General features: G+C 43.7%; 1 protein-coding gene across 3 annotated transcripts; it reads left to right on the top strand.

Annotated features, from left to right (window-relative positions):
• The first annotated feature begins 5,021 nt into the window (after window positions 1-5,021).
• On the top strand, window positions 5,022-19,200 carry ADRA2A (adrenoceptor alpha 2A). 3 transcript variants are annotated; one of them, XM_075611863.1, is made up of 3 exons: window positions 5,022-7,298; window positions 9,588-15,826; window positions 18,933-19,200. In XM_075611863.1, exon 1 carries the CDS (start codon window positions 5,820-5,822, stop codon window positions 7,110-7,112), a length of 1,293 nt encoding a protein of 430 aa, XP_075467978.1. In that variant the 5' UTR covers window positions 5,022-5,819; the 3' UTR covers window positions 7,113-7,298; window positions 9,588-15,826; window positions 18,933-19,200. The 3 variants fall into 3 exon arrangements, with proteins under 3 accessions (XP_075467978.1, XP_075467976.1, XP_075467979.1); XM_075611861.1 differs by having other exon boundaries at window positions 9,588-19,200; XM_075611864.1 differs by having other exon boundaries at window positions 9,838-19,200.
• The last annotated feature ends 52,889 nt before the right edge of the window (window positions 19,201-72,089 follow it).

Here is a 72,089-nt window from a genome sequence, read left to right on the forward strand (position 1 = left end):
AGCACAGGTGGCTCAATCAGTCCCTGCTTCAGCACACGTGGCTCAATCAGTGGCTCACCTGTGCTGAAGCAGGGATATCGCGAAAGGCTGACCTGTTGGGGGGTGTTGAGGACTGTAGTTGAGCACCCCTTGGTTAGCAGATTTATAGCAGGTTTACCAGCACCTCGTTTGATTGCGTTTCACGCGATAAGGAATGATATCTCTAACCTTGTATCTGTTTCACTGCTGCATGAAGGAACTCTACTGGCCGTAGAAAGGGTTAATGTCAGCAGGTGTAAAATCGGCGTCTAATGCAACTAACATACACACAGTTTCTATGTTTGCATGGGCTGCTGCGTATGCAAAACTTACTCCAGAATCCCACTGAATTTAATGACAATCAATACTGGGTATACAATTAGTTTTTGTAAAGCCCATCTGAAACTGAAGGGGTTTTAAAATAGTATTATTTAGCACCAACAATGTATGCAGCATTTTACAAAAAAATGAAAGACAATAGAATACAGGGAATACAAGACACACACGCACACGCACACGCACAAATTGGGAGACAGAAGGGGAAGGAGTATGGGAGACAGTAGGGAAAGGTGTATGGGAGACAGTAGGGGGAAGGAGTATGGGAAACAGTATGGGAGACAGTAGGGAAAGGTGTATGAGAGACAGTAGGGGGAAGGAGTATGGGAAACAGTATAGGAGACAGTAGGGAAAGGTGTATGGGAGACAGTAGGGGGAAGGAGTATGGGAGTATGGGAGACAGTAGGGAAAGGTGTATGGGAGACAGTAGGGGGAAGGGGTATGGGAGACAGTAGGGAAAGGTGTATGGGAGACAGTAGGGAAAGAGTATGGGGGTAGTAGAACAGGATGAGGGAGTGGGATGCTTGATGTAAAACACAGAATAGAAAAACACACATAAGGTAGTACTGCTAGTAAATGCAGAGATTCAGTAATTCTACTTATGTGATTTGAAAAACTGCACTAATTGTAAGTGCTCATCCCGGAGGGATTATTATTTTTTATCTTAGTTATTAAATCAGTTCAGATTGTCTGCACTATGGTGTCTCCCTCTTTTCTATCCTAAAGAATACCTACAGTACACAGCACCCAACTGCAGATGCTATTTCTATCCATGATGGAATTCATCTACACACCAGAACATTGAGTGTGACATGCTTTTTTTTACTCACATCTATGTGAGTATAATGATTGAAGATTATCCAAAATGTAGTGTGAGGTACATTGCAACAAGGAGCTGGTCATATGGCAATAAAATATGATTTATTCAAAGCTGCATTTAAAAAACGGGGGAGGGTACAAAGCTCCTACGCGTTTCGTGCCGTGAGGCACTTTATCACAAAACGTGTAGGAGCTTTGTACCCTCCACCGTTTTTTAAATGCAGCTTTGAATAAATCATATTTTATTGCCACATGACCAGCTCCTTGTTGCAGTGCACCTCACACTACATTTTGGATTCTCTTGGACTTTTGAACGTGGTTGCACACTCGAGAACCTACAGGGGAACAATAGTAAGTACTCTCATACATTTATATACTACCCTAATGATGACACTTTCATAGACATCTCCAGGGAACAGTGTATTTCCACATGAGGAATTGGAATAGCACCAGAGTTAACATATTCCACTGTATGGTCACCTCTGTATACAATGAACTGATTATGTTAAGGGACCAACATTTGAGCTCCCACAGTAACCTGCATATACCACTAATGATTGAAGATTAGTAGGATTCAATCTCTGTGTTTAATTACTAGCAGTTCTACCCTGTGTGTTTTTCTATTCTATTTTTTACATCACGCATCCTGCTCCCTCATCCTGTTCTACTACTATCCGAGAGAAAATAAGAAGACTCTTTTCTGTTGGAGGTTGAGTGGGAGGCTTGGTACCTTTTATTGTATTTTCCTCTTTGTTTGCACATATTATTTAATATTAAGTGTAATTATTACGTTTTCCACTGGGTGTCACTATATATACACTTCTATTTTTATACACAATTTATTTGATATACATTCTATAATCACTGCACTGTATAAGAGCGCCAGTCCTGTTGTTGTTTGTGTTATCTATTTGAAAGAGTATGGGAGACAGTATGGGAGATAGTATGGGGAAGGAGTATGGGAGAGAGTAGGAAAGGAGTATTGGAGACAGTATGGGAATGATTATGAGAGACAGTATGGGAGACAGTTGGAAAGGTGTATATGAGACAGTAGGGGAAGGAGTATGGGACACAGTATGGGAGACAGTGGGGAAAGGTGTATGGGAGACAGTGGGGGAAGGAGTATGGTAGACAGTATAGGAAGGTGTATGGGAGAGAGTAGGGGGAGGAGTATGGGAGATAGTAAGGGAATGAGTATTGGAGACAGTAGGGGGAAGGATTATGGGAGACAATAGGGGGAATGATTATGGGGGACAGTAGGGAAGGAGTATGGGAGAAAGTAGGGGGAATTAATATGTGAGACAGTAAGGAAGGAGTATGGGAGACAGTAGGGGAAGGAGTATGGGAGACAGTAGAAGGAAGGAGTATGGGAGACAGTAAGGAAGGAGTATGGGAGACAGTAAGGAAGGAGTATGGGAGACATTAGGGGAAGGAGTATGGGAGACATTAGGGGAAGGAGTATGGGAGATAGTAAGGGAAGGAGTATGGGAGACAGTAGGAGTAAGGATTATGGGAGACAGTAGGAGGAAGGATTATGGGAGATAGTAGGGAAGGAATATGGAAGACCATAGGGGGTAGGAGTATGGGAGACAGTATGGGAAGGATTATGGGCGACAGTAGGGGAAGGATTATGGGAGACAGAAGGGGAAGGAGTATGGGAGACAGTAGGGGGGAGGAATATGGGAGACAGTAGGGAAGGATTATGGGAGACAGTAGAGGGAAGGAGTATGGGAGACAGTAGAGGGAAGGAGTATGGAGACAGTAGAGGGAAGGAGTATGGGAGACAGTAAGGAAGGAGTATGGGAGACTGTAAGGAAGAAGTATGGAAGGAGTATGGGAGACAGTAATGAAGGCGTATGGGAGACAGTATGGGAAGGAGTATGGGAGACAGTAGGGGAAGGATTATGGGAGACAGAAAGAAAAGGAGTATGGGAGACAGTAGGGAAGGAGTATGGGAGACAGTATGGTAAAGGAATATGGGAGAGAATAAGGAAGGATTATGGGAGACAGTAGGGAAGGAGTATGGGAGACAGTAGGGGAAGGTGTATTGGAGACGGTAGGGGGAAGGAATATGGGAGACAGTAATGAAGGCGTATGGGAGACAGTAGGGGAAGGAGTATGGGAGACAGTAGGGGAAGGAGTATGGGAGACAATAGGGGAAGGAGTATGGGAGACAGTAGGGGAAGGAGTATGGGAGACAGTAGGGGAAGGAGTATGGGAGACAGTAGGGGAAGGAGTATGGGAGACAGTAGGGGAAGGAGTATGGGAGACATTAGGGGAAGGAGTATAGGAGATAGTGGGGAAGGAATATGGGAGACAGTAGGGGAAGTAGTATGGGAGACAGCAGGGGGAAGGAATATGGGAGACGATAGGGGGAAGCATTATGGGAGACTGAAGGAGTATGGGAGATAGTAGGGAAGGAGTATGGGAGACAAATGCTTGTTCATGGTCATCTCTGAAAATGAATCTGGTACAATATTGAGCATTAACAATACTCGATATTGCTCATTAACCCCTGGTTTAATTGATTGATGATGAATAACCCCCTTTAAACCTGCATGTTGTTCTGCATCACACTCCTACCAGCATTGAAAGCGTTACACCCAACTCAAGGGAAGGTATCAGAATGATATCTGCACATCTATTCCAAGCTATTAGCTCCTGTTTCTATTTTTCGTTTCACACACAAGCCTCTCTAACACACTCACCACTGGTGTAATTGCACAAACAAGCTCAGAAAACCTCATTCCCATCACACTCCTCTTAGGTGAGTACTTGAGAGATCTCCTGAAGTTTAACTGGACACTGACTGGCTGCATTATCCATATCTCCATCATAAGGCAGTTAAGATGTTCCCACTGTCATTCTGTTCCTGTGAAATGAATCACAATGGCAGTAATTAGGAATTATAACAGAAACAATAACACAATAATATTAGGAATAATAGCTAGAATTATGACTTATTATAAATATAATTGCCATTATTAATAACAGTAAACAGTTGATGAAAATAGGCATATTATTAAAAGAATAAGGTAAAATAAAAAAGAATCACATTATTATTACAAAATAATACCAGTGCTGATAATAATAATAATAATAATAATAATAATAATTATACAGTATGGATGAGCCAACTGCAATAGAGGTGAATTGAAACACCAGATAGTCAGCATTTTAAGGACGATACACCTAGCAATCTAAGCAGAAGGTGTGGAGTACGGAGCACAGACATAACAATAAATGGAAGTGCATTGCGTAACTATTGGTTCAAGTTATATACGGTACATATTAAATATGCCTTTTAAAGCACTTTGCAGTTTAAAAGGTCCCTTTACAATTACATTTCAAAGGCATACTTACAGGCACCTCTGGGGTGGGTGTCCCGCGAGGTCATTTTTTAGTGATTTTGGCTTCATCCAAAGACTTGTGGAGATGGAATTATTGCTGTTATCTTAAAGCTTGTTCCGAAAATGCTCTTAAAGTGACTTCCCTTGGCACACAGGTTTCGGGTAGTGAATTCACAGCCCCATGTTCTAATTCTAACCCTTCTCAGATTGTAAACTTGGTCATATTTCTCACGTTTGCTTGAATATCTGCCCCCCCCCCCTATGTGTGTGTGTCTGAAGCCCCTCCCTTTACCTGCTAGAGTGCTGAGTGCAGGTGCAGTGCAGTGGAACACTGAATAGCAGCTTGAGCACTTTGCCTGGTCTGCTTGTACTGAGCACCACCCCTGAGATGTGAGGTTACTGAGAGGTGAGGTGGAGCATATCCCTGGCTCCCTGGTTGGGGCTGTGAGAGGTAGCACAGTGGTGTACAGGATGCAAGGGCGGAGGGGTGTGTGGAGGGTGTGGATATGTCAGATTCCCACGTGAGGGTGACGCTGACTGCTCTGTGATACACCACTGATGCTGCAGCTATAAAACGAGTCCAGTTCCTGAGAGCTCATGAAACAACAGAAGCAAAGATTCCTCTCCTCCTCCCCCCCACCACTCTGATCAAACATCAACAGCAGATATCCTATAGCTGCAGGACACTATACAGAGGACAGCACAAGGCAGGCACAGCAAACAATACTCCATTCCACTGATCTAGCTATATTCTCACATACAAAGCAACATTTCCTTGGATCATCGGTTTCTGAATGATTAATGAATCGATTGTGAAACAGAAGAACATAGTTTGGAAATCATAAGCCTACTCCTTAAAGTCTTTACTGGGGCATGTATCCTATGACACTATATAGTCCTCTTCATCCGCCCTGCAAATCTGATTTCACAGAAGAAGAAAAAAACTATGCAACCTGATCGTTGGGTTAAACAAAACGATATTTGTTGGTTGGTCACAGGATAAGGTAAGAGTCTGGTCTTTATTGCTGATCAAATAGAAGAGAAGGAGGAGAGGAAAAAATAAAAGCAGAAGACAATCGAACAAAGGGGGAGAGGGGGGGGGGGGGGATTTAGGGAGATTGTGTTTCAATGAAAACGTTTCATACATCGGTGGGAACTATCTGGATTTGAAGAAGATTAGGCAGGAGGACATGAGAGCCTCAGACTGGTCCTGCGCCTGACAGCCTGACAGGTAAATGTTGGTGCAGATTGAGAAGATAACAAGGGTGATCCTAAGGCAGAAGAACACTATATTTCATGATTAACTTTGAGAACCCGTTAGTGGAAAGGGGGGGCGTCTCTTCCATGGAGTGCCAGGGGGACTGCTATAATGGCACCATGCACAACGGGACTGACCCAGGGGAAGAAGGACACCCTTACTCCATGCAGATCACACTTGCTCTCATTACCTTGGTGGGCATTCTCATGCTTTTCACTGTCTTTGGGAATGTCCTAGTTATCATTGCAGTATTAACCAGTAGAGCCCTGAAAGCCCCACAGAACTTGTTCTTGGTGTCCTTGGCATCAGCAGACATTCTTGTGGCAACCCTAGTGATGCCCTTCTCTTTGGCCAATGAGCTGATGAAGTACTGGTACTTTGGCAAGGTTTGGTGTGAGATCTATCTGGCGCTGGATGTACTTTTCTGCACTTCTTCAATAGTTCACCTGTGTGCCATCAGTTTAGACAGGTACTGGTCCATCACACAAGCCATTGAGTACAACCTGAAGAGAACCCCACGCAGGATCAAATGCATCATTTTCATAGTGTGGGTAATCTCTGCAGTCATATCGTTCCCTCCCTTGATCACCATAGAAAAAGAAAGTGGGAAAGAAGAGGAACCCAAATGCAAAATTAATGACGAAAAGTGGTACATTATCTCGTCTAGCATCGGTTCCTTTTTTGCCCCATGCTTGATCATGATCTTGGTGTACATTAGAATTTATCAGATTGCCAAAAGGAGAACGAGGGTCCCCCCAAGCAAGAGGAGCAATGGGGACCCGGAGAAGAGGCAGAATGGCTTCCCAGACAAGGACTCGTCTGCCAAGTTAAATGGCGAGAAAGCTGGAGGCTCGGGGGACCAGCAAAGAGAAGAAGCCAACGGGGTGGACTTGGAAGACTCCTCATCTTCTGATCACCACGAGGACAATCAGTATTCATCCAAGAAAAAGCAAGAGAGGCTTCCAAGAGGGAAAGGAAAAACCAAGCTGAGCCAAATCAAGCCAGGAGACGTCTTGCCCATGAGAGAGGAAGACAGGAATGCCAAAGGGTCAAGATGGAGGGGAAGGCAGAACAGAGAGAAAAGGTTTACTTTTGTCCTGGCTGTAGTGATAGGGGTGTTTGTCATCTGTTGGTTCCCATTCTTCTTTACTTACACACTGACTGCCATCTGTCAGACTTGCGGCGTCCCTGAGACTTTGTTCAAATTTTTCTTCTGGTTTGGATACTGCAACAGCTCCCTAAACCCTGTTATCTATACCATCTTCAACCATGACTTCCGGAGATCCTTCAAAAAGATTCTCTGCAAAGGGGACAGGAAAAGGATTGTCTGACACTCTCATTTGTACAGTTCATTTCTGTCTAGTTTGCAAGTCTGTGAATGGAAGTTGCTGACTTGTAAGCTTGAATTCCAACATTTACATTAAATGGGACTTCTCCCCCCCAACAGACAAGCCCTAAAGACACTTTTTTTGGGGGACCATGGGTACCTGAATATCAACATCTTCTTGTAAAATACAGTAAGACATTCTTGCATCATTCTGATCTGTATGTCTTTATTTTTGTAAGGCACTCAGCTTTGAAAAAAAACAAAAAAAACATGAATGCATCAATATATTTTACTACTAAAGTATAATTCTGTATCATTATTGTCAGGCATCTCATCATTAATATATATTTTTAATATATTTGCCAGATCTACCCCATTCTAGTATGAGTTATTATTATTATTATTATAACAAAAAGAATTTGCATTATTTGCAATTACCTTGGTTAACAGTGTATGGTTAAATAGAACTATTTGTTTATATATATATATATATATATATATATATATATATATATATGTATGTATGTATGTATGTATGTATGTATGTATGTATGTATGTATGTATGTATATATATATATATATATATATATATATATATATATATATATGTATGTATATGTGTGTATATATGTATGTATATATATGTATATTTGTCTTAAAAATGAAATATTTTGCAAAAGGGCTCCTTAAACTCCTTCAGTTCTGGCGGGGCTAATAGTTGCAGTACCTTCCAGCAGTGAAGATGTTAACATCACTGTGTAATGAAGTTGGGTGATGGATGAACTGAAACTAAATTAATTTTTGTTCCGTGCTGTAGAGGTCGGCAAAGAAAAGCACAACAATACATTGCAAACCCTGTCAGCATTCAATGCAAAACAAATAACATTTGCTGCCAGAGGGATCTGAAAATATATGGTTGTTTGGGGAAAATACGACCACCCTCTGAAAATGAGCATGCAGCACAATATAATGATACTAAGTATCTCTATAGACTTTCCGCATCACTAGAATTGAAGTTAGCAAGACAAAGCCCAGATCTCTGCCTGGCCAGCCACTCTAATCTTGTCTGCTTCCCTATAAATGACAGTAATAGCCAGGAGCAGGTTATACACAGTGCAGGGTTTCTATAGGAGTGTGGCTGGGATCCAGTAGTGCAGGAGTGGCCAACTGCAGTCCTCAAGGGCCACCAACAAGTCTGGTTTTAAGGATATCCCTGCTTCAGCACAGGTGCCTCAAACAGTAGCACAGACTACGACTGAGCCACCTTTGCTGAAGCAGGGATAACCCTAATACCTGGCCTGTTGGTGGCCATTGAGGACTGGAGTTGGCCACAACCAACTGTAGTGTTTCCAAGTCTACCCTCTCGGGGGTTAAAATTCCTCCCTCAGCTGGGAACTAGTCACCCTCTAAATTACAGCCTGGTCACTTTAACATGGGGTAAAAAATATTATGGCCGTTGGTGCAGGGCTTTCAAACTCTTTACAGTGAATATGAGGCAGGTTCCTTTGTCACTGAAGGGGTTAACCCCACAGCCCCTTTTAGTGCAGAAAACATGCATCGAATAAACAACATCGCCATTGGGCGTTGCAGAGGGTAACATCAATTTATCATGCTGCTTATTGTATGATATATCCACCTCGTATGCACCTACAGGCACAGAAGGGTATAGTGCATTATTACCACACCTGCACACTTTGATTTAACCCTTTCACTGCAGAAGGGACCAGCAATGCTGCAATATTCAGACCCCTGAAGTGACTTCGCCATAGATCAAATAAACTTGGTAAATATTCATGGAAAGCCGCCCCCATATCACAGCTGCTGCCACCCCTACCATTCACCCCCTTCACTACTCCTGGGGGTTTGGGGGGGGTGGGGGGTTATTAATTGAGCTGCCATAGTGCCGATCGGTGCGCTATCACATAGAAACTCTCACTCAAGTTCATGGAAGTCACCTTGCGACAGTGCCCTGATCGGCACTATCTTGGTTTAATGAATAAATGTCCTACTGTTGGAATAACTCATTGCATTGAAGGCCCACAATAATAAAGGGGTGATAGTGGGAATAGGGACTTCTAAGGAAGGATGCAGTGATACTAAACAGGGATAGGGATGGAGACAAACACTGTCTTAAGAGACATCTGGCTCACAGAGGGTTAAAATTAGGTAGTACAACACTCAACATTATAGGCAAAGGAACAATCTCACCTATTTTATTTGGGGAAGAAGCTTCGAAATGATGAATATTCTGAAAAATATGAATTGTGGTTGTATTTTTCACCTAATGTCGCCTGATAAGTGATTAATACTCATTGAAACATGAGCCAGCAAAACCCTTATTTTATAACTTTGGGAATGACCTGAAAAAAAGGAAGAATAGATGTTTAATTAAAAAAAAAAAAAAAGACATTAACCCTTTGAATAGTCTGATGTACCCACTGGCACTCAATGGGTTAACCAAATCTTTTTTTTCTACAGGGCATAGAAGATTGCACCGTTAAATACTAAACACGAGTGGAGATGCATCGAGGCAATTATGGGGAAAACATGAGACAAAGAGAGAGAATATTTATTATCAACCTCGTAGCATCAATGTATCACTATATTTGCCCCCAGTTTTGCCCCAGTGCAATGTGGGGAGGGGCATTTGGAGAAGTTGTTATATTGGGATGTATCATATTAATGCGACTGATAAAATGCTTGTTCCATTTCTCCCTTTTATTTGTAGCAAAAAAACCCGGCCACATCTGGGGGACGATACAAACTTTTCTGGGTGACTCTCTGGCACCTCGGCCGATCTCCTGACATTGTTGCATATGATGCAAGATGGAGAAACATGTCACTAATGTGGACGCAATTTTCTTTGCATTGATCCAAGGTTTGATTCGTGCCTCCCCAGGTCCCTGTCACTCACTGTGTCCTCCTCAGTCACCTACTGTCAATGCCCATCCAGCTGTGAGAAACCCAGTACCCACCCATGTCCCTTAATAACCCTTTCCTTGCTGGGAATCATTTTGGCTTCAGATTAACGTTGGAGGTGCAAACAGTAATCTATAGATGATTGAAGGACCAGAAAGTCGTCGCAGGCCATTTGGCAGTGAAGGGGTTAAACCCGTAACTTGTAGAGGGGTCAGCAGGTGCATTATTACTTCCAGTGTAAGAAGGGTATATAACCCATAAGGTGCAGCAGTTAAGAGGTTGGCCGCATTCTGCAATGAGGTTGCATCCCTGCAGTGTGTCTCAGGCCCTTCTAGTGCTGAAAGTGTTAACTCGATCCCTTCCTCTGACTGTAAATAGCCATAAAATCAGGCCTGGCTGTAATGATTACACTGCTATTGATTATTATATCATGTCATTGCTCTCCCTGCTACAACGGGAAATTCAGATTTTTTTTGTTTTGATGATTGATCTAAGCCAGGGGTGGGCAACTCCCGTCCTCAAGGGCCACCAACAGGTCAGGTTTTCAGGATATCCCTGCTTCAGCACACGTGGCTCAATCAGTGGCTCAGTCGTTGACTGAACCACATGTGCTGAAGCAGGAATATCCTGAAAACCTGACCTGTTGGTGGCTCTTGAGGACTGAGATGGCCCCGTTATAGAGGAAAGGAATTTGAGGCCAGACATATATGGGGAAAAAGTGGTCATTGAATAGTTTCACTGTTACGTATTAGCTCTTTAGCTCATAAGGTTTGGTGTTCAATGTTATTCCATGCAGTGTTATTCTTTAAAGAAAAAAATTCTTGTGGGTACTGATAAATATGGTCGCTTTTAGGCTTTTCTTCAAAAACACACACACACACACACACACACACACACACACACACACACACACACACACACACACACACACACACACACACACACACACACACACACACACACACACACACACACACACACACACGCTTTATAACTGATTGCTGCTATTTTAGAGTTCTGACACATCAAAGCCTTTCAAAAATGATCATTTTATTATGGTATCATATGCACTTAAATCAATAGGCATCAAAACCACTGCAGACAAATTGTCAGTCATTTTTATCACTCCTGCAAAAAACCTCAATACAAAGTAAAGAGGGATTATTGCGGGGAGCATATCAAAGTAGATACGATACACACACCCAGAAATGGCATTTTTTTTGTTTTAATACAGTTTCATGGACTGCTCTTTTAATAAGGAAGGAAGATGCTGATCTTGTAATTAGCTGGGATGAAGACATCTGTATTGTTAATAATGAGTGATAGGAACGGGATTTATACACAATATAGGGGAGCATTAAACCATTATGTTTATATCTGCCAATCTACCTCACAGTTTAACCCCTGCAGTGCCGGAGGCTATTGCAGTGCATTCCTTGAGAAAATGTTGCATTACTCTGTGGGGCAGTAAGGGTTTGTATGTATCAGAAACATACAGAGTACTGTATCACTTGTTATTTAATTTTTTGCAAACTCCATCATATCTTCCCATTCTGCTGAACAATTTGTTTCTTAATAAAAGCACCCGGTCTGATGGATTATGGCTGGTTTGAATGATTGTTTTTTTCTTTAAACGTTGACATGATTTTGATATGAAGTGGTATCTTGTCACTTTTTTTTTATCCTCATCACAGGAATGTGTCTGGTTTGTAACCTATTTTCAGCTTCAAAATACAGAGCGAGATGAGGCCGAAGCATAAGGAATGGTAAATACTCTGTCTCTAGATGTTTTTTCTGGATTTGCACTTCCTTAAGGCGACAGAAAGTACCTGGGCGCTCTCTCTCAATAAGCTTCTAGTGATGTAATAAAAATATTACCATAAGCAGAGGACGCTTGCGTGAATCACAATTCTCATGCACGCCTTCAAGGTCCACTGTCCGCTGCACCAGTGCTCACACAAGCCTGTGTGAGTATACATGTATATATATATATATATATATATATATATATATATATTTTTTTTATTCTCTCACCCACCCATTCCTAATTAAGCTGCACAACCTTAAGTGCATTGACTGTGGTTCAGTTAGAACCCTTGCGCACTAAGGTGGTGCTAGGTAAGTCTGGCTAGCTAGCTAACCAGTCTACCTCCAATTTTCCAAAGTAATTATTCTAGTGACACTATTTTAACCGCGCTCCCCTTGTTGTTTGTTTTCTTTGCACTTCCTTCATTCAGGATTCTGCTAAACATCCTTCTTAAAACTGTCTTGTATTGAGGCACGCTAAAAGTGACACACCTGTTGTGCTCATTTACACTTTGTCACTCAGAATCTTTATATCTGTAACATAGGTTATTCATTAAACTGTGATAGTGATGATTGAGGCAGAATTGTACGGAAACTCCTAATGATTTAAATGGGAGTTTCTGTGCAATACTGCTGTGAACTGTATTATTGCAGTTTAATGAATAACCCCATAAACTCTGTGTGATGTTTCACCTGTTGTAGAATGACATGAAATTGTGTTGCGCAGGCCTGCATTGCTTAGGTGTGCGATGCTTAGCAAAAAACATCTGCACACAAAGCTAGAAATAGCTATGGATAAGCCTATTGGCTGAGCTGAGACAGCTGGAGTCTGTGTTCAGCAAGTTACAGATTATATTTTGCATTTATATTAATATTTATATTTACAAAGCTCTCTACAGTGACACTTCAATGAAATACATGCAGCCATCTCTGGTCTGAGATCCTGAAAAACACATCCCAAATTAGCAGCTCCCAAAGGGGGTGATATATTATACCAACCCAATATTAGGTGCATGAATTGTGGCACAGGTAGTAAAGCCATTTTCTCAGGATCACACAGAAAGTAAGTAACTCACAGACTGGAAATGAACACTGCACATTGAAGACCCCTTAACCCTTACACCGTGTCTTCTCCAAGTCTTCAACAGGTTTCTACCAAATACAATAAAAAGATGGGACTTCTTATCTCCGTCATATTTTTGCATACAGGTTACATGAGATGCCACCTGCCCGGACATATCACAACTCATGGAGCACGATTATAGTGATGTGTATGCTGTAACGCTGTTCTAACAGTTGCCTCCTCTGTGCTCGATAACGCAGATACACTGAGATCTGTGCGGCAGCTCTGAAATGTTTTATTTTTTCAGACCATTAATTTCTTCTTTGTGCCATTTCAGGAGCTCAGGGAAACACTCTCAGCTCTGCCATGTAACAGCTCTAATGCAGTTAGGGAGCTAAATGCATTCTGCTTATTGCTCAATTCCCCAATACTGTGCCTCTGTCTGTCCATTAATGGCCAGGATGACTGTGTGGTATGCGAATTAGAGCTGTCTAATGAAGGGTATGTATGTACAGTATATCTTTATTTATATAGCGCCATCGAGGTACATAGCGCTTTACAGCAGTAATACACGTGACCATATTAGATCACATTATGGGAATAAGCGCTTCAGACATAAAACAATAGGAAAAGGAGTCCCTGCCCTAAAGAGCTTACAATCTAAGGTGTAAGTAGGAAGAACGTACAGAGAGTGCAGGAGGGTGTTCTGGTAAGTGCGTCTGTAAGATGTCAAGGGCAGTGCATATGAGATGTGTAGTATCAGCCACGGAGCTACCCATATGCTTTGTTAAAGAGGTATGTTTTAAGAAAGGTCCTAAAGGTGGATAGAGAGAGTGCTTGTTGGATATTGAGGGGAAGGGCCTTCCAGAGGTGTGGGAAAGTGAGTGAGAAAGGTTTTAGGCGGAAGAGGGCTTTAGATACCAAAGGGGGAGACAGAAGACATCCTTGAGCAGAATACAAGAGGCAGGAGTTGTATAGCAAGAAATTACGACTGAGATGTAAGGGGGGGGGGGGGGGGGCAGAAGAGTGAGCCTTAATAGTGAGGAGGAGAATTGAGTGTGTGATACAGAGTTTAATAGGAAACCAGGAGAGGGATTTCAGCAGGGGAGGCGCTGAGACAGATTTAGGAGAGAGTAAAGTGATTCTAACAGCAGCGTTTAGGATAGATTGTAGGGGAGACAGGTGAGAGGCAGGAAGGCCGGACAGCAGGAGGTTACAATAGTCAAGATGGGAGAGAATAAGGGCCTGAGTTAGAGTTTTAGCAGTAGAGCGACAGAGGAAAGGGCCATCATGTCTTATTACTAACAGACACTGTTTGAAGAACATTAAGTGTGGATCCTGGGTTTCCATGCAAGTGTTGAAAAACCAATGGGCATGTTCAGATGAGGAACTAGGTATCTTTGCACCCCTCCATCCATTTCTTGCTCTCCCTCCTTCCATCCTCCATTTCTTGCTCTCCCCTCCATCCCCCATTTTCTTGCTCTCTCTCCCCGCCCCTAGGTAAAAGTCCCTAGTCCCTACATATTGGATGAATCAGAGCCCGTTCTGGCAGCAGACACCACTATCCGCCCCCCTCCTCCACCTTCCTTCTCGGCCATCGCCACCCATCACTGCCAGCCCGACTTGTGTCCCCTAAGTGGCTGTGCCCGGGCCACCTGCCTACCCCCCCATAGTTCCACCTCTGGGTATGTTATAGAATTGAACATGAGATTTTGTGATACAGTGTAATGCTGCATATTCAGTTCCTTCAGCGCTGGACAAAATAAATGATACATCCTGTAAATTAAACAGAGAAATACGCAATTAATACATACAGACATACGTGGAATTAATGTGCCACGGAGTTTCTGCCCTACAAGGCTTACGATCCAAGCAGCCTAGTGGGAGGTGAAGAGATATATGTACTCAGTAGGATCATGTGTAAAAGGAGATGACCAGAGAGAAGCTCAGTACAGTACAGCAGGTTTACAAGTGAAACTGAAGATGGAGAAAGGGCAAAAAAAAAGAAAAAAGGGTGGATTAAAATGAAACATAAACGCAATTGTTTTAGGATTGCTGAAGTCTTGTTTATATAAATGTGTCAATATTTCTGGAGCTACAGGGGTAACTTCAGTCTTTCTCTCCCGTCCCCAGAGCAAGCTGAGAGCGAAGTGCTAGCTCTGTGTTTACATCACAAACAGAGAAGCCGCCCAGTCAGTGAGGAGGAACAGGAGGGTTTGACAGGGAAAGAAAAACAACAGCTTTGTTGAGATTGGTGGAGTCACCAAACGCAAACACGATGTCCCAACCTGCACTGTGACAATGAAGCCCGCACCCACTCACGATTCTTTTACACGTTACCTTAACTTTCCCCTTTTTCCCCTAGTTACAGACGTCACGCTCACATTTTAAGCAGCTTATGATGGCAGAGATATAGCAATGTTACCTTTACAGTGCCTAGCATGGCACGAGCCCTGTCATGCCTGAGCCCCTTATAACACACCAGGTACTGCATGTCATGGGCGCTTGTTTCCCAGGGTGTATTTGGGCCAGTGAGAATGAAATGAAAGTGGAACCCCTTCCACCTCCGTTTCCGGCCTCCGAGAGCTGACATGGTCATGGGATTGCTACTGGAACGATCACATGACCTGGAAGAGCCGGTGGCCCTCTGCTGCTGCCAGACCACCCGGCATTGTACAGGTTAAATAGTTTTTGTATGGACTACTTGATTGTAACCATCCTCTGTGATTAATAGGGTCTTAAGGGGTAAAATCTGTGAGTAACACCCCCTTCTCTATCACATGGTGCTCTGGTGATTCAGCAGAAGATAAGCCCGCCCCTTTTCTGCCTGGATACAGTGACATCAAATTAGTCTATAAATAGAGAGGGGACGCTTCTAGAAGATCAGATCTCAGGTGGAGCTGAAGAAGAGGGATCTCACTGTGTATAGGTATGTAAGCGCCTATGTATAGGATAGGTTAACCTTCTCTCTTATTGTATTCAGTTAGGGAAAGTATCCCGTGTAATTAGAGTCCCACCAGGATGGCCTGGCACTACTTCCAAGATATTATGTGAGACGGGCTATGAGAAGAAAGGATCTTCACAGGCCACAGTTGACCCACCCCACAGGCCGGTCCATCACTGGTTCTCATCCAGATGGCCATGTTGTGGCAGGCCACCCCGAGGTAAGGGGGTTAATCACCGATAGAGCAGTACTAGGCCCGCCAGGGACTCCATGGAAGTGGAGCACTGCCAGCACCATAGAGCAGAGGGATTCTATTAGGCAGATCAAGCAATACAAAACCTCAGCAACTTCCTAGTGGGCGGCAATGAGGACAGATTCTTGCTAATAACATAATGCTATATTCAGAGCCATGGTATTCAAACATTTTTATTATTGTGAACCCGTTTTTCAGTGCTGGCGGAGATTTCAGTCTCATTCATTTGACAGCTTATTGAATAGGGACAGCAGACTGAGTACCGTCAATAAAAATATCTTCATAGTTTTAAATCCCTGCAAGGTAATAGATTTACATTTATATATTATTTGTATATAACTCTCCTTGCCCGGTTCCAAAGGAGTTTATATCTAGTTGGATATATACATGGCTGTGCTCAGGCTCTCATACCTGTTAGGGTGCTGGGTCAGTGCAGGCTGTGCTCTGTCTCTCATACCTGTTAGGGTGCCGGGTCGGTGCAGGCAGGGCTCAGGCTCTCATACCTGTTAGGGTGCCGGGTCGGTGCAGGCAGGGCTCAGGCTCTCATACCTGTTAGGGTGCTGGGTCGGTGCAGGCAGAGCTCAGGCTCTCATACCTGGTCAGGGTGCTGGGTCGGTGCAGGCTGGGCTTAGTCCCTAATATCCTGTCAGGGTGGTGGGTCCATGCAGGCTGGGCTTAGTCTCTAATACCTGTCAGGGTGCTGGATCCATGCAGGCTGGGCGTGATATGCAGATAGAATAATGATGGGCACCATGAACTTTTATAGTACAAACCAGAGCTTTATTCACAGTCATTTATAATACTTGCCATATAACAGACAGACTATACTTCAGACATCAACTGGTGTCAAATAATATGGTTACTCTGTGCTTCTTCCCCTGGTAGATCTGACATACGCTGGGGAGATACTTATGCTTGTTTCACTTAGTATTGGTCAGATTGGAAATCTCCCGCATAGTGTATATAATGCCCTATCTCAGGTGGAGCCTTGTTGGGACACACACTATTCTCTGGGATCACTATTCCATTTCAGTGCATCCGGTGGGGCCGATCAGATTGTCCTCTGGAGCGTCTTCTCTGAGAACTCCCTGCTGAGCACATACTTACTCCTCTTCTGGCCAGAGAACAATCTTGGGCCATTACTATCAGCTCTAACTATATAGGAAACGTTCCTTCACTGAAAGCAATAAATGGTGACAGGACAGCCTTAATACATATAATTATACACACAAACCTATTCATAGCACTTATGGTGAGGCTTCAGCTTGAACTCTGAGGAACCAGTTTCTAGAACATCGGGTATATATATATATATATATATATATATATATATATATATATATACCCTTCATGTCACAAGACATATAAAGGAGTGGCAATCCCTTTTTTCAGTCATCTTTCATCACAGGAGAGGAGAGGAGTAACCCGAGTGACCACACACAGTTAATCCATTAATGCTGTTAACTCCTTATACTAACTAGTAGTCCACAAGGGGGGTGGGGGCTACATGTATATTAAACATCACTTTTAATGCACATTCATTGCAATGGATGCCTTGCTCTAAATGATTGCCCCTGAATGCAGTGCGTGTCCAGCCCAGGGTACTTTATAATAACCTCTCTCTTATATAATACCTATACAGTCCTTACTAATTCCATCTTAATGACACACACTCTGATTTTTACAAAAAGACCCAAGAGGGTCCAAAAAGATCCTACAATTTGCACTCGCTGTGGATTTATCAATAATGACCATATGACTCCATCCTCCTGATGAAGCGCACGCGTCACGCAAAATGGCGTTGGGGAATCGATTGACATCACGATGGTGACGCCCAGGGGAGTGGCGACCTGAGCTTTCCTCCATATGGCCAGTATAGCGGTTACCGGGCATTTTGAGCCCCATGCTACATTGTCATTTTATGTCTCAGTGCAGCTCCTTTTCGCACAGGAGCGCGGGTACCATTGTAGTCACTGTTTAATTTATATGACACAGTGTTCATTGAGGTGGTTATGTAGTATGCCCATTTGATTGTGAGTTTTAACACACACGTATATTATACATGCTCACAATTGGCTACAATAACACATACGCTATATCTACCCAGGTTGTCCTACCTATTTATTGTATTGAGGGTAGGATTGGAGTGGGTTACTGACTCTACCTTCTGATTGTTACTGACGGATACTATGGGTCTCTGTACCAATTGCTGGTAACTCCCTAAATGTATGTGCAAACAGGATACACCCCCTCTCTCTGTATATATACTGGCTACATGCTATTTGAAGAATAGAAAAGTGAATAAGGCGCTCTTATCAGGAAGTGGGATATGAGATATATTAAATGTGATATAAATATATTATAATAAAATATATTAATACAGTGCCCCAAAAAATGATAGTACGAAATTTAGCTCAAAACCCTTTTAGAGGCTGGTCTGGAATCCTCTTCTGTGGAGTGCTAGGCGGTGGAGTTGGGGAGCGCAGATATCACCAAAAAATGAAAAAATATAAAACATACAATAGTGCAGACAGTCTGGAATGGGAATGGTATATGCTAGAGATGTTCTATGAGATGTACACTCACATTTCAAAATAAAGAATAGAGCAGTTTCAAATTCAATTTGGTATATTGGTGCTGGATGGGGTGTAAGTTGATCAGCTCAGGTCTGGTCACTGGTCCTCAGTGGCATTAAGCTTTCAGATACAAAACACAGGGAACATACTATAGTGCGATCTATGGGTATTAGGAAGATGAATCAAATATGAGAAAAAACACACATAATCCGTAAGGGTTTACTAAAGGTGCGGTCAGTCTCTGATCTCTGCTGTCTTGCAGAGTCCTCTGTGGTCTGGGGTCTCCACGTCTGTAACACTTCTGGTCTTCTGGTGTCGTCACTTCCGGCGATTGGAACATGACGGCAATGGAATGCATGGAACGCATGCACGGGTTAGCACGGATGGACGCTGATTCTCAGCAGGCAGCAGGCGAACAGCAATGGCGGCAGTGGCAGTGACAACTCAATGCGTTTCGCATGGATTCGGCTTTGTCAGGAGTCATAATGATTGCGTCTCAGGATCCTTAATAAATATCCCCCTTCAGTGTCCTTATTGGTCAGTTGTCTTATTTACACATCATTTGTCCCTTGAGGCTGACAGGCTCTCAACATGTATCTCATTAGGTTAAGTCAGAGGATCCTGTTCCAATCATCCTGAATTTCAAACTTTTTTTCATCATGACACAAACTTCCCAGATAAAAGATAAGCTGTAATTCCAATCATATATTTTAGTTGTTACTTTTTAGTTTTTCTTTTATCTTCTATGCAATTCCTCTTGAAAGATCATTTTCAAGACCTCACATGAAAATAAACTTTAAAAAATGATTCAATGTATGACAATGTTGTGTTGTATAAATGTTTAAATGTTCTACGTGTGTCGCCTGGAAATGGCTTCCTCAGGAGTCAGGCTCCTGAGGAAGCCATTTCCAGGCGAAACGCGTAGAGTCTGGGTTTTCAGAGAGATGAGTTGCAGCTTATCTTATACACCAAAGATACTGGAAGTGTGAGACGGTGAGACGCAGAATGGTTGAGACCCTGAAAGCGCCCACACGGAGGCAGCGGCGGATTGTAAGATGCGCCACCCCTAGGCACTTCCATGTGGTTACCGGCTCCTTGCTGCCGACCTCCTTCTCATTCCAAATTGCAGCGTCAAATGACACCGCGGACATCACGTTGCCATGGTAATGCGACATCATGAAGTCATTTGACGGCGCGATGTCCCGTTGGTGATGTCCGTGGCATCATTTGATGCTGCTGGTTTTCGGAAGGAGAAGGAGGGCGGCAGCAAGGAGGTGGCCGCCAGATGTAAGTGCCTTCCCATAAGGCCCGATAGGCCTGAAAGCATGGCATCTGTTTTATGGGGGCGGATATTTTTGCCGCCCCCAAATTTTGCTGCCCTTGGCCCACGCCTTTAAGGCCTATTGGGAAATCCGCCACTGCACAGAGGTGTGGGGCAGTCAGTGAGAGGTTTAATGCGGGAGAGGGCTTTAGATACAAAAGGGGTAGATATCTATTGTACCTGCCATTACAATCTCCATGAGTAATGAATTCCACATTGTAACTGCCCTTACTGTAAAGAACCATTTCCTTTGTTGCGGGTGAAATCTCCTTTCCTCCAACCTCAAGGGATGACCCTGTGTCCTTTATATTGCCCTTTGGGAGGAATGGTTCTTTGAAACTCCTTGTACTGTCCCCGAATATATTTGTATATAGTTATCATATCCCTCTTAGACGCCTCTTTTCTATGTAAACAAATCTAATTTAGCTAGCCTCTCCTCATAAGTTAGATTGTCCATCCCCTTGATTAATTTGGTGGCTCTTCTCTGCACTCTCTCTAGTTCCATAATGTCTTTTCTATGGATTAGTGCCCAAAACTGTACTCCACATTCAAAGTGTGGTCTTACTAATGCTTTATAGAGGGCCATAATTATATTTACTTCCTCTCATCTATTCCTATTTAATGCAAGATAAGATCTTGTTTGCCTTTGCAGCTACTGCATGACTTTGGGCACTATTGCTAAGCCTGTTGTCTACAAGCACTCCTAAATCCTTCTCCATCAAGGATTCTCCCAATTTATCCCCATTTAATTTGTAAGTCGCCTATTTATTCTTGTTTCCCAAATGCATAACCTTACATTTATCTGTATTAAATGTCATCTGCTATTTACCTGCCCAAGTTTCCAGTCTCTCCAAGTCCTTCTGGAGATAAATTGTTCTGATTTTACTACCTTACACAATTTAGTGTAATCAGCAAAGATGGAGACGTTGCTCTCTATTCCAACATCAAGGTCATTAATAAACAAGTTAAAAAGCAGGGGTCCCAGGACCGATTCCTGAGGTACGCCACTCAGAACATTTGCCCAATCTGAAAAAGTTCAATTTACGACCAACTCAATATCCTTCAACCAGTTTTCAATCCAGTTGCAAGAATACATTGTAGCTGCTGAGTTACACAGATCTTTGCTGAACCACTACAGGAGAACAAATTGATCGGTAGTTTAGGTAATTAGTTTTCAATAAAGTTAATCAAAGGCTGTGTATATATATATATATATATATATATATATATATATATATATATATATATATATATATATATATATATATATACACATATATATTTTCTCTTTGTAATGTGCTGCTTGGATTGCCTCTTTAACATATTGCACTATTGGTTATCCTGTTGTCTCTTTTTGGTATACCTTGGGCTCCCCCATGCTTGGAAAAACAATTACACTTGAGGAATTTGGAAACAGTTCGTCTTGAGGGTTTGAGCAGCAATTTTATGTATTATAATATTTTTTTTTATATATGTTGCCTTTTCACTATAATGTATTCAGATGGTTGTAACACTTTGATAATCACTAGTCACAGTAGTTATATTGTCACTATTAAATATTATACTTCTTTTGACCACACACATAAGGGTGGTTTGGGAGCGCATGCTTAATCCAACCGTCTAATTCAGGGGTGCGTAAACGTCTTGAGCTGCGCCTCCCTGCCCGGGAGCCGCAGCGTTCGCGCCCACTTCTCCAACAACTCTGCGTCAAATGACGTCGCGGGGCCATGTGACGTCACATGACGTGACCCCGCCGCAGTATTTGACGCGCGTTGCCATGGCGATGTGTCACAGAAGACCCGACAGGGAGCAGGTAAGTGAGCTACAGAGGCCTCACGCTTCCCCCTGCATTTAATTTAAATGCCGTGGGGAATAGTGCGGAGCCTCTGTAACAGCCCGCGCCTCCCCTAGAAATTCTCCCGCCCCCCCCGGGGGGCGCTCCCCCCAGTTTGCGCGCCGCTGGTCTAATCAATACACTGTGTTGTATAAATGTAATATTCAATTTTTCAAACAGTTTCATTCTTATTTTTGGTGGGGTGGTTTATGCAATTGTCCTAAAATACATTATACTAGTTTTTAATAGGGCAATAAAATGGCTTTATTTAAGCTTTCCAGTTCAGTCCTATCTAGAGCTCAAAGCAACTGCAATACAAACATTTGTTTTAAACAACAAAACGATAATTGGCTTAAACAAGTGTAACCATCACTACGGCAGTTTTTGTTTTCTTGGGAAATGTTGATGTTCACTTCCCTTCCAGAGCACCAAGTAATAGGAAGGGAAGGGGCTCCTGGAACCTGCATCTGCTTCCTCTGTCTGCTCCCTGCCTTCCAGAACACCAAGTAATAGGAAGGGAAGGGGTTCCTGGACCCTGCATCTGCTTCCTCTGTCTGCTCCCTGCCTTCCAGAGCACCAAGTAATAGGAAGGAAGGGGCTCCTGGAACCTGCATCTGCTTCCTCTGTCTGCTCCCTGCCTTCCAGAGCACCAAGTAATAGGAAGGGAAGGGGTTCCTGGACCCTGCATCTGCTTCCTCTGTCTGCTCCCTGCCTTCCAGAGGACCAAGTAATAGGAAGGGAAGGGGCTCCTGGAACATGCATCTGCTTCCTCTGTCTGCTTCCTGCCTTCCAGAGCACCAAGTAATAGGAAGGGAAGGGGCTCCTGGAACCTGCATCTGCTTCCTCTGTCTGCTCCCTGCCTTCCAGAGCACCAAGTAATAGGAAGGGAAGGGGCTCCTGGAACCTGCATCTGCTTCCTCTGTCTGCTCCCTGCCTTCCAGAGCACCAAGTAATAGGAAGGGAAGGGGCTCCTGGACCCTGCATCTGCTTCCTCTGTCTGCTCCCTGCCTTCCAGAGCACCAAGTAATAGGAAGGGAAGGGGCTCCCGGAGCCTGCATCTGCTTCCTCTGTCTGCTCCCTGCCTTCCAGAGGACCAATGTGACGGGCAAGGGTAACCAGGCTATATAATAAAGGTTAAGCTTTCTGGTCACCCTTGGGCTCTGTTGGTCCCTAGCAGCTACCTAGCACTATAAGCCAGGGACCAGGTATCTTTGCATGAAAAGTTAGTGACCCCTCGTGCTCCAATCACCGAAAGTGATGACACCAGGAGACCGGAAGTGCTACAGATGGGGAGACGCCGGACCACAGAGGACTCTGCAAGACAGCAGAGATCAGAGAAACTGACCGCACCTTTAGTATTACATGCCAGTACCCTATAGTATGTACCCTTTGTTTTATTTTCATCTGAGAGTTTCATGCTACTGAGGACCAGTGACCAGACCTTACCTGATCAACCCCATCCAGCACCAATATACCAAACTGAATTTGGAACGGCTCTATTCAATATTTTGAAATGTGAGTGTACATCTCATAGAACATCTCTGGCATATACCATTCCCATTCCAGACTATCTGCACTATCATATGTTTTCTACTTTTCATTTTTTGGTGATATCTGCGCTCCTCAACTCCACCGCCTAGCTACTTCCCTTACAGTCATGAGTCACCCAAAATCCCCCATGTATTAAAATATGTTTTCTGTGTTTTATACATTTATTATAAGGCTCTATGCGGTCAGCCAGGGGCAGGGCATCTGTTTAAGGTGCCAGCAAGTCTGAGTCGAGTCCGTAGTTCAAAGAGGAGAGGATGTCCAGAGGTGAGAAAACCATCTGGTGGGTGAGGATGGGCGATTGCCCTGGTCCGGAGAACAAAGGGCACCCTGTGTGGATACCTTTAGAGTCTCCTAGAATTGGCGGAGCCTGCCCAGTGGGTGGCAATGAGTTAGATGGGGGAGATACAGCTCATAGGCGCTTCTCTCATTGGCTAATTCATATTTCCCGCTCACCCAGCTTTTCAAGCCGGCTTGGCATGCCTTCTCCTCTAACGTCAGCCAAGAGACCAGCCCCTGTTTCTACTGGGTAGTGGTATAAGAATTCCATGCTCTGATTGGTTGCTCCTCCTACCTCCATGCTAAGGATAGCTTAGTGGAGTGTATGTAAGGAGATGGCCGAGGCAGGGAACAAGACCATCCCGTGACTTGTGTCGATGAAGCTAAGGCGGGCCTTTCAAAGTTGCTCTGTTGCAAATAGCAGAGCAACTGGCTTCATTGTGAAGCTAGGAAAGTCTGCCTCGCAGAGACTAAGTTCCGTCTTTTGTGTCCAAGTTCTACAAATCGAACGTAGCGGTCTTGACTAGGAATTGAAGCTGAAAAGAGGACCAGGAGAACCGTGTGTATATCCCGGTCAGGGTAAGCTCATCCAAGCGGGTGCCTGGCACCTAGCAAAGCCTAGATTCCCCACACCCCCCAGGTGATTCACTAAGGTGATTAAGGGGTTAGGTGACATTAGATTGTATTTTTGATTGCATTGTTTATGGCAACGGTGGGACAGTGATGAGGATGAGGATGAGGACAGCCTTCATCGTGGCAGCCTGGCAGGGGTGAGTTCAAGTTTTATTTACTTTATTTCTGCTGCTTAATGTTGTATTTTAAATGGGCAAATGCACTATTATCCATATCTGGATAATAGTAATTTTGCAGATTACTGTACTGTATCTGTTAGGGGGCATGGGGGGGGGGGAGGTTAGGGTGGTGTATTTATTTAAAATAATTGAATGTTGTGTTTTTTTGGGCACAGGATTGGTACCGCAGGCCAGTGGGGACCCCCGAACACCCGCAGGGACCACCGAGGGCCCCCGGGTGTCTTTTCACCCTTTAACTGGTGAAAAGAAATGCTGAGTTTTTACAGTGCGATTCACTTATCACTGCTTTATGAACCGCGCTGACTGGCAATAAACGCCAGGTTTGACATTTTTGGCCTGATCGGACAACTTTTTTTTCACAGATTTTTTGGGGGTGAAAAAAAGCCTTTTAAGAGTAATACTGCGCTCTTATCACTGCTTTGTGAATCGCGCAGCAGGCAGTATCGGTCTTAAAAGTAATTTATCTCACTTAAAAGCAGTTATCACTGCTTAGTGTATAGCCCCCCATGTGTGCACTTTGCTGATGTTATATATGTTATATATGTTACAGTATATTCTGGGTATTATAGAGATACCAATGCAATCTCACATACCTTTGAGCTCTCCAGAGATGGCAGAGAGATGCAATGTAACTGCATTACTTAGCAGTATACATACTTCTAACACAGGGGATACATCTCTGCTAAAGAAACTGAGGAGCAGGTCCACACAGCTCTGTTACAGACTTAAAGAGGCATACACATCTTGTTAAGTGCCAATGTGAATTTTTAAAGCTTGTTAAGTACTGTCTTAATACTTAAATGGCCTGGCGTTAACTTTAACGAATGTTAGTGCAAAATAGGTGTGGAACAACTCAAGTGCATAGAGAGAGAAAAGAAACCTAGTATACAGTATAAGCACTCTATTTCACATCTAAATGTATAGTGAATGTTTTAAAATACTTTATTTGTACCAATAAATAAAAAAATGGGATTTAAAATAGGATATATGTCAAACAGTACGTGACTGTCATTAGTAACGTAACTCTGGTAAGTTAGGTTGATAGAACATATGGGGAACCCTTATGGATATTCGGGATCCTTTGCTATTATACAGCTGCCTATTAATATAGGACTAGGGCCGTCATCGGGCCACTGCTCAGAAAACCGTTCTGTCCCTTTTTGAGTGGATCAAAAATATGTAATCATTAGCTATAAAATGCTGTATTCATCCGCTATATGCGTGATTGGTGCAAAGACAGCTGGCAGTTCCCTGGCTGTGTGTTAACTGATAGGGTTAAGCTAAAGCACTAGAGAAAACCCCTTTGAGAGTTTTCTTCCCCAAATCACCACTAGCCTACAAAGTGATATTGTTGTGCTTTAAAGTAACCAGGTATCTCTCACTAGTAAATAGTCAGTCAATGACAGCCCACTGGGTACTGAATCTCACTGAGGGCTAAATGCGGAGGAATAATTGTAATTTCCTCCGTGGTGGTCTAATACCTGGTCTCCTGTAAGGAGATACTGTTTTGGGGTGAAAAAGACCCTTATAACACTTGTCCAAGGTGGGCAACCGGCTGACAAAATATGTGCACAGTTAGATTCACATCAAAATATATCATCTGATGTCATATATTTTATCAAGCTTATGTGAGGGGTGGGGGGGGAGGGTTAATTGGTATTGGGGCTGTCTATATTAGTGTATTACATACTGTGCAAGACAAATAGGGTGATGGAACAATTAATATACAAGCCTCTGCATCACTTGGACAAGTGTTATAAGGGTCTTTTTCACCCCAAAACAGTATCTGGTATCTTAGGTGAGCGGACAACCTCTGGCAGGTTCAGTGACTGCTGTATCCTGAAACAGTGAAATAGAGGGACTGGTTCCTTGGGATCCCTCTTTGTTAGCAAACACCTCCCATGTGCTAGAGTGATCCCCTCCAGGTCAAGAAGGAAGCTTTCCTACCTGTCTGATGTGCAAGGTGGAGACTGGTTAATTGTCTGTAGCTGCAATAAACTAACTCCCTGCTTGACTCATCAGGCTTCCTATTTGGAGAACAGAAAAAATAGGTGATAAGTGCACAGCTAATAGAACTTCACTGTATTAGGACACAGTCAGTGACTTAAAAAGGGAGTGCATACCCATATATCCAAAACATAAAGTTAATAAAAATGTGATAAATACACAACCGTAAGAGGTGAATAGGTTTAGCGTCTGCAGCCGTATCAATAGAGTGTCTCACACCCTCTGCACTAAGAAACAAAAACACAAGAAAACAGCGCAAAAACGCACATAGTGAAGTACATAAAAATGTGGTTTATCAATAAAAAGGTAAGTAATCTGCGTACATCAGATAAGTTGAATAAAAGCATTGACTGTGATAAACATAGAGGTTACCAGTCAGCAGGTAAGTACACGACAGGGGGTCATCTCATAGCGATGGTATGGGGATCTCAGGGAAGAAGTAGCATTGCATTGCCACTTAGAAACGCGTAGGACTGTCACTTTTCTGTAATTTCCTAGCCTGTGATCCCTTGTGAAACTCGGTGTGTACCGGTATCGCGTCTGACGCTCTGTGTACGCAACGCCCCGTGGAGGAGGTTGCACGAGTAACAGTGACGTCATTGACTGGTCTACTACATGCACAGCTTCTACTCGGATTTCCCACTGCTCTGTGTCACACGGGTAACCCGTCTATATGCACATTCGGAACGACTTCTCATCTTCTGTTCCCTGGTATATACCTGACCGGAGCGATACCATCTTGATAGAAGGGACGCCAGCTCCGAGACGGATCTTTGCTGCCACTAGTGAGAGAGGCCACCGCCACAGACGAGCCGTGACGATCCCCATACCATCGCTATGAGATGACCCCCTGTCGTGTACTTACCTGCTGACTGGTAACCTCTGTGTTTATCACAGTCAATGCTTTTATTCAACTTATCTGATGTACGCAGATTACTTACCTTTTTATTGTTAAACCACATTTTGTGTACTTCACTATGTGCGTTTTTGCGCTGTTTTCTTGTGTTTTTGTTCCTATTTGGAGCCCTTTTAGACAGGGGTTAAGGTCCTGCCACTTACCTCCCCCGTTTGTGGGTAGCTTGGGCTAGCCACAGCTGTAGTCAACCTGGGCAGAGTTTTTATCCACTCTGATTGACCCACGGGCATCTCAGTTTGGTAGTCGGTAGACTTATTGTCTTGGGCCTCAGTTTCTTGACTAATCATTTTTCTAAGATGACCGCTTCTTCAATGTCTGGGGAATGCCCAAGTGATGCCTGGCTGGGTTTCGCTACTGCAGTAGCGCCGTTTGGGAGCGTGGAAGAAACAAAACTCCACTCTGATATTTTAGGGTAAAAGTCTATCAGAGACTTTTTATTATTGTGTAGCTACAGCAAGAAAAAAATATGTACAGCCAGACCTGTCTGCTTAACATAGGCACTAATCTTATCCTTTATTACATCTACATTTTATAGCAGGCAGAAGAACGAGGCGTGATCAAAGTTACACATCCTCCTGTCACTGGGCGGTTACTTGCGGTTTCGGCAGTTACACAGTTACTCACTACAAATTAGCATATGTTCTTGCAGAGAAGACAAGCTAGAAAAATAGACAAAACAAAAACATGTTTACACCATTCAAGCATGAAAACTGACTTGTGGTTTCCTGTTCACCTTTCGCATATATCTCCCTGTTCACATATTCAAAGAAAACAGTTACAACAAGGTCTGTGGTTAAGCTACAGTAGTAGGATATAAGCATTTTCCTGTAAACACATACACAGTCCTTAAGCACCTGTTTTTAACCCACAATACATTGCTATAGCCATGCCTGAAGTTTTATTCTACAGGAGCTCCTTTCATACCGGGGGACACCGGCAAACAGCTTCCTTATCCATCACAGGCTTACCCGCAAAAAGTACAACCCCCTTTTCCATAGAAGAGTCATTTGTGGTGGATTTAGAATCCCTAAATTACAGTACATCAGTCTTTTTGTTGTACTCCTTTTTGCAGTTCGAAAGCCTGTAGTCTTGTGCCTTTTTCCCTTGTAAAAAAGAGTGGGCAACTATGTTTGCATATTTAGGGTGGGATCACAGACACTGTTCTGTCTTAATCTCGCCAAAGACTGAATCTTTAAAGTGGCTATTTTCATCGTGAGGAAACTGGCTCGGGCACCGTGGGACATGTAACAGGACTGAATATGTATTGTTCGTCTCAGTACGAATTCGGTTCTTTTTCCCTGGGTTTTATGGACCGCTTGTTGTAGCACTGAGACGGTATTGCGGATGCACTCATAGCAAAGCACAGCTTGCTTGGTTGTGATGTAGGACCAATCTCTGGACTGAATCACACAAATAGCTTATTTTATTTTCCTGTAGCATCTTTGCTGCAGACACTTCCTAACATTTGACTGGAGTAAAATTACACATTGCTTCAAATGTTCATAATTCTCTCTTTGTCATTGCATTCTCCAAATTGACTGGAGAAGGCAGGCTGCTTTATTCTGGCAACACAGCTGACAAGTTTTCGTTCCTCTGTAGGCAGCCTGTATGATGAGCGCTGCAGAGCGTTTGCATAGATACCTTTCTCTCTCCAACCTTCCTTGGATGAGATCTCGGACATATTTCTGGAGGGTTAACATGCTTCTCTTCTCTCTTTCAGAGTCTGCTGTGATCTGAGAGACTTCCAATTGCAGACACAGGGATTTGCTCTTTTCCTGGTGAAGGGCACCCTCTGCTTCTTCCAGTGCCAACTATGCTTCCAACTTTCCTCGTTGGAGTTGTTGCTTCTCCTCAACCTCTTTATTGTCTTGTTCAGCCAGATATGAGACCTCCTTTGTCAGGTTTCTATTTTTCCTTTCCACAGTCTCTATAACCCTCAGGGCCTCCTCGTAATCCTCCTTCCATTTACGCACTTCTGGGTTGAGACCTCAGTTCTCCTGGCGTGAGACTTCTAACTCTAGGTTGAGGGCATGAAGCTCCCTCTGAGAGACTTGAAGATCCGTACTAAGACGTATCCGCACAGCTTTTTGAGTGACTTTCAGCTCTGCCGCTAGACTGTGAAATTCCTTTTTCAAGCTTTTCAGTTCTGAATGGAGACCACTGATCTCCTGGTGTGAGGCATCCAGCTCTATGTAGAGAGTATAAATCTTATTCTGCTCTATGTCCAACTCTGTCCAGAGACTGTTGACCTCCTGGCGAGGAGAGTATGGACCTCTTTGTGGAAGATCTACTGCTCGGTACCTAGACTGTGAAACTCTTTCTGGGAGACTTCCAGCTTGGCATGGAGACTGCAAATCTCTATCCGAGAGACTTCGAGCTCAGTACTGAGGCTGTCAAACTCATTTCGAGAGCCTCTGAGCTCTGCACGAGACTAATAAACTTCTTTTGAGATTGTCGAAGCTCTACACTGAGATGGAGGACCTTCTTTTGAGCCTCCCCCTGCTTCTGCTATGACTCAGAAATAAATTTGTCAGAGTGGGTCTGTGTAGACGGACGTTCACAGAGGTACACAATTTGGAGACGTTTGTAATGTGAAATTATAATAGGGCTTTATTGTGCCTTTTCCTTTTCATCGGGAAATTATCCAAACACAGGGGGGGAACAAAGCTTCCATTCACTTGGGAGTATTTCTAGTGAAATCCTTGCAATTAGTTCACATCTCCATTAGTTAAGCTTTTCCCAGCCCAAACACATAACATGAAAATAAGCAGATATAAGCAGTCTCTTAATAAGGAAAGTCTTATCTGTTTAGTTGCTGTAGAGTAAGCTTCTCTGCTCTCCTGGAACCGCACCCGTGCGTGCACAGAAAAATATCAGCATCCAGGTTTAGAAGTCTTATATGGTGTCTTGCAATCAGCTCTGCTGTGTGGCTGGCAGAGCTCAAGACTGGTCAGCTCCAGAGATCTGGGTTTCTTTTGGTCAGTCTCTCCTGGGACTCAAGAACCTCTGCTCTGTCTCTCCAAAGGTCAGCTCTCAGTCAGAGCTAAAGAGAGTCACTTCCTGTCTCAAAGGCAGGCTTTTTGTAAACAATCTAATCAGGCAGGTGGTGTTTAGTAATTAACTACCACACTGCTAGATTAAAGGAACATTACTGAACAGGGATAAGTCCCCTGTTACAGTCTGTTTTTTGACCATGGTGGTAATAATAATGTTTACTGTCTTCAGCTCAGTCGTCAGGTCTTTAAAGTTACTACGCAAGCGTTCGCTCCATGTTCATCACAATCCCACAGTCAAAGGCGAGTGTGAGCAGACCACTCTGTAGCTTGGCGTTAGCTTCTATTTAATTTTACAATCATTCACAGTTTGCAGTGCATCTTTAGGGCTGGTCAAGGGATCGTCACTTAATGTTTCCGGCTCTGCTTCCCTGTTATGGTTTGTTGAGGGTTTCTCACTGTCAAAATCGGACAGACACCTTTTTGGGGTACACAACTTCTGCTTTGGGCCCTCTGGAGATTCTGCTATTCCTGGGACAAATGTTCCATTCACTCTAGGCCGTAGGACATCTCGGTCCTCTTCTGATGTCGCAGGGTGATCTGCGGACGTGTCTACAACCTCCATGGTAATCCGAGAACCTCTTTTCTTCTTCCGTCTTTTTGCTTTAGACGACTCGGTTCCATCAGGGATACTGGGGTCTCCTTTGTTTGAAACTTCAGCAGTTTCACTGTATCCACCCTGTTTTTCTGTAAGTTGCATTAGCTGGCGGAAATATTCAGGGTTCAGCTGGTCCTGCTCTTGCTGCCGCCAATCATATTCATGATCATAGAGACCTGTCTTTTTGATGCGTACAGGCAGCTGCACTATCCTAGTGGTGTTTTGTGAGTGCATCTCATTTCGAAGCCTACATAAGAGACATCTTCATCCGTATCCTTGTAGAACCGAAAGGGACACTCTTCCATGTGGCTGGGTTAATAACAGGAACACCACATTTTGCCCTCTCTTTTGGCGGTATCAGGAGTATTCTTGCAGGCTATTGCAGTGATTTTCTCTTCAAGTAACAGAGGATTGAGGGATCCCTCATTGTCAGGCCACGGATGGCTCTGGATTACACATAGGCCATCAGGCCTTGATTGATTTGGCTTTTTGCTGTTTCTTGTTTTTTTTGCCTTCCATTAGATGGAGGCCATCAAGTAGGATGGGGTAAGTCCAAGATTTATTTCAGCTACCCATTGAGTACCTATTGAGCTATCCCTTCAGTCTACATCTGTGTCACCCCAAAGGGTTCCCCAAGAGCTGCTCCCCTCTGCACAGAACCAGCGTGCTAAAGGTTAACATCTATGTTTGCTTACTGCTATGTGTTTTATCAGACCCACTATCTGGAATGTTAATGACCCAGGAGGACAATCGACTTTGAAACCACAGCTGCATTCAACCTGAACCCCTTCAGTCCACATCTGTGTCGCCCCATAGCCTTTGGTGCAGCTGAAGGGCAGTTAAAGGGTGTGAGCCATTTGCTGCTGTTTGCAGATGTTTATTAATGTTAAAGCTTGTCTTTTTCAATCTGAAACTCACCAGCACTTTTATCCCCTGTACCCAATTTTCCAACTCTAACTGTCCATGAAATGTCTGTGAATTGACTGTGTAACCCTGTTAATTTAATGTTACCATGTATCGTTATAACTCTGTGCCCAGGACATACTTGAAGACAAGACTAGTAACTCTCACTGTACTGTATTACTTCCTGGGAAAACATTTTATAAATAAATTGCGTGCATTGTGGCTATCCAGGCTCTCCTTAAGAGAGCATAGATAGCCCACTGATACTCAATTGGTTAATTTTAACCATTTAAATGTTTTTTTTTCCATGTGGAAACACACACACACACACACACACACACACACACACACACACACACACACACACACACACACACACATCATATGTGTCATGGTGTTTTTTTTCGCAATTTAACTCTTATTGTATATTGTGTTGAGGTTGGCAGTTAGCACTATTAGCCACCTAATGACCAGTACTGTGGAGGTTTGTTGGGGAGGGGGTTGCACGTTATAGGGGTAGGTGCCCCGGGGAGGGAGGTTAGGCCGCCATGGGGAATTAAAGGGTGTGGTTAACTCCTTGTATGCCATAGCATTTGTAGTGCTATGACATACAATAGGTAGTAGGGTAGTTAACTCCTTGGCTACCTTAGGGACCATGAAGGCATGCATAAGCCATACAATCATGGCCACTATGACTTCCAAGTGGTTCATTACTATTTTTTTAAATTTGGATGGCATATATTGCAGTGTAATATATACCTGGCATCTTGCTTAGAATATGGCTAGCGCGAACCAGCGTCACTGCCACCTAGCACTAGGGTGTCCTTTCCCAACGTTAGCTGGCTGACACAGCGTTAGCCATATGCAAATGAAGGCCCTAACGCCCATAGTTTTTGCATATATTTAGCTTTGTGGATCCCAATTAAAGTCAGGGAAGCTAACTGCTGTTAACTATTCCGGTAAAGTGACGCTCGTTGCCGTGACATAACGGAGCTTTGTGGATCATCATGGAAAACTTTGTTAGAATGACACTATTTTCAAACACCCCCTTCTGCTGTCACCAAATTGTGTCTGTCACATACAGAGTCATACATGATATCACAGAGGGTGACAGCAGAGTGATATAGAACACTGAATATGGCAGTAGAACACTGAATATTAAACCATGAAGTCCATTAATCCTGGATGGCCCTCCGCCGCCTTAAACTCAACATGGCTAAAACAGAGCTCATACTTCCTCCCAAACCTGGCCCTATTACCTCCTTCCACATTACTGTTGGAACTACGATCATTCTCCCAGTTGCCCAAACACGCTGCCTAGGGGTCACACTCGACTCCTCTCTCACATTCGCCCCTCACATTCAAAACATATCTAAAACCTGTTGCTTTTTCCTCCGCAATATAACAAAGATACGCCTTTTCCTCTGTTGCTCAACTGCTAAAACTCTGACTCAGGCCCTCATTCTCTCCCGTCTTGATTACTGTAACCTCCTGCTGTCCAGCCTTCCTGCCTCTCACCTGTCTCCCCTACAATCTATCCTAAACGCTGCTGCCAGAGTCACTCTACTCTTTCCTAGATCCGTCTCAGCATCTCCCCTCATGAAATCCCTCTCCTGGCTTCCGATCAAATCCTGCATCTCACACTCCATTCTTCTCCTCACTTTTAAAGCTTTACACTCTTCTGCCCCTCCTTACATCTCAGCCCTAATTTCTTGTTATGCACCATCCAGACTCTTGCGCTCTTCTCAAGGATGTCTTCTTTCTACCCCCTTTGTATCTAAAGCCCTCTCCCGCCTTAAACCTTTTTCACGGACTGCCCCACACCTCTGGAATGCCCTTCCCCTCAGTACCCGACTAGCACCCTCTCTATCCACCTTTAAGACCCACCTTAAGACACACTTGCTTAAAGAGGCATATGAATAGCACTGTGGATATTTTGAACACATGATACATAAAGCTTGGCCCCCTGCAGACGCACTTACCAGAACTCCCTCCTACTGTCTCTGTACGTTCTCCCTACCTACCAATTAGATTGTAAGCTCCTCGGGGCAGGGACTCCTCTTCCTTAATGTTACTTTTATGTCTGAAGCACTTATTCCCATGATCTGTTATTTATATTATCTGTTATTTATTTGATTACCACATGTATTACCACTGTGAAGCGCTATGTACATTAATGGCGCTATATAAATAAAGACATACAATACAATACACTCCCTGTAATTTCGTTTGATTCGTTTATTGATATTTTTGGTTTTCTTGGTATATTTTTAACATGCAAAGTTATTACCATACATTAAAACAATTAGATGAAAGTTTTTTTTATATGTGTGTGTATCCTATCTATAAGGTAGAGTTCTATGTATGTGTTGAATAGAAGCATAGTTAGCAAAAGCACCAGTTTTCCAAGCGATTACAAACATATTCAATAACATACCTAATTTTTTTATAGGTGTGTTACTTATGCTTTCACTTTTTTATTTGTATTCGATGTCTACATCTGCAGTCTGTATTTTCTAACCTTAATGTTACCTCTCAAACAAAGGCTGAGATTCCCTTGTAAAAGTAATCTGTCATGTACTATACAGTAGTTCATACGAAATATATAACAAACTGCCCAGTATTCACACAGTTAGCATGGGATAAATACACGCTCTGGATAGCATTCCTGCTCTGGTTTTATTTTTCTGAACAAATTAACCACAACAGAGGACCGCAGGTAGTAGTTGAAGTGAAGCTAAAAAGACTGTATTGATAGTGTGTTTAATAGCTGGAAAACATGACCATGTTTAGCCAGAGGCCATCTGGCAGCAAATCAGTTCAACAAAGGGGAAAGGCTCATTCTCCCAAGGTTTATTATTTGTAATGTAAACAACAACAACAAACAATATGTGCACATAGTGACCAAAAGGTGATTTGTGATATTCCAAAAGCAAGGAGGGGGAGGAGGGGGGAGGAGAAGGGGGAGAGGGAGGAGAAGAGGGAGGGGGAGGGGAAGGGGGAGGAGGAGGTGAGGGGGAGGAGGAGGGGAGGGGAGGGGGAGGAGGAGGGGAGGGGAAGGAGGAGGGGAGGGGGAGGAGAAGAGGGAGGAGAAGGGGGAGGGGGAAGGGGACGGGGAGGGGAAGTGGGAGGGGGAGGAGGAGGGGAGGGGGAGGAGAAGAGGGAGGAGAAGGGGGAGGGGGAAGGGGACGGGGAGGGGAAGTGGGAGGGGAAGTGGGAGGGGGAGGGGAAGGGGGAGGAGGAGGTGAGGGGGAGGAGGAGGTGAGGGGGGGAGCGGAGGAGAAGAGGGAGGGGGAGGTTCCTGGAGAGATTCTGTCACTGAGTTTGTATACCACATTACTATGTGTTTCAAATGGGAGGCTAGGTAGTATTTGTGTATATTTGGTACCGCCAGTCCCCCCTTTTCTTAGAGGCCGTGAGCCCTTGCTAGTCGTGGTCCCTTCTTCTGCCAAATAAATAGAAAAAAATTATTCTGTCAATCTTATAATCTTCTAGAGAATGGGAATGGGGAGGGTTTGCAACAGTACAATAAGCGTGAGAGGATGTTCATTTTCAGAGAGCAGGTGCACCCAGCCATGAAATCTGTAAATTATCCAAAGTGATCAGGTCTTTTTTAATTTCTGTGATCAGTCCTGGATAATTGTATTTGTATATGTTTTTGTAGGAGTTAGCTATACAGTATACCTAAATATTTAAGGCGAGTCTCTTTCCACCTATAATTAAAGTGTAGTTGTAATAGTTTTACTTCATTGATTGGTAGCGTCAAATTTAGGGCTTCCGACTTATCTGAGTTGATCTTGTATCCCAATAATGTTCCGAATTCTGTCAGGTCCGAGTGTAGGTTGGGCAGGGACGTCAAGGGCTGTGTAAGGGTTAGAATTACATCGTCGGCGAATAATGATAAATTGTATTCAATTTTCCCTATTGTTACTTCGGAAATATTTGGATTTCCCCTGATTGTACATCCAAAGGTGTGATTTTAAGGCGAACAGGACGGGTGAAAAGGGGCATCCCCGTGTGGACTATTTCTGAGTTTGCTCCTGGTAGTTTAAGGGAATCTGAGGGAGTTTGGTATAAAGCCATAATTCCATTTTTTATTGGGCCCCTGAACCCGGATGCCTCTAGTGTTGACCTCAGGAAATCCCAGCTAATCCTAATGCTTAACAGCAGTGCTTTTTCCTTTGATTTTTGTACATACTGTACAATATACATACAAACATACATAATGTTGACAATCTTTCTAGTATTGTCCGAGGCCTCTCTATTGGTTATGAACCCCACTTGGTCTGGATATATTAATCTAGGCAAAAACGGCAATGATTCTATTAGCTAAGACTTTGATGTAGTTTTTGACATCAAAATTTAGTAACGAGATTGGTCTGTAGCTCTCGCATCTAAGCGGGTCTTTCCTTGTGTACAACGACTATAATAGTCTTTGACATTGTCGTGGGATTTCTTTACCTTCCATAAAGGAATTCATTAATTGTAGGTAATGTGGGGCCAAGAAATTAATAAAATATTTCTTGCAATATATGTTGGATAATCCATCTGGCCCCGGGGCATTGGATGTTTTTAGATTTTTAACCACCGCCGGAGGGCAGGAGAAGGGTTTTCAATTGGTTGCCTATGGGCGCATGGTCTTACCATGTGATTAGACATTTACTCGTTACCCTTATTGCATGACTTAGTTTAGGGCTAACAAAAAATGTATTCTGGAGTATGAATTGTGTAGTGTTGAATATAATGTATAATCCCTTTTGGAGTTGTTCCTAGATCTCCATGTCTAACATCTCATATGTCTATCAACATAAAGTCTTCTATCATGGATCTACATTTCTTGACTGTTATTGGAGTTTTTGGTGTTTTGTGTATTTGCGTTAATTGATCTATCTAACTTGTTATTAAGGGTCAGATTGAAATCCCCTGCTATAATAATTGAATCACCTGCCCATACCTTTAGTTCCTTCAGTATAACCTCCATATATTCCACCTGTCAAAATAGCCACCCCCTTCTTTTTAGTATTGCTCTAGGAATAATAAGCTTTTTGAATGTATTAGGTGGGTCCCGGCTTTTGAAGTGTGTTTCTTGTAATAACACTATGGGACCTATGCACTAAGCTCCGATAAGCCACTTATCGCTACCGGATACCGTCTCAAGTCCTCCGTTTGCGGTGTGCTCCTGCATACGTGTCCGATATCAGGACCGCTAGTAGAGGGCTCGTCTTGAGTACGGATGCTGAGAGAGTGCTGAAGCAGGGGGATTTGGCGGTGAGCTGCAAACTGCTTTTAAGGAGGATTTTATCCGGTGTTCTGTGTTCCTCAGGAATCTGGGGGGATTCCTGAGTACATGTTTTGGGGTAACCCGCAACCCTGGCCCCTTTCAACCCAAACACACTCTAACAAAATGTTACCGTAAAATCACCTCTGAAACTAACACCCTGCACATCTCCGCTGGCTGGCACTCCTGGACCAGTAAGAATACACATAAATCTTTGTTATACATGTAGTTACATGCCATGATTGGATTGAAGAGCTGACACTCACAATTCCCCAATATGGCTCAGGGGCACCCAGCCAGGCCAAATACCTTTATTAATGGCCTGGGTACCCGTTCACCGTCACACTCCTGTTCTAGGCTGCAGAGATTCTCCTGCTTGAGCTCGGATACTGCTTTCTGAATTTCTCTCTGGAGAGTCACTTTGCTTTTCTGAAAGAGCAACTTTAGGTCTGCATCCCTGGGTTCCTGCGTAGGGAGCCGCCATCTTCCGACTTCTCACATGGCATGCTGTTCTTGTGGAAGAACCTTGCAACGTCTTGTGGGTCGACTTTTTCGTGTTTTTTTGGTGGCATTCTTATTCTATCTTCTGTGTGCTTGGTATAGACTTTTTTTCACTTTGGCATATCTATTTGGTCTATTTTGGCAGTTTCAACGGAGCTCTTCACTTAAGCTGCCATCCTCCCATGCACGGCCCATACACCCCTGTATATTTGTTTAATTGCCTATGTATATTGTTGCACATTGTCATTTTTTAAATGTTTTTTTTTCATCTATTTTGCAATCCTAGTGTGCGAGCCCTTTCTTATTTTAAGCATTTTTCAGGCTTTATTATAATATTTTAGCATTTTCTGGCTTTTTTCCCCCTCCTTAACTTTTATGCCCATATTATTGTATTATATTTATATTATATTTTTTAGCATATTACATTGTCTGCAGGCTTCCACTGGAAATCATTAGATTACAGTGTTTGAGGCCATATGTAATAATAGCTAAACAGAATATTTAGAGAAAGGATGTTCATTTCTTTCTACGCAAACATTTTATATTGTTTAGCATAATCAGAATTGAATACATCATTATCATCATCCTAACTTTGTAACCACATTATTATAACAGTGCATGCAGTGCCGGCTTGATTGCGTTGCCATGACAATGGGACATCACATGCGGTGCCATGACGTCACGGTGACATGATGCCATTTGACGTTGCGGCGCCATGATGAGGGACCCTGCAGGAAGAGATGGCAAAGGAGAAGGTAACAGGCGCCCCACCACATGTCGGCAATATTCCCAGCTGGCCCGATTTGTATCCCAATGTAATGCAGACTACCGGGGCAAAAGTATTCCTTCTCGTCACCCCAATAAGCAGAGCCACATCTGGACCCATTCCATCTGCAGATAAAAATCACCCTAAAATGCAATGGAATTGAGAAGGCACGTTTTATTGCCCTCTCAATTACATTCATTTACTGCACGGCTACATTTCCAATTTATGTACAATAATTACACAAGCCCCATAAGCCATAAATGTAATGGAAATGAGGATAAAGGAAGACATATCCATTGCAACCCAAATGTACCCACTCTTCCATTCCATGGCTCCCAAAGGTAAAATCGTATCTTTAATGAATGCTGGAAGCTAGGTAAGCTGCAGCTGAATTGTACAGATCAGAGTTATAGGAAAGAGATACAGTAGGACCCCGCTTTACAGCGTTCCGCTCATATGGCGTTTCCCAATGTATACCCATATTCATTAGGTTCGGCGCTTGTTCCGTTTTTCCAGCGATTTCTGGCATGACATGCACAGCAGCAAAGTATCCGGCTGTCACTGAACAACAGTTTTAGTGCGTGTGCAAGTCCTTGTCAGATGCCATTTGTCAGCAAAACAGTCGGTTTACAGCTCTGCGTCTCTGTTTTCAAAGGTACAATACAATACAGTAGGGCCCCGCTTTACAGCGTTATCCGCTTTATGGCAGCGGCCTGGAACGGAACCCGCCGTATGAGCGGGGCCCTGCTGTATAGAGATAGGAACTTCCCTGAGCAGTGAAGCTGTGTCTTACAGTCTAGAGCAGGCGTGTCGCACTCATGTCATATGAAGGGCCTGATTAGAGTTCATAGATTTCACACGGACCATACATTTTCAAAATACACATATAAAAACATAGCAGTGCTAGATGTCAGCATTAAGATCACTGTTCTCCCCTCTTTCTCCTTTAGGACGCGCTTATAGCCCTTGCTACGGCGACGTTGATGTCATGTTGCGGTCGCTGAAAAATCAAATATAATTGACTTACAGCGATCGCGGCCAAGCTATCGCTCCATCGCGCCGGTCCTACTATAAGTGCACCCGACGGATTCAATACATTTGTTGCGTCGCCGGGACTATAAGCGCGGCCTTACTCCCCCTCTTCTATGTCCCTTCCCCGCCTTCCCTACATTTCTCTTTCACCCTCACTTTATTAATATCTCCTTTCAGAATTAATATCCCCCTCACACTTAATATTACCCCCTTACACTTAATACAGGCATACCCCGGTTTAAGGACACTCACTTTAAGTACACTCGCGAGTAAGTACATCTTGCTCAATAGGCAAACTGCAGCTCACGCATGCGCCTGTCAGTACGTCCTGAACAGCAACACCGGCTCCCTACCTGTACCGAAGCTGTGCGCAAACGGGGAGACTATTGAGCCTGTTACACATGCGTTATTTACATCAATTATGCACGTATATGACGTTTGCAGTACAGTACATGCATCGATAAGTGGGGAAAAGGTAGTGCTCCACTTTAAGTACATTTTCGCTTTACATACATGCTCCGGTCCCATTGCGTACGTTAATGCGGGGTATGCCTGTATACCCCATCACCCGTAATATCCCCCTTCTCACTTAATATCCCCCTTCTCACTTAATATCCCCCTCACACTTAACATACCCCCTCACACTTAACATCCCCCCTCACACTTAACATCCCCCCTTACACTTAATATCCCCCACTCACACTTACTATCCCCCTCACACTTAATATCCCCCTCACACTTAATATCCCCCCTCACACTTAATATCCCCCCTCACACTTAATATCCGCTCCTCACACTCAATATCCCCCACTCACACTCAATATCCCACTCACACTTAATATCCCCCGTCACACTTAATATCTCCCCTCACACTTAATATCTCCCCTCACACCTAATATCCCCCCACACTTAATATCCCCTCTCACACTTAATATCTGCTCCTCACACTCAATATCCCCCACTCACACTCAATATCCCCCACTCACACTTACTATCCCCCCTCACACTTAATATCCCCCACTCGCACTTAATATCCCCCCTCACACTTAATATCCGCTCCTCACACTCAATATCCCCCACTCACACTCAATATCCCACTCACACTTAATACCCCCCCTCACACTTAATATCTCCCCTCACACTTAATATCTCCCCTCACACTTAATATCCACTCTCACACTTAATATCCCCCTCACACTTAATATCCGCTCCTCACACTTAATATCCCCCACTCACACTTACTATACCCCCTCACACTTAATATCCCCCACTCGCACTTAATATCCCCCCTCACACTTAATATCCCCCCTCACGCTTAATACCCCCTCACACTTGCATGCACCTACTTATCTACTATTTCTAATCTTTGTTATATATCACTATTATATTTAACATCTTTTTTCTTTCTCGGCACAAAGATGTAACCCCAAAAACCGCCACGATTCACACACTGTGCAATTTACAGCACATGCAGCTTTTGTTAGTGGTTATCTATAAATACAAATATAAATGTGTTAGGAATGCTGCAGTGATTACAAAATCGCTAGAGCAAACATATTTCTAAGGTCTCTGAAAAAAACAATATTTCTCTGTGAAAGCTGCTGACAAATATAATAGTGAAGTTGGTAAAATAGATAAAAATGTAAAGCAAAAGTTGTATATAACCAAATGTTTTTCTATCTTCTATATTGGAGTTTAAAAAAATCCTGTTTAAAAAAAAAAAAAAAAAAAAAAATCAGTTCTGTAGTATTAGATAATACTGTCCGCATTTTTTTATTTTGAAACTCCTAATGCCATTTTTTATGATTTTTTTCCCCACCAAACTTTTTTATTAGGCATATTTAGGTTTACATACATTACATTACATATCTGGCCTAATACAACCCCAAGAAAAGAAAATTCTACATCCTGGGACTTGGAACTGTCCCACCAGAGGAAGTTGAGCTGCACTTGTACACTATTATTTTTATTATCACTTTGTGGTGTAAGGTTTATTCTGTGTATTTAAGGTGTGTCACTATTTACACCAATCTAATATAAATTGGGAAGCGCCCAGTCCATCCACATTCCCCACTCCCCCACCCACTGTCTAATACAATAGTATGATTTATTTTTTTAATGTAGTGATCATCCCTTGATTGCTACAGCAACCATTTAGGCTACGCTTATAGTGCCAGCGACGGCGATGCAACGGTGCCGTCGATGCGATGGTGACGTCAGGCTGCGGTTGCTGGAAAAATCAAATTGAGATGACTTCCAGCGATTGTGACCAAGCCATCGCTCCGTTGCGTCGTTGCCTCGCGCTTACTACAAGCGCACGCGACAGTGGCAATGCATTTGTTTTGATACAACGTCGTGTCTCTGTCGCCGGCACTATAAGCGCAGCCTACGAAAATCATATTCTATTCTTTTGAAACAGGCTCACACATCATTTTTAACCCTGCCTTTGGCAACAAAGTATCACAAACAGATCTGTTGCTGTGTTCCAAACAGTAGACTATTGCTCTGAAAGCTGTAACAATATGTTATACTTAGTAATATAATGTTACATATCAGCTGCTGCATTTCACAGACTACAGCACAAAGTTAGAAAGCGGCCATTTAGTTAGGCACACAGGATTTTTGCAGATTTATCAGGCCTGGGACATAGTGCCTTTAACCAGTGCTGAGGCGTTCTGAGGCTCAGGGAAAGCTTTGCTTTCCCTGGCCTTACTCAGCGCGCCATCAGGGGGCGGGCCGGGGGCGGGCCAGTGACGTCACAGAGCTGGTTCGCCCTCATTGGGCGAGTCGCTCACGTGACCGGCCCTGCGCTCCGGCAAGCGGGGAAATTTAAAAATGCCGCCAGACACACGCTTCCCCAAGCGTGCTGACGCGTGCGCGAGCCCCTGCTAAAGCCGCTCTCATTGCGGCTGCAGGGGCTCAGTGCCGAGCAGCAGCATGGGTCAGCACGGGTCAGCACGGGTCAGCGCATAAGCGCTGACCATGTCCCAGGCCTAACAGGAGCACCAAGCGATTGCCAGTTTAGGTAAGAATGTAGAATATACATTGTCACATGCTTTACATATACAAATAATAGTAAGAAAAATGGGGTGAATGTAGTATTGCTACTTTAATTGTTTGTTTTAAAAGTTTTAAAAGTTTCAGTCAGTTTAAAAACTTTCCAATTTAATTAATATGTTTAAGGTTTTTGCTAATGAAGGAGAAGGTAACACAACGCAAAAATGATTGTAAAGTTTAACCTCCTGGAGTTGTGTCTTTTCAACTGCACTGTAATGTTTTCTTTTGCACATGCCTGTCGTTATCTCTGTTTCTAGAGTAAACATTACATAGGGTCATTTGAAATGGGGTGCAGTAAAAATAATAAATGTATAAAAGGAGTTAATCTCAGCTGTCATCATCCAGCAGGACACGGTGTCTCTACAGGAATAAGCTGAAGTCACCTACTGTGACAGCAGTGACAGAAGCACTGATCCTATAGAAGCCCCCATGTGAGAAGGCTGGCTTCTGTCAGGCTTGGTGGCATGATTGACACCACTTAGCTTAGCAGTGCTAAACCCATTTAGTTGCTGAAGGGATATGGAAAGCGTTGCTTTGAACAAATTCACAAGGGTGGCCATCTTTAGCGAACCCTCAAGTATTATTTTGTAGACTTGCATCCCCTGAAATATTACTGGGTGGATTAAGAACGTGTTGCAGGGCTCATGCAAATGTGCCTAAATGCCAGAGGGCGTCGCAAAGAAACAAAATGTATTTTTTGCGCAGACTGAGTGGAACCATGGCAGTGGGATTCCTGGGCAGTAATAATACAGAGACTAATGCTTAATAAAAGTTCTGTAACCCATCTGCCTTCAGTAAGCGTTTCTCATTAACATGCTGCAATGGGCCAATGGAATTATTTCAAACCCATGTGGAATTGAGGTTTCAAAGGAAAACTTGGCGTTTAAACGGCAGAACTGACTAATTAAAAGACAGGGAATAATTCAGGCGGTGATATGTGGGAAATGTCAAATCGTCAAATCCTTCTGGGGTCAAATTAAAAAAAATCATGATTTGTTTCTAGAATATAATCTTTCCACATACATTTTCACTACCAGAGTGCTCTTTGGTGGCAGTTGGAGGGGTTAAATAACTCAATTACATTTCTTAACCATATACAGTATGTATGCAATAGGACAACTGATACATTTGTTCCAATTAAAATAATGATATATCTGATTTAAGTGTAGCCAAGTGCCCCTGGCTATAGCCTGCTACTGGCCTCAACACTATAAATCCTGATAGGAACAGGCAGCGTTGGGGTTAAACTCCTGGGCAGGGCCTAGCCTGCAGATGCAGCCTGGATGGGTACTATGTTGCTTATCCAGGGGCAGGCCTAAACTGACAGTTAGTGTCATACCTGGGGAGGGTACTGACTGGGTCACATGTATATGGTGTGAGGCCTGTCAGTACCTAGACCTGCCCTGTTATGGGGCGAGGTTACAAGCCCTTCCCCACGGGTATGAAAGCTGACACTCTCAAACCACACAATTTGGTAGACAGTGTGATACCCTTCTCCTGCAAGAGGTTTAAGGAGATTAGAAGGGGCTCTGGGGCCTCAAGCCTCTGGGGTCTGCTCCAGGGCTGGTGGATAACCATGCTGTCATGCAATAAAGCTACAGTTGGACCCACCATGATGTGTAGTAATTGGAGAGAAGGATTGCCTGTGAGGACCATCCTGCAGAATCCTTATGGGATGGAGGCACTGCACAGTAGAACTAAGAGAAACCTGCCATGTTGCTGCTCCCAAATGACACCAGTGGAACCCTCAGGCCTTCTGTACCATACAGGTGAGCTCACAGCACCAGGGAACACACCTATGTAGTGGCCAGATGTTCTGTAAAGGGAGGGGGGGGACAGGTGCTACATTTGTGTTGGACTCTGTTGGGTGCCTTTTATGTCGCTACATTCCAGGGTTTAGAGGTACCTGAACACTACCGTATCAGCCGAGGATGCGCTGCAGCACATGCCCCAGGGGTGATGTGACTGGAAAGAGAGCACCCCCCTGATGGGACTGCAGTGTGTGCTCAAATAATTTGTTCAAGATCCGAAAGTGGGATAGGATGCTCGACCGGGGATATGACTTGAAAGACAGCACCATCACATTGTGACTATCCGCTTGCAGTTGGGGAGGAAGGGAGTGCCCGTGGAGCATGCCAGCCAATGTGGGCACTTGAAACACAGCTCTCCTAAAATGGAGCTTGTCGCAGGCACTAAAGGAGGAGAGTCCAGGGTCCCTGAGGAGATCCTGGAGTCTGATCGCGGTTCCCACCGAACAAGAAGAGGAACCGCGTGGTGAGTTGTAAGATGCAAGCTCATCGTTGCAAAATATCTGGGATTGGCGCCAAAGTCCATAGCCAAGCCCCTCTATTCTGACTGGGACTCCAGGTTTCACCAGAGGGAGGAGTCAAAGAGCCACCGGTCAGGACTGTTCAAAGTCCAAGGCCGCCTGACGCCGTGGGCAATTGACGGCTTTTATTCGGGCCGGCTATACTCACTTAGAAGCGGAGTGTGAACCGCCCAAAATGTCCTATTTTACTGCCAACAGGATTGGAGTTCAGAACACTGTTCCTTCTCTGAGAACGGAGGGGGCTGATGCTATGCCAGTCATAAAGAAGGCGATGCCGGCCCAATCCCCCACTGCCCATTCAACCCGCCACCTGCCTAGAGATCCCTGCCCTAGATAACAAGCGCCTTCCCCTGTCCCCTCGGCCACGATCCCCTACCATGGCTGTAGCACCAGAACGTACTGTTGGAAAAATATATGATATGTACTGTATGTATCTGATGATGCCAATGATGTGTACAAGTGGTGGGATCCTATGTTCAGGGGTTATGTACCACTTTGTCCTGGAAAGGGGCAATCAGGTAGATCACTGGTGGGAGAATGGCAAGTTTACTCCAGGATAAAAGATAATGAGGAAACGTAAGCAATGTATGGATCAGAGACTACTTGCACCACCAGAGAAGGGGGTGATTTATATGCTTCCCCCTGGGATGGACCACTATTCTGGGTATTGTCGGCAGGGCGTGTGGGCAAAATCTTATGAAGAGTAGCCGTGCAGAGAGAGTTCTAGTCCAGCGTTTTAGGCGTTCCCATGGGTATGATTACCCTTAACTCCCCGAGGAGCTCATGAGAGCCGCTTAGGCTAATAGCGATGAGTCGGTAAGGGTGGCAGTGATTGAATATATGGCTCCTAAATATAACACAACATTTGAAGCAGGGTGTAATCTTACTCCAGTCAAATGTTATGAAGTGTCTGCAGCAAAGATGCTACAAAAAAAATGAAGGAAGCTGATGGTGTGATTCAATCCAGATATAGGTTCTACATCACAACCAAGCAAGCTGTGCGTTGCTATAAGCACACACAAAATGCCATCTCAGTACTACGATCGGCTTTTCACACAAATCAGGAAAGAAGAACCGAATTATGACTGGGAAGCGCAATACCAATACAGTCAGGGCCAAACCATATTCCTCACAATGAAGATAGCCGCTAGAAAGATACAGTCTTTGGCTAGATTGAGGCAGAACTGTTTTGGTGTTCAAACCTCTACAGGTACAACACTAGGTAACTACCAAACTCAGATGCCACAGGAGTCAATCGGTATGGATAAAAACTCCGCCCAGCTTGAACCACTGGCTACAGAACCCAATGCAGGTGGTCACCCTAAACTCAGGGAAGAAAGGATCGCCCGACGCAGCGAAAAACACATGGCCAAGTGGTCCGAAGAAAGACTGTGCTTGGGAGAAGTTCTACTCGAGCAATTGAAGCTCAAGCACCTTCTTGAGAAGACATTACTGACCTAGAGAAAGGGCTACAATCACAGCAGGACTGAGGGTTCTTCTTCTCTGTCCATGTGCATGCAGTCCCCTGACGAAGTCTAAGAGACGAAAGCGTAGGGTGGTTTTTGGAGTGCAAGCGCAAGTACAGCTCCTTTTATATTACTGCATGCACGATCGGACAGATAGGAACGCATAGCCTTTTGTTGTGAAGGCAACCCAAGCAGTGATTCCTTGCCGTGAGACGTTGAAAGCAAACTGCGAGCTGTATGATGTTTCAAACAATCAAAGAACCGGAGGAGAACATCTGTGAGTGGAGGGGCCGGAGTGGGGAAGTGCACGGCGTGCACCCACTACATCCGTTACATGAAAGGTTGGATACATCTCCCGGTCCCATCAGCGCAGTGAGAGAGGCACCAAATCTGCTTCAGAAGTTCTGCTGGAATCCTGCTGATATTGTTGGCGTTTGAGAATATATCTCATACATGCTTTAGTTCCTGATCCGTTTGTGAGTGCGCATTTATATTTTTTGCCAGTCCTATATACATTTTGTAACTTTACTACACTATGAGTGTGCCTGTTTTCTGTTTGTTTTTCTCAGATATCCTTGAGGGAGTGGTGATCCCTATAATCAGGCTGCACAGACTCTGAAGGACAGTGTTTGGGACTGGAATTATATTTGTATTGTATTTTTATTTGTATTTATATATATATTTTGGATTACATATTTTATTATATAATTGTATTACTTTTTGCCAATTATTATTGGTAATATTACCTTTACATATATAATTGATGTACTTGCATACTATATACATATATTAGTTAAGCATACAGTCCAACAAGAAAGTCTCTTATCTGTTTCTGTTGCTGTAGCTATAGGGGAAGGCCTCTCTGTTCGCCTGAGTCAGCACCCTTGTGTGCTAGGGCAGTCTCTTTGTCCAGGTATAGAGGTCTTGTCCCCTTGTCTTGCTCTCAGCATACAGTCCTTCTGTGTGCATCAAGACATCATATTTTCTTCAGGTCAGCCCAGTTGTAGGCTAAGGAAATCTTTACAGTCCTCTTTCTCCTTATGTCAGCCCAAATGTGAGCTAAGGAATCTCTCTCCTGTTTCTCACATCAGGCTTTTTCTAAGATCAGCCAGGTGGAGTCTGGTTGATTGCCTGTGTGCAATTAACCAGCACACTGCTGGATTTAGAGGCAGTTTCTCTCAAACAGTAAAAAGCCCCTGTTACAGGGTTATACATGGGGGGGGGGGGGGGTAGAGCAGGTGACACATGGGAAGAGGGGGTGACACATGGGAAGACACAGTGACACATAGGGAAGAGTAGTGGGGGACAAGTGGGGATACGGGGCAGTTAAAGTGCCAGGGGCAGTTGGAGTGCTAGGGGGGGGGGGGGCAGTTGGAGTTACAGGGGGGTAGTTGGGGTGACAGGGGGGCAGCTGGTGAAATTGGGTAACAGGTAAGCAAGGGGATGATGGGGACAGTAGTGGACAAGAGGTTGATAATTGTATTGTATTGTATGTCTTTATTTATATAGCGCCATAAATGTACATAGCGCTTCACAGTAGTAATACATATCATATAAATAACAAATAATATAAATAACAGATCATGGGAATAAGTGCTTCAGACATACTGTAAAAGTAACATTAAGGAAGGAGTCCCTGCTCCGAGGAGTTTACAATCTAATTGGTAGTTAGGGAGAACGTACAGAGACAGTAGGAGGGAATTCTAGTAAGTGCATCTGCAGGGGGCCAAGCTTTATGTATCATGTGTCCATGATTATCCAGTGCTATTCATATGCTTCTTTAAGCAGATGTGTCTTAAGGTGGATAGCGAGGGGGCTAGTCGGGTATTGAGGGGAAGGGCATTCCAAAGGTGTGGGGCAGAAAGTGAGAAAGGTTTAAGGCGGGAGAGAGCTTTAGATACAAAGGGGGTAGAAAGAAGACATCCTTGAGAAGAACGCAAGAGTCGTGATGGTGCATAGCGAGAAATTAGGGTTGAGATGTAAGGAGGGGCAGAAGAATGTAAAGCTTTAAAAGTGAGCAGGAGAATTGAGTGTGAGATACGGGATTTAATCGGAAGCCAGGAGAGGGATTTCAGGAGGGGAGATGCGGAGACAGATTTAGGAAAGAGTAGAGTGATTCTGGCAGCAGCGTTTAGGATAGATTGTAGGGGAGACAGGTGAGAGGCAGGAAGGCCGGACAGCAGGAGGTTGCAGTAATCGAGACGTGAGATAATGAGGGCCTGAGTCAGAGTTTTAGCAGTTGAGGAACAGAGGAAAGGGCGTATCTTTGTGATATTGCGGAGGAAAAAGCAACAAGTTTTAGAAACGTTTTGAATATGAGAGGAGAATGAGAGAGAGGAATCAAGTGTAACCCCTAGGCAGTGTGCTTGGGCTACTGGGTGAATGATCGTATTTCCAATAGAAATGTGGAAGGAGATAGTAGGGCCAGGTTTGGGAGGAAGTATAAGGAGCTCTGTTTTTGCCAGGTTAAGTTTCAGTCGGCGGGTGGCCATCCAGGATGATATTCCAGAGAGGCATTCAGAAACTTTGGTCTGTATAGCAGGTGTAAGGTCAGGGGTTGAAAGGTAAATTTGTGTGTCGTCAGCATAGAGGTGATATTTAAACCCAAAAGATGTGATTAGGTCACCTAGAGAGAGTGTGTAAAGAGAAAAGAGAAGGGGTCCCAGGACAGAGCCCTGGGGTACCCCCACAGAAAGATCAATAGAGGAGGAGGAGGTGTTGGCAAAAGAGACACTGAAAGTACGATGGGAGAGGTAAGAGGAGATCCAGGATAAAGCTTTATTCCGAATACCAAGAGTATGGAGAATGTGAAGGAGAAGAGGGTGGTCCACGGTGTCGAATGCTGCAGAGAGGTCGAGTAATATGAGCAGAGTGTAATGACCTCTGTCTTTGGCAGCATGGAGGTCGTCAGTTATTTTAGTGAGGGATGTTTCAGTAGAGTGAGCAGTGCGGAAGTCAGATTGTAGAGGGTCTAGGAGAGAATAGGTGTTGAGAAAGTGTAGCAATCGAGAGAATACAAGATGTTCAAGGAGTTTGGAGGCAAAAGGCAGGAGGGAGACAGGTCGATAGTTAGAAGGACAGGTAGGGTCAAGCTTGCTGTTTTTGAGTAATGGTATAACGGTTGCATGCTTGAAGGAGGATGGAAAGGTACCAGAGTAGAGGGAAGAGTTAAAGATCTGTGTGAGCATAGGGATTATAGAAGAAGCAAGAGGTTTTAGGAGATGGGAGGGAATGGGATCAAGAGGGCAAGTGGTAGAGGGAGAAGAGGAGATCAGCAGTGACACATCCTCCTCCGAGATAGCGGAAACAGAGTCAAGAAAGGCAGGAGGCGAGTTGGGAAGCATTGTGGGATGGGAGGAGGCAACAGATGGGATGTTCTGCCGTATGGATTCTACCTTTTCCTGATAAGGATAAGAATAAGGTGATGATAGGGTAAGGGAAGGCAGTGGGGGAAAATGGGGCAGTAGTGTGATTGTCCCTACCTTGCTCTCCTGTTCCCACAGCCAGCCCCACATGGAGCTCCCAGGAGTCAGGGTGTATACTCACTGTGCCCTGAGCTGCTTTGGAGCACACCAGGGGTCGGTGGTCCATAGGAGCTCAGGAGAGGAGCTGGTTAGGGGGCACTCTGGCTTCTCCTCTCCCATGTCTCAATGGTTTCTCTTCCTGCAGTTGTTTTTTTTTCTCTCTCTCAGGGGCCACACAGGAAGCACGGAGGGGCCACATGTGGCCCAGGCCGCCATTGCTCTAGTTTTTCAGACTTTGATGGATATAACTGTTTCATTCGCCCATAACATATATTTTCTTTAACTGTGCATGCAATGTCTTGTATATAATGTATACCCTGTTCATTTATGTAACTATTTGTAACCATGTATTATTTGTCTTAACTCTGTGCCTAGGACATACGTGAAAACGAGATGTAACTCTCAATGTATTACTTCCTGGTAAAATATTTTATAAATAAATAATAAGGCCACTCAATTTTATTTTACATTTAGTTCACAATCCCAAAGCCCTGGAGATTGCAAAAGGAGAGAGAACAATAAAAATATCCATTAAATGAAACAAAAATGTAAGATTAACCAAATGACGATGAAAGAAAAGTAGAGTCTGTCTGTCTGTACTAGTTTATAATCTACAGTACAGCACGTTCTGATTTATGCAGATAACTAATGTTAGCAGGAACATGCTTTCAGCTGATACAAAAGACCACAAAATAAGTATTTAGTTTTAGCTGGAGGTGATATGAATAGATTTTTGGTTAAACATTGACACGGTGACAGGGCAGTTTTTGAATGCAGAGAGGAACCTGTTTTTTATGTTGGTACAGCAGGTGGCTAACTGTTGCTGGACCTCTTCTCACCTGTAGGCAACATTGCAGAGGCAGTGAGTGGGCCACACCTCTCACACTGATCTAGATTCACTAAAGAGAGCTTAGGCTTATTTTAAGGCCTATCCTCTTAGCAGTAAAGTGAAAGCATTTAGCCATGTCACATATACTCCTCTTTTTGTTGTTGTTGTTTACTTTGACATTTTTATTATATATATATTTTTTTACATTATACAATAGATTTTGATCCTTTGGACTAATCTTTATTATACTGCCGCCTACCTAAAACAAACCATATACATGGTTAAACCGATTATAGATTCTTTTTGAGGTATCCTCTGAGAGCCACGGATTCTATGCCCGCTGGAATTTATTGATATTGCTATTGAGTAATGCAGTCATCTTTTTGAATACAATGGTTTGGTTAATTCTGTTCTTAATTGCTGTCATTATTGGAGCAGGTTGCTTCCAATTACAGGCAATACAGCATCTAGTTGCTGAGAGAACATGGGTCATAAGTTTGTGTTCTACTTTGTTAATTTTAGGAGATTGTTTGGTAAGTAAAGCTGGGTTGGGGTGTATTGTTGTCTGTAGGAGATGGCTATTATTTATTTATGTATAAAATGTTTTACCAGGAAGTAATTAATTGAAAGTTACCTCTCGTTTTCAAGTATGTCCTGGGCATAGAGTTAAGAGGACAAATAATACATGGTTACAAGTACATAGTTACATAAGTGAACAGGGTATACATAATATACAAGACATTGCATGCACAGTTAAAGATAATATATATTATAGGCGTATGTAACAGTTACAAACCAGATTAAAATGTGAGACAGCTTTAGATTTGAAAGAACTTAGACTGGTGGTGGCTGTGAGAGTCTCCGGTAGATTGTTCCAGATTTCGGGTGCACGGTAAGAGAAGGAGGAGCGGCCGGATAGTTTGTTGAGCCTTGGGACCATGAACAGTCTTTTGGAGTCAGATCTCAGATGATAAGTGCTGCATGTGGTAGGGGTGAGGAGCTTGTTCAGATAGACGGGTAGCTTGCCCAGAAAGTATTTGAAGGCAAAACAGGAAAGATTAACTTTGCACCTAGACTCAAGTGATGACCAATCTAGTTATTTTAGCATTTTGCAGTGATGTGTGCTGTATTTGCATTGGAGAACAAAATGGCATATTGACTTGTAGAGTGTATCAAGTTTGCTAAGATGGGTTTGGGATGCCGAGCCGTATACTATGTCCCCATAGTCGATAATTGGCATTAGCATCTGCTGTGTGATGCACTTTCTGACCAGCAGACTTAGGGAGGATTTGTTCCTGTAAAGTACACCTAGTTTGGCATAGGTTTTAGATGTAGGTATCAATGTGCATCCCGAATGTTAAATGGGAGTCAAACCATATGCCCAAGTATTTAAAACTAGTACCAGGAGTTAGGGTGGTATTAGCGTTGGTTCTGATCTGGAAATCAGTCATTGGAAGCTTTAAAAATGTAGCCTTGGTCCCAAATACCATTGTTAGAGTCATGTCAGTGTTTTAAAAAAGTTTGTTTTGGGAAATCCAATTTTCAAGTCTCAAAAAGTCAGATTGAAGTATGTGTTGAAGGTTGGAGAGGCTAGGGTTGTGCGCATATAAGATTGTGTCACCTGCATACATGTGTATTGAAGCTCCCTTACAAGGTGTACATAGTGACATACATAGTTACATAGTAGATGAGGTTGAAAAAAGACATAGGTCCATCAAGTTCAACCTATGCTAAATTTAGACAACAGATACTTTATCCTTTATCTATACTTACTTATTGATCCAGAGGAAGGCAAACAAAAAACCCCATTAAGGGGAAAAATTAATTCCTTCCTGACTCCAAGAATTGGCAATCGGATTAATCCCTGGATCAACATTCTTCCCATGTATACTTATTTGGTATATCCCTGTATACCTTTCCCATCTAAAAATATGTCCAACCCTTTTTTGAACAAATCTATTGTATCTGCCATCACAGTCTCCATGGGTAATAAATTCCATATTTTAACTGCCCTTACTGTAAAAAACCCTTTCCTATGTAGGATGATCATTGATGAACACTGAGAAGAGTAGGGCCCCCAGAACAGAGCCTTGTGGGACACCACAGGTGATATCCAAGGGGTTGGAGTTAGAGCCTTAGATGGACACATGTTGGGATCTACCTGATAGGTAGGAATGAAACCAGTTTAAAGCATGCGTCCCGATTCCAGAGCACTGGCGTTTGTTAAGCAAGATAACATGATCAACAGTATCAAAAGCCTTTGCAAAATCTAGGAATATTGCACCAGTGATTTATCCCAGTTCCATTTCACACTGGATTTCATTGCAAACTTTTAGTAGGGTAGTTACAGTGGAGTGTTTGGGACAAAAGCCAGATTGGAATTGGCTAGGGAAATTTGTCTTGGTATAGTAATCGCTTAGTTGGTAGTGAACACATTTTTCCATGACTTTGGATGGTATTGGGGGACAGGGCCACCAAGAGGATGGGTCTGCCGGGGTTGAAGTTTGGGCCCAGTGAGTTGGGAGGGCCGGCCGGCACTGCAAGTTGGGCCCAACCTCTGGTCAGGCCCGTCTGCCGGTTCTCTCGCGGCCGTGCCCCGGCTCTCCCTTAGCGCAGCCTGCATGACTCTATCCCTTTGTCCCACGTCGACGGGCCTCTCTGACGTCAGCGCGCCAGAAGCGTTCTGATGTCAGCGCTCTCTGCTTCCGGCGCGTGATGGCATGAGAGGGAGGCCTGTCGGAAGCTCGCCGTGGGACAGAGAGATAGAGGCATGCAGGCTGCTGGTGAGGTGAGAGTCATGGTCCGGCTGCGAGATCACCGGCAGCTGGGCCTGGCCAGAGATTGAGCTGAACTTGCATTGCCTGCCGCCGGTCCCCCACATTCACTGCTCCCGGACTGTTCATCCACAAGGTAAGTCTTTTTTTTATATGTATGGTGGGAGTCTTTTTAACTGAAGGGGTTGGAGTCTTTTTTTTTAATATGTATTGGGGGGAGCGTGCTTTTTTTAAATATGTATTGGGGGTTGGGGGTCTTTTTTATATGTATTTGGGGGCTTGGAAGAAATTTTATATGTATTGGGGGGCATGGGGGAATTTTTATATGTATTGGGGGTCTTGGGGGTATTTTTATATGGGTTGGGGTATTTTTTATATGTATTGGGGAGGGTTGTTTTTTTATATGATATATATATATATATATATATAAATATATATATATATATATATATATATATTAGATATATAGATAGATATAGTGATACCATCACTGTCTTCTAGGGGCTGGAACTGTGCAGTAAGTGGGCTTTCCAGTCCACAGAGAGTTAATTCCTCAAAGAGAAGCCAGCAGCAGCTGCTAACTAATGGAGTTAATCAGCCTGGTCTGAGTGATCAAGGAAGTGGTTTAAAAGACAGACTGAAAGCTGCTATGCTGAGAGACTGATTTCCCCAGAGAAGGTGAGGAGATAGAAGTGCTCCCCAGCTGCGGAAGCTGGTACAGAGGACCTACAGAGGAGTTTCTCTGGGCTCAACGTGGGTCTGAGTTCCCCTAGGAAGAAAGGAGGAGCGATCGTGCTGAAGCAGGGACGTCTGCTCCAAAAGGACTAAGATAAGCAAAAACCCTTATAAGAGAGACTATGTTACACTGTGGCATATGCCAGGGCAAGTTTTTGGCTTGGGAACCACCTTAGCTGGCCATCCAGTTAGCAAGGGCTAAAGCTATGGTGTAGTCAGTTTTCCCTAAAGGGAATAGGTGTTATTTGTATGTGTTGTTTTGATTTAAAGGGACGGTGGGCCTGTTAGCATTTAATCCCTGTAAATAAGCCCCATGTAAGAGAAGTACGATGTTTACTGCCTTTATCTGGGACTAAAAGATGCGACAATGTGGTGTGGGCATCACAATATATATATATATATATATATATATATATATATATATATATATATATATATATATATATATATATACATACACACACACACACACACATACACACGTATATCTATCTATATATTTATATATATATATATATATATATATATATATATATATATATATATATATATATCTGGACAAACAAAGGAAAGAAGCAGCGCGTCTGAATCTAAGTGATAAATATATCTAAAGATTAAGTGCTAGAAATTAATCAATAATCATGTATCTATAAATAATAAATAAATAAATATAGATGTGAATCCAATAATGAATCTGATATTATAGTAGCACAAAATGATTATATACCTGTGCTCAATACTAAGGCTAACTATACACAAATAAACAATATACAATAAAAGTGCTTATGAATATGACACCATAAATAAGCGAAAGAAGCGGGTAAAAACCTGTCCTCAAATGATAGTCCAATTAGAAATGGATGCTGGTGCAGGGGGTCTCCGGCTGCTCTCAAAATGGACAAACCACGTCCACAGGGAATCTAAAAGAAAAAGAGAGGAGAGAACGCACGCCCCATAGCGTAAAATTGTATATTTAATGAGGGGAAGGGGGAAAGGGGGGGGTAAAAATGCACTCACAAAAGTACAGATAAAATAGGCATTGCGTGATAATAATCACCACCATCCGGTTGCTGCTTTCTGTCCTTGGGGAAATACCCGATCTCAAAACAGGATGGGCCAACGTCCCAGCAGATGTCCAGGGCCAGTGGATGTATGATGTTGTTCAAGAGTCCAAGAAAGTGGCTCCGTGTTACCAGGCCTCTGTAGCACCAGCGCGTGGATCGGTCCACTCCAGCGCTTTGTGATGACGTAATGTCAATGCGTCCAATGTGATGACGCTCCCTGACGCGTTTCGTCACTCACGGATAAATTTCTCAAAGGGAAGTATGGAGAAGGAGTACGTCCGGCATTTAAATACACACTCTAATGCTGCTGATTCAATAGAACGCCCCTACTCAGCTGGAAGGTGCTTCGTGCTAAGTCTAATTATAACAACAATTGAATACACATAAAATATGCCTAATTAAAATAATACCTAATCGAATTGGAGGAGATTGAATAGAAGTATTAAACCTTAAATACTAGAGGTGCTAAACATAAAAGAAATCTACACATCTTATGACCTATGTTATGCAATCATCAAAACTATACATATAAAAACTATCAGTCAATATATAATATAATAATAACATATTACAAAATACATAAATATATATATAAACTCATTAACCCCTAATATATCACATGTATAGCAATATTAATCCTATAAAAAGCCTAATAATAATAAACATCATGTATTACAAAAACAATTATAGTTATATCAAAACCGAAAGGATATATGAAATAATATAATAATAATAAAAACAATAAAAAATAATAATAAAAAAGCGGAAGTTATATAATAGAAATGTCAAAGAAAGAATCTGATGAGTGTATATATATTCACACTGAGTGTGAAATGGGGATCATTATGCCACGAACAAAGCAAGATGTCTGGAGGGGGGTGTAAAAATCAAACCTACATAAACCATAAAGGGAATTATTCACAGGTTTTTGTCCTATTGATTAATATAAGACATGTTTGTGCATTGAAGGAGTAATTCTTGGAAATCAGACCTTTGGACATTGGGTTGTGCCTGTAAATATTTTCATATGTGGTGTTGCAGGAGGTGCAGGGAGGCCCTTTGGAAATGAAGTGTCTAATCTGTAGATATCTGTATATTTCAGTGGGAGCATTTCATAGGTTTCTTTTAACAAATTAAATTACTTTATCTGATCTCTGGTTAAAATATTTCCAACTTGTGTAAAACCCTTTGTCAGCCACCAATCAAATTGACTTGTGAACAAAAACAACGGAAAGGTTAAACAGTGGTGTCATGTTGCTAGCTGGCATGGTCCTCTTAGTCCTAATTATGGGGATATCCCATATTTTTAGGGAATGAATAATAGTAGGGAATGTTGATAGTTGCATATCTTTTTTGTTTAGCCAGAGTTTATGGTCCAATTTTACTGGCCTGGCATCAGAGTTTTCTATGTGTACCCGTCTGCCGTCTGTTATGTGGCAAAGGTTAGTTTAGGCCAATTGCGCCACCCTATAATAGTGTTGGGGAATTGGAACTCTCTGCCAACTTAGGTTGGGATACAATTTATTGACTGACTCTAGGTTTCCTTCCTGCCCAAATAAATCAGGGGGATAAGGATTGATCTGAAGCGGTTTGGGTATATAAGCTGAGGGAGGTACTACTGGCAAGGACTTTCACAATAACTCTATGGAAAGTTTCATAGAAAGGACATTCAGAGCATAGCTGAGTTAATTGAGAACCCTTTCACCTACATTTCTGTTGCCCCAAAGGTGAAGAGCCTTTGGCGGTAGCTGAAGAGCAGCCAAAGGGTGTCAGCCGTTTGCTGCCGTTCGCGCTAAAGTTTGTTCATGTTACAGCTGCTCTGTTACAATCCAAAACATTTCTCATCCTCTGTACCCCGTTTCAACTTACGATTCCTTATACATTGTAAGCTTCATGGGACAGGGCATCCTCTAACACAGGGGGGCGCAAACTTTTTTCCCTGCGCCCCCCTGCCGGCTGTCCCCTCACTCCCGCGCCCCCCTCCCAACCCCAACTTACCCGCGCTCCGGCGTAATGACGTCACGTTGCCATAGCAACGTGACGTCACATGACCTCGCGGCGTCATTTTGACGCCGCGTTGCCATGGCGACACAGGGAGGAAGCCGCCGGAGCCACGGTAAGTTAGGTTTACAGAGGCCCTGCAGCTCCCCCGGCACTTAATTCAAGTGCCTTCGGGAAGCGCGCGGGGCCTCTGTAAACCCCGCGCCCCCCGTCGGCAGTGTCGCGCCCCCCCTGGGGGTCGCGCCCCACAGTTTGCGCACCGCTGCTCTAACACAACACATTGTAGGCCTATCCTACTTCTTCTAACACAATTTCACCTTGTCTGTAACTGTTGCACACACCAAAAATCATATATTATCTCTAACTGTTCATAAAATGTCTGTAAATGTAATGTATTACCACCGTTCATTTAATGCAAACATGTATTATCAAAACTCTGTGCCAGGACTTACTTGAAAACTAGAGGTAACTTCCTTGTGTAGCGCTGTTTCCCCCACACTAGGGGAGATATGGCAGCTACTATGTGTGTTGTGCTTTACCAGCAGCTCACAGGCGGCCTGAACCTCCGTTGCTGGGAGCCTGGGGCGTACTTGGATCGTCTGGTGACAGCTCCTCCACCTGTGAGGGATCCTGACAGCGTCGAATAACCCCTTCACAGGAACTAATGCAATAAGATCACACTATGTATATAATAACAAACTTACTAACATCCAAATGGTCAGAACAAAGAAAATGTGACTATAGCGCTAAAGTGTAAACAAAAAAATAATAAAAAATCCTTTAAATAAAGGTAGGCTGCCTAGTACCTACTGTCTAGTACAAAGACTGTCTCCACCAACCGGCCTGTGTCCTGTGTATACCGGAAGGGACTCTGGGCGTGGGTACCGGCGGCAGAGCCTACATCCTGCCAGGACATTCTCCTGTGTTGAGAGGACTCTGCTTATACATCGCTTGCCAAAACCTTGCTTGCTGTAAGTAGGGTTTTGATTTTTCCCATCTCCGGATGACGAGCTGCCCTCCATTGATTCAGTGTTGTCTCTTATGACAGAGTTCATAATTTTTTAATAAATTATATGTTTTGTAGTTTGTTCACTAGGAGTTTTATTGTTGTATGTTGCATAGTGTATTCTGAGTTACCCAACAGTTGTGCGCTATGATGTGTGTTTGTTTTCTCTCTTTTCGTTTCATGGCCTGTCAAGCACTTGTGCGGATTCTTTGAAGATCACAGGACTTTCCATATGAACATTTGGCGCCAGGTTTTCTTTATCTTTCAAACTTACTAACATGCAATGGGCAACACAATACACATAGAACTCTGGCCTCGCACGGCCTTACCCACACACCCTATACCACTGTCCATCCACCTAGTCCACGCCCCGGTGAGAATGTCCCCCAATGTACAGAGGTGCCCTGGGCACCTACCCAACCTGATGTCCACAGGAGCCAATCCACCCAGAAGTGTGTGACAGCGCTGCCCATAATAAGTATTACAGTTGATGCCCTTGTAAATGGATGTGATACCTGCCGGGTGCTCCAACACCTGGTAGCACCGACAGAAGGGTAACAGGGATTCACTGATCCAGAGATGTTGTCCGTTGTCCACGTGGGGTGGTATCCAGCTGGAGGGTCCCACCTTAACAGTCTCTTCATGCAGTGGTGGTCTGGTCCCAGACCACAGGCCGCATCTGCTGCGTGGCATCCTCCGCTGTGTCCCTGACACTTAATCAGATAAGGGGCAGTGTCCCTAGCTAAGGGGCCTGTCCCTGTAGCAACCACAACCTACATGGGAGTCAGAGTCCAACTGGGGCCTAACAGGGGGTCTCTGGCCTAGTTCAGGGGCCACAGACACCCTGCACATACATCCTCTCCCTACTGTGTCCCAGCTCTGACTGGCATGCTCCACAGTACGCCAAATGTCTCAACTGCAGTCCTCCGTGAATCCTTCAGCCCTATTGGCTATATCTCCTCATCTGACTAGCAGTCCCTTGGGCTGCTGGGGATTGTTGTTCCCCTACGGATCTACAACTAACATGGCCGCTGCTGTCCGACTACACAGCGCATGCACACATCTGTAATGGCCGCCGCACTCCATTCAGCGCATGCGCCATCCATCCTCGCGCATGTGCAGTCACACACAAAATGGCGCGCCCTACTAAGGGCACCGCCGCGGACCTCTGGCAACCCGCTCGCCATCCTGCACGCTTGCCATGCTCCCGCTTGCCCCCGGCACTCGCCGAGCGTCCCTGCAGCCCTTCGCAGCTACCGGCGGTAAGAGGATCCCCAGAGTGAGACCTGGCCACACTTGTAAAACATTTGATAAATAAATAACTTGATATTTATATTTATAAGGGAAATTGGTTTGTAGTTTTTGCAATCGGTCCAGTCTTTATTTGGTTTAGGGATACGTGAGATAGTTGCTTGTAACACCTCATTAGGAGGACTTTTTTGTGGAGGACGTTATTAAAAAGATTCCTTAAAATATTCTACTCTTTTTAATGATTTTATCCAACTTTACGATAGACGTCAGCACAGTCACCTTGATTTTATCTCCCATATTCGCCATTGAACATTTTAGTAACTGCTGGATCAATTACAGTGAATGGCAATTATTGGAAAGCAATCTAATTTAGTTGTGAGATCCACTCATTAGAAGGCAGTTTCAACCAGATAAAGGAAGTCTCACTTGTTCACACAGGGCATGCCTCATTCATTGCAAGAAGGTCTTATTAATGCAAAGTAAGTCTCACTTAGTCGAATACTGTGTCGTTCATTTCAAGTGAGTGACACTCATTGGGAAACCGTTTCATTCCTATAGAGTGAGTTTCACATAATGGAATACCGTTTCATTCATTTAGATCAGGGGTCTCAAACTCAGTCCTCAAGGACAACAAACAGGCCAGTTTTTATGGCTATCCCTGCTTCAGCACAGGTGGCTCAATCAGTGGCTCAGTCTTCGACTGATTGAGCCACCTGTGCTGAAGCAGGGATATCCATAAAACCTGGCCTGTTGATGGTCTTTGAGGACTGAGTTTGAGACGTCTGATTTAGAGGGCGTCTCACACATCTGAGGGCTGTCTCGCTTGTTTAAACCTGTGAATCTCTCTCACTCATCATTGGCTTATCTGACTTCACCAATATCTGTACCAAACCATAGGAAGTGTGAGGCTTATTTCAATGTAAAACAGTCTCAGCAACCTTAGTCGCGTGCAACATATCCAAGAGCCGGAGAAACCCTTAGCTGTACGACTGGTCAGGTGCAGCTCATCCCGGCTGGGTGAGGAGGTTAAACATGTGTACATTATTATTATCCGAGTGTCATGTTTATTTAAGACCATTATATAGGCATCTGTTTACGTACAGAAACAAATAGATGTTGGTGAGATTTTCCATATGGCAAACAAGTCACAGCGCACTTAATATTATCAATTTATACAGTACACTTCTAGTGAGGACAAAGCATAGGCACTGATGGCAGAGAAGCACCATTTGGTCCACCTCATCTGTCTATTTAGTCTTCTTACTCTGGAAACATTGGGTCCTACTTAGTGTCTGGATTTTATCCCAAAAGCACTTACAGCTGCAACACTGGCTTTTTGTTTCATTATAATACTACATATTACAGAAATTGCCTGATATAAAGAAAAAAACAGTGGTGAATATCCCTACAAATACCCTATGGAAGCGCTCTACAACTGGCCGCCCTTGAAGGGCCTCGATGTGGACCCTGGACTTATTGCTTAGGCCGCCAAAGTAAATGCCACATTTCTCACTGACACTGCCTTGTAAGTAAAAGAGATGGGGTTATTTGTGTTGTTTGTGGTCGGGGGAATGGGACAATCTGAGGTCAAGGGACAGATCCTTTATAATACAAATATATATGACATAATTACATAGTTACATAGTAGATGAGATTAAAAAAGACGTACGTCCATGAAGTTCAGCCTATGCTAAATTTAGACGACAGATACTTTATCCTACATCCGTACTTACAGTAGATTGATCCAGAGGAAGGCAAACAAAAAACCCCAATGACAATCATCTAATGATATCTCATAAGGGGAAAAATAAATTCCTTCCTGACACCAAATCGTGGCAATCAGATGACTCCCTGGAGTAACGTCCTTCCCGTGTTTATTTTTCTTTAAAAAGAAAGTGACACTGTAGGTTTGTAAATAAAATAAATAAGTGTACTTTTAAAGCAGTGGTCCTCTGCCCCCACAGTTCCACCATCCATCGACCACTGATTCCACGTCTTACCTGCAAACCCCTTTTTCTTACACTTATTACACTCCCGCAGGTTGTGTGACGCACAAACCATCACACAAACCACTAACTGTAGGTCGCCCTCGTTTCAATTTATGTTTCCACAATTGTCTGTGTTCCTTTCCTTTCTCCCGTGCAACTCTGAATGTTTAGAGAATGTACAGTAGTCTGAATACAAATATCAGCACACACACAAACACGCGTGATGCACGCCAGTAAGGACCAAGGCATGTCCCGGTCACACAACCTGCTCGAGGAGGCAGCAGTGTAGAGGTTAAAGATCTTTAACTATCCATTGTGCTATGAGTGGATTTGAAGCTGTCAGACAATGTCACTGCACACACACACACACACACACACAGCAGGATACAGCGTGTATAGGTCAGACAGGTACACATATGGGGAAGGGATAGGATATTTTAGGCTGTGGCCCTAAGCCTCAATTTCTCTGAACACTTAGTTTAAATAAGCCTGTGGTGACTTCTTACTTCTCTACCTCTCTCAGGAGTGCAAGACTCTGTGACTCACAGGCTACAACAGTATAAGCCAAGGGCGGGCAACTCCAATCCTCAAGATTCGCAACAGGGCAGGTTTTCAGGATGTCCCTGCGTCAGCACAGGTTGCTCAATCAGTAGCTCAGTCGAAGACTGCACCACATGTGCTGAAGCAGGGATATAACGAAAACCTGACCTGTTGGTGGCCCTTGAGAAGTGGAGTTGTGCCCCACCACCCCGCCCCCTTGCATAAGTGAATTAAAGAGAGTACAATAACAAATGATCATTGTAGTAATGTGAGAATATTGCTGCAAGGGAAACAGCATAAAAAATAATGATACGAAATCCTACACAGACTAAGGGACAGACATTAAACCTCAAGGCTCATATTTCAGATGGTATAAACCTTCTTGCAGCGTGAAACTATAAAAGATATTTAGACCGACTGGAAGATTCATCACGCAGAGCACGGGGTGTCAGATGCACGGATCCCACTGTGCCTGTATTATTATTTCTTAGACGTTGTATTACAGTACTTTTATTCTGCAATAGTCTGAGATGCTGTTAGTACGCACCTTGGGCAGTAGGGTTAGTACTTATCTTAACGTCCAGCCCACTATATCCAACATCTATTGGAATTGCAATAAAGTTAGAGCACTTTGGTATGTAACACCATCTGTAGCATTTTTATCCGTTTAATTAAACCCGTCACTACCTTGGGGTACAGCAATGCTTTGAGATGTAGGCATTGCCGTAAAGGAGCAGTCCCAGCTGGACCTCCCCCCTTTTATATATGTGTGTAGCCCTGTCTGGTTTGGGCTATCAATCTGAACTCCTCCTGGCAGTAATCATCCCTGGTAAGGGCAGGTTTGCCAGGAGTAATCATGGGTTTTCCCCACCTTTCTGCAGCCCAGTGTGTCACAGAGAAGGCAGTGTAGCCAGGCCTGGTGTCCAATCAGGGGCAAGGGGCTAGCTCATGCTGGATCTGTACTTAAGGGGCTGTATTTCCTGAATTTAGTGAGTTGCCTCTACCGTGAGAGAGGCTGGTCTACCTGAGAGCAGTGTGCAGGGCTCTGCACACTGTGTGCCCTCCCTTGGCGAGCGGTGGGAGACTGTTCCCCTTACTCTACCAGAGAGTAAGGGAAGAGCTAGGATGGCTCCTGGTGCCCGCTGGCTGGGACTGTAGTCCAGGGACATCCTGAGGGTGCAGGGCCAAGTTCTGCTGAGTGACTGCTGTGATGTGTGCATAATGAATAAAGACACACTGTTTGCTATACTTATGTCCTGAGATTGAAGTCTATTGGGAAGAAGGAGAAAGAGACTCTCAAGCAGAGATTTCACCCCATATCCCATATCCTGGGGGCTGCAAGAGATGGAGGCGCTGTCACCGTGAGTACGAGTCAGGTTATACCCCAGAAGCCTGTCCTGTTGCTATCCCCAACCATCATGCGGGAGACTCAGGGCTACTGTTTATCAGCAGGTATGCACCAAACTACATCCAAGTAACCAGCGTAGCTTTTCCCATAATAGACCCTATCTGCGATTGGGGGAGTGGGGGAAACAGGGTTTTATATATATTTAGCCCTGCATTCGCCATTGGCTGTGGGGTTTGGGAGGCGCTGTGAGAACATGTTTGAATCTCTATAAAGACTAGCCTGCCTTCACTTGTTTTGTACCACTCCGGGAAGAAGCCCACCGACAGGTGAAACGCGTAGAGTGTCTGCAATAGACAGCCATGTGATTTTTTTGGCGTGACTTTTAACTGCTTGATGCAGCAACTATGGACTTTTTCAATTCTCCTATGAGCAAGCGTTGGAATACTACTACTGAGGACTGACTCCTTCCGCTATTTAGCTACAGCTGAGTATTATCTCCCCTGCTGTTTGGCATCATCTGTCCTCGTGGTTTTTTGCACTTTTGTGTATTTATATTACTTTTTAGCATTGGCACCCTGCTATTACATGTTATCATGTTCCTTCTTGCTCATGTGCTAGTACCATAGTAATTTCATGCTTTTTTGCTGCCTCAGTATTTATTATTTACTTTTTGGGTCTGCTGTTCAGGGTATGAGTTTTAAATATTTTTTTTCTCCCCTGTATTTATAAGTTAAATTTTTGCCTCTATACATATTGTTGTATATAAGGTTATTGATTGCATACTTTTCTTTATGCCTTGAGTTACACTTTATACTTTGTAGCTAGGTAGTTTTGCTTTAAGGGTTATATATTTTTCTACTTTTGTCCCACTTAGCTTTTTTGTGTCAATTTATATTATATTTTTTATTATTTAGACATATTCTAGTTTTTTGGTTCAATCCACAGCATATTTCTTCTAGCAGTCACTGCCCATATATTTTTGGCTGTCATTAGCATGTTTGTGTTTTTAAGTTAGTGTGTCTTGCTGTTTCATTAATAAAATCTTGTTCATTTCTCTACCTCGGCAGAGCATCCGGGTCTTTTTTGCTATATTCTATTTGCTTATTTTGGTGGTTTATTTTAGAGTGCTACTTTAGGGGATTGTCTTTGTCCTTTTCTATTGTGTGTTTTATATTTCTACCTACACTGGCGACACACTTTATTCGAGCTCGGCTAGTCCCACGAATTCGGGTATACCCGGGTGTATTGAGGTTTGTGACTGTTTTCTGCCCGAGTACATTGGGTTATTTTCCAGGCAGGGATTGAAGCATTTTATTCCCGCTGGCTGCAATACTGCACAGTATATATATATATACTGCATTACAATTCATGAATTTATGCCATCTGGTAGACACGCGAAGCATTGCAGCCTATTAAATCCTAATCATTATCATTTAACAGATCAGCCAACCATCAGCCAGGCATGAACCCAGGCTGGGAAGGCAAACGCAACGGGGCTTGTCAGAGGTGAGGAGCGGCGCATTCCAGGTATCTGCCAGGTACATACTGGGTATTTGCTCGAATAAAGTGTGTCGGTGCAGTATCCCCCAGCACCATCAGGTTACCCTTATCATTTTTATTCCTGACTTTTTGGGTATATATTTCTTTACACTCAATCAGTCAGTGTTATTTAGGGCCTGATTTAGAGCAACATACCTTTTTGTGTGTTTGATATATATATATATATATATGTGTAGCACCTTTTCCCCACCCTAAGGGAGATCATGTAGCCTACCGGTGTACTCTGGTGCTGGTGCGTATCTGTTAGGTAGAACAGAAGGCCTGAGATCTCCGCGGTGGTATAGGGAGACATCAGGACAGGCTATCAGGGATGGTTCGTTGGTCAGCGCAGCACCTCCAGCCAAGGAGGATCCTGGTGCAGCCAGGATGAACCTTATAGGCAACTCTTCTTAATGTTCATACGCCAGACCAGAGAGTATAACTGGAGTTTATTGGGTTCAATACAGCATTACCGGTTCCATTCCCTGAAGGCAGTACCCAGGGCTTGAGGCCCTAAGCACCCCTCCTCAGCATACATTACCCTCTAACAGGGCAAGGCCTCAGCCCCCTCCTATCCAGGAGATACGCTCTTGTGCTTCATCCACGCAGGGAGATCAGCACAGAACTAACTCCCAGAACCCTTAGGCTGAGGCCCCAGTACCTCCGCTGCACGCGCGCCCGCGAGACTGGCGGCGCGTGCAGCCGATTCCCAGGTCTGCAGGGTGCTGCAGACCAAAAGACAGGGGGGGGGGGGGCGTGACGGGGAAAGGACGGGGGCGCGGCCGTGACATCACCAGGCAGGTTCGCCCTCATTGGCTGAACCGCCGGGGGCGTGGCTTAGCGCTCCGTCACAACTCCTGATCACAATTCTCTTGCGAGCAGGAGTCACTGTCGGCAGAGCGCAGTGCCCCCCCCTTGCAGCGGTCCCGGTCCCATTGTGCAGCGGCTATTGTCCCTGCAGCGTCCCCAACAGCGGGTGCTGCAGTAGCCAGCGGGGACCGGGCCTTACTCTGTCTAACCTCTAGGGAAACCCCCTCCTTCCCAGGGGAGTGGCTTGTAAGCCGGCCTCCTATCAGTCATAGCCCCCCCTTGTAATACCAGGCTACTCCTGAACTTTATTAGGTAACACACATATATAACAATACAACCAGGCCCTGCAGGATTTGCTCCCAACATACACTGCCCACTCTTTACTGGGACTTACAATGCTAGAGGGGAAAGAGAATTAGTAGCCCAAGGGGACATATATGTGTGTGTGTAGGTAACAGGGGGTCACAGGATCTGAACGTGTTTATTTCCGCTCCGGGGATCCGCTGCTTCCTGACATATTTACCAGAGAAGGTGCTGCCAACGAGAAGATGATGGATGACACCGCAGCTTCCTACTGACCCGCGTGGCGCAGGAGATTGAAATCTCCATTTTGTTTTCTCTGGAGGGAAAAGGAACCGGCTGCTGCTTCCCGGCTAAGTATCTCAGCAAGCAGGGGGTCCCCAGAACTGAAATTAATGATGTTCAGCTCCTGAGACCCCCTGCTTTCTATCAATACAAAATTAGGTAAAAATAGAAATAAATCTCAGGGTGGGACTGCTCCTCTAAATCAGAGTGTAAAAAAGCACAATATGAAAGATGTCGGTTAACTAGTTCAGTACAGTGGGAAAAGGAGCTTCTTCTATTTTACCAAAGCTGCTAAAAGACCAACAACCAGGACTGGGTCATTATAACGCCTGCTGTTTGTTGGCACTGTGTACATACTGCACATACTGCACATTCTGTATATAATGTCATGTATAGCATATACTGTACATCTCTGACTATACAAGGCTGGTTAGGGATCTGTGTATAACAGAGGGTGGGATTAGACGTCTGTTTTGTATTTGTGTGAAGTGAGAAATGAATGTTGGATTTTTGTAGTAATACATTATCAGGGTGTAAAAAAGAAATATACAATCCACACGTACAATATGCAGCTATCATAACCTTTGCCAGGTTCCACCTTCTCCGGCAATGAAGGTGTTAACCCACTTTCTTACTGCGCCTCTGTTTAGTTTGTACGACTTGTATAATTACTGTTTGCAGCTTGTGTTAAAATAGAACTCTTTAAGGGCTTAGTGTTCATTACTGGTTACATTTATTAGCAATAACAATATAATTATTTCAGTAATTAGTAGGTGCGGCATTTCTGATTTTACTCATCAGAACAATACTAATCATACTCTTTGTCCTCACAGATTCAAACTCCGCTTCTAGAAAATGATTTAATAAGAGCAGGTGGCTACTGAATGTTACAGATGGAACTTTATTCTCCACTGGTGGGTCGGTCCGCCGAGCGATGCGGAGTTATTTCTACGGGCAGACAAAAACAGAAGAAAAGGACCCACTAGTGAGAGCTCTCACCCCAAAGATAAATGATATGATGGTATACTATTAAAACTGATTTATTGGGAGACATGCTTCAAAAGTTAAATAAAGGGTTATGGTTTTGTAAAAAAAAAAGCGTGTATACAACCAATATACTATAATGGCTGGAGGGCTGCCACCCTACCAACAGTTGTGCCTCGTCCAAATTGTGCTCATTTGTGGTTAACCACAGTAATATTTGCTGAGGAAGGAAACACTGCTGCCGAATGTTGCAGCAAGTCTGCTCCTATTTGCTGCGTGTCGTCCTCACTCCTAGTGATTAATAGCAGTGAGTGTAGTAGGTTAAATACTGACTACTTTTGTGGTAGGAACACAGTATATTACCCCCTTGATACAATAACTGTACACTTGCTGTGATCCGAGGACATTCTTGGTGTAGGTAAATAGTGTATAGAGATGAATATGTCAACCTTCTTTTCCCCCAGAGCCTCGGTACCTAATTAGTTAAGGTCTGGTGAGCGTTTTAGGATGTTTGTACTAATAGTGTACGTCACAGAGATGCCCACTGAATCAGGCAGGTGCAGGTCCGGGTTATAAAGCCCCGATGGACTAATACTCTATGCATACTATTTGTAAGGTAGTACTAGGCATTTATTATGTTGTCGTAATATCAGATACGTGATGTTAGTTAACGGAGGTCGGGTGGCAGTCCTGGTCTCTGCTGACATGGAGACCCCGCTCTGCCAGGGTGGTCTTCGGATCACAGGAAGTGTACAGTTATTGTATCAAGGGGGTAATATACTGTGTTCCTACCACAAAAGTAGTCAGTATTTAACCTACTACACTCACTGCTATTAATCACTAGGAGTGAGGGCGACACGCAGCAAATAGGAGCAGACTTGCTGCAACATTCGGCAGCAATGTTTCCTTCCTCAGCAAATATTACTGTGGTTAACCACAAATGAGCACAATTTGGACGAGGCACAACTGTTGGTAGGGTGGCAGCCCTCCAGCCATTATAGTATATTGGTTGTATACACGCTTTTTTTTATACAACCATAACCATTTATTTCACTTTTGGGCATGTCTCCCAATAGTGGGGTCCTTTTCTTCTGTTTTTGTCTGTCCATTAAAACCCCAGATTGTAGCACCACCCTTTGTGCTAATTCGGTTTAGAGCGGTTGACAGGGTATTCCCATCCCTATCCCCCTAGTACGCTTATTTCTACGGGTATCCCCCTCTTTTTGTAGATTTGAGGAAATATTAAAGCACTCAGGCATGTAACTCAATGCCCATCATTTTTTATGTTTGTATCACATATTAACCTTTACGCTGTCGTAATAACTACCTGATACGGAACAGATCCTGGCACGCCAGAGGTACGTCATTGTAAAAATGCTTGTTTTCCAGGGACAGAACGGGCTAACCCCTTATCTGTGCAGTCAGGCCAGATAGAAATGGAAGCTCCCTCCACTGCAGTTACCATCGTTGGTCACTTACAGCCATGTGATCCGTACGGAAACTCAGGCGCTGCATGACTTCAGGCAGCGTAAAGATGAATGTATAATAATAATATGCAGGACAATTACATTTTTCACCTGGCAGTGTAGTTTATGCTGCACTAATTATTCATTTAACTGCGATTGTGCTTACTCGAACCAAGGGGAGTTTCCATGCGTCACTATCGCATTTTAGAGAACCTCATCCTAAGAATCTAATATTTCTTGGTTCCTTAAGCTGCAGCCCCGGTGCGCGTGACAGGGTGCCTGGCAGCGCTCGTTCCCGGCAGCAGCGTGATCTGGTGGACTCCAGGCAGCGTGCGATGGGGAAGCGTGGTGGGGGCGCGGCCATGGCATCATGCGTCTGGTTCGCCCTCATTGGCTGCACCGCCACGGCTAGTGCTCCATCGCCACAAGCAAAGACAATATCCTTGTCTTTGCAAAATGTGGTCGCGCATCGTCCTAGGGCGCACAGGCTGCTACTGTGCCCGGCCCCATAGAGGGTCGTACCTTGTGTGCGCCGTGTATGCCGTCGCGGCCACTGGTGACCTAGCCTAAAGCTTTGGATATAGTACAAGGGCGCGAGGCAGTGCACATGACGTCATGGCATGGCAAGGTGGGCCCGTGGCGTCACGTGAGCGGTTCGCCCTGATTGGCTAAACCCCGCACGTGACACGGCAGTTGCACGACAAAATCTAATTATTTTGACGCGCCAAAAATCGGTCACACCGTCGCCCCTGTTAGACACGCGCTCTATGGCTGTCCTCATTGAGGCATGGCCTTTTGTACGCACCGCGTGGTTGCGCTAAGCATGGACGTGGCCTTGGACACAGGGAGAAAAAGTTACTCTTGCCAGAGAGCTGGCACTTGGTATTAAACTGGGGTGACACTACCACCTTTCCAGTCTTTCAAGTGGTATTTACCACTATACCACTCCTCAAACTTGGAGCACCATCAATATGAAACAGATAAAACCGAATTACAATATTGTAACGGCAGGTAAAGTTACACCTAAAGTTATTGGTGCACCTGAACAAGTTAAGAAAGCTGCAGTGATCTGGGCTGAACTATTGGGCATTACTAATAATAATCACAATACTATCCATATTTAAACACCCTCAGCTGGTTATTTTGTATCAATATTTCTTTGAGATAAAAAACTAATGTAGGACATAAGTGTGAAAGGATAAAGGAAAGATAAACAACATGAGCCATCTAGAAGTGAGTGGCCAATTGAGGCAGGTGCTGCACGGATAGCAGGAAAGGTTTTGTTAACAGTTAGTGACTGATGTGGAAAGACATATATCACACAGAAGGATACATACTGTACCTGTACAAGCTGTGAGTGCTAATAGACTTAACTCCTTCAGTAACAGAGGACCTTGCAGTGCACTGGAACATTGGAAGGGTTAAATAATGTGCCTCTTGTTATTTTGGATGCAAAGTGCACACGTTAGCATGATATGTTCTGAAAGGCGCAGCTCCAGTAATTCACTGTGTCCTAATACATTTGGAGAATAGAAATGGGCAGCATTTACTAGTAAGGATACAGTCATTAGTATAGAATTGAGGGGCGCCCCTGTTACAGTCAGAAGGATTCAGAGACAGAAGCTGGGGGCTGGAGTGTTACCTCTTCACATGGCTCTTAGATGTGATCAATAGGTTTTCATTTTGGGTTTTGACAGCCTAATACCAAAAAAAACCATGCAAAATCCTATACTAATTGGAAGGGGATGGGACGTGTGTTTAGTAGCTTAGTGGTTAGAACACTGTCTTTAAAGGGGATGAACAGGTTTCATATCCCAGTGTTACCTTATCTCTCTGTGCCCTGTGTGCAACCCAAATTAGATTGTAAACTTTTCAGGGCAGTGTCTCGTGTCTGCAAGATTCTGTGTACAACACGTGTTATTACCTAATGCCGGATTATTTATTTTGTGATAAATATTTATATCTGTGCTTGTGATTCTGGCACCCTTTGTTCTATACAAACACCACTGGTTAATATACCGTATGCCTCCTCAGGGCCAAGAGGGGGTGTTTCAGGGCAAAGTAGGTCGGAATGATTAACTGTGCCTTGGTGTTACCTTGCATTGTAAACAGTTTGCTAACTCCCAATGCATCTCTGCTTATTATAATCACCTCCCACATTACTGTCAAGGTCCAGCGTAGGAAATAAGAGAGATTCTGGCATTTAGGACCAAAAAAAAAGAAGACTTTTCGGTTAAATACATCAGATTTCGAAGAGTAAAAATCTAGGAGTCAAAGATAATAGAAATGAATTTTAGCGCCTCACAGTGAATGATAATCTCTAAATGAGAGCGAGACTTGGTAGCTCCGCTCCCAGGTAAATATTTGCAGCTAATCATAGAGTTACATTTTCTTTCATAATCTCTGTGCATTTCATAATAATACGTATACTTCAACAACTACAATACCTCTCCCTGCCCATAATAATACCTTATTTCCAGCCAAAACATACCCAGGTCTGTAATTTAGATGGTATTCAAAGTGCCTTCGTTCCACAACACAAGGTAATTTGTGCAGAACTTATTTTAAGATATTCACGGTGGCTCTTAATGTAGCTTTCCGCTTTAGTTCAGAACTGTCATAATGTCTCCTTGCTCCTGAAGCTTAACCCTTCTTTTTCAATATTATACTAAAGATGAAGGGGTTTTCGATCATTTGCTTTCATTGTGGCTTCTGTAGTCCCAATAGCAATTGCCGGGGCCATTTAAACCTACCCCTGAAGCGCTGCATGTCGGGAACGGGATAAGGTACACAGATACTAAAAACTGGGTTCAAGACCGCTAATAAATATGATTTCAAGTAATCTCCGTGCTGGGGAAGATTTAATCTCTTTTGCTTCATTGCATGTTGATTGTTGAATGGATATTCAAGTTAGCGGTAACAACAGTTTTAAATGTTAGGAAAAAATGTATTTCTTTTTCTGGGATGTCCGCAATGGGGCTGATAGGGTAGTGAGATGGGAATTCTGACATTCACTTGGTAAAATAATTCAGTTTGTAGCCACCCAACCTATTGTCTTCACATGAAAATGGTGCATTTCAGTAAATGTAAAACATAATTTCTCTAGAGCAGTGTTTTTCAACAGGGGTTCCTCGGGCATCCCTAAAAAAATTACCTGGAATTTTCAGGTCATTTGAAAATTGTACCAAATACAGAAGAATTTCAAATGCATCTGATCTCAGATGCACTATTAGAAAGAGTTGGGGTTCGTTGCAATGCATCTGATCCCAGACGCT

This window comes from Ascaphus truei, chromosome 8 (assembly GCF_040206685.1).
Source record: "Ascaphus truei isolate aAscTru1 chromosome 8, aAscTru1.hap1, whole genome shotgun sequence".
Taxonomy (NCBI): domain Eukaryota; kingdom Metazoa; phylum Chordata; class Amphibia; order Anura; family Ascaphidae; genus Ascaphus; species Ascaphus truei.

Excerpts from the sequence above, each read along its gene's own strand:
- ADRA2A (XM_075611861.1), top strand. The coding sequence starts at position 5,820 with ATGATTAACTTTGAGAACCCGTTAGTGGAAAGGGGGGGCGTCTCTTCC.